This window comes from Rhipicephalus microplus, chromosome 3 (genome assembly GCF_043290135.1).
Source record: "Rhipicephalus microplus isolate Deutch F79 chromosome 3, USDA_Rmic, whole genome shotgun sequence".
In the NCBI taxonomy this organism is placed as follows: Eukaryota; Metazoa; Arthropoda; class Arachnida; order Ixodida; family Ixodidae; genus Rhipicephalus; species Rhipicephalus microplus.
The window spans coordinates 130,433,609-130,505,697 of NC_134702.1; the positions used below are offsets into that span (position 1 = coordinate 130,433,609).

Sequence of the window (72,089 nt, forward strand, 5' to 3'; positions counted from 1 at the left end):
AGTGACTTTGAAATTCGCCTTCTTTAAACATATCAGCGCTACGTTACGCTCATTAGAATATGCATTGCGTGCTAAGGTGCGTGATTTAATTATGGCGCCTGAACAACTGAAACACCATTTTCTGTGTTCACGAAATGAGTGCCCACAAAGAGACGCAGTATGCTGAGCACATTAATACGTGATTGGGTACATAACATGAATTCTGGTTGAGTAGATTATCGCAAAACATAATAGACGGATACGCTATGACTTTGATCATGGGAACAAAGGCAGTGCCAGAAGGCTGCCGCAGAATTTGTCAATCATTTTATTGTTATTAGCATCGTCCTTCAACATGTAGTGCCAGCTGTCATCATTATTTACGGTGTGGCAGCATTCAAGCAAAGTTTCTACACGAAGGGTTCATACTGAAGCAGGATTGTGTTAAGACTGTGTGGCACTCTATATCCAAAAAGAATGGATTACCATCAATTAATTGATTGATATGTGAAGTTTAACGACACAAAACAACTATACGATTGTGAGAGACACCACAGTGGAGGGCTCCAGAAATTTCGACAACCTGGGGTTCTCTAAAGCGCACCCAAATCTGAGCCCACGGGGCTACAGCATTTTTGCTTCTATCTAAAATGCAGCCGCCGCAGCCGGGATTTGATTCTGCGACCTACGAGTTAGCGGCCGAGTACCTCAGGCACTAGAACACCGCGGTGGGGCGAACAGGTTACCATCCTCAAACCAACGGGTTGACTTAACGAGTAAACAGCACGTTTGCGAAAATACGTTTATTGAATGTAGCCATTGACAACATCAACTGGGATGATATTCTTCATTTCAATACTTCTTTCCTTACCAATACGGGTAACCATTCCCAAAGCAGCGGGTTGACTTGACGAGTGAACAAGATGATTGCAAGCATGCGTTTGTTGAAGGCAGTCATTGAGAACATCCATTGGGACAATGTTCATTTAGATATTTTTTCTTACTCCAGGCAGGTTATCACTACTTTGGACTTTTTGGACACGAGCTGTTGATTTTTGTCGTCGCATTCATTGCACGAGATAGACACGTGACGAAAGGTAGAACTAGCGTGTAATTGCCTTTCAAAGCACAGCAACAGACAATTCAAAAGTGATATTCTTTGTATGTTCTCCAATCTAAACCCTGTATCCTCATATAGCAATACGTGACTTCGCGTGAGATATCGCGTGAGGGTGCTCGTGTGATGAACTATGTCGAAAAAAAGAGATCAAGAGAAAAAAACGCCGTTGTTCTTATTTTTGCAGGTTTTTTGGGCGACTGCCGATGCACTACACGTTGTATAAGTGGTAAACTTTGATTGTACGGATTTAATTTTTAAGTTTACCGGTCATTTTATTTCTTTGTACAATAGAAGCCGAGCAGCCTCGTTTATACTTCACTGTGCATGGCTTTCAAAAAATGTTAGACGTAATTACCCAGTAGATTACACGGAAGTATTTCTTCGTTTTATTGTCCATGCGGCAGGGTAACAAATACTTTCGGCACATCAGTTGTAACCTGTAGCATTTCATAAAGTTCTTGTTTTACATTTCTCTCGAAAATGCTGCTGTCACATTTGGACTTCGTTTCGTCTCACTAGAAGAGGCTTCCGATATTCTAGTAGGTTTTACGGAGTGTGCAGTGTGCTTAACAGCCAAAAAAGTGAATAAATGCATGTGGTATATAAATCTCTAAAACAGACACCCCTTGCAAGTATGCACCGTGGCCCCAAGATGACTTACGCCACTGATCACATCAAAGCAAATTTAGCTGTTTATATAAAGCGTATCGACGGAATGTAACACACTGTTGTGTGTCAAAAATACTAACCAAACTTTGTATCAACATTAAGCAGTTAATCACAGCACTTGATTACGACAGCTCGACACTACCGCAGTGACGTTATCTGCCTTGTCTGTATTTTCATTGTTTCTAGAGCAGTGGAGTACCTTCATTTCCTTGTGCACCAATAATACATATACGGCTGCAGACCACATTTACTACCGAGAAGCTGCACTTCGAGTTCTCGCGAAAGCCTACAAGAATATGGGCGAAGAGAAGCTCCGATATTTGATCGCCTGGAAATTCTTTTCGCATCTGGTCCGATTCACGGACCCTTACTTATTCCTTCAGGATAGGTCTCTCAGTTCTGCCAGCGATGTTTGCAACGATCACATCCGAAGAGTCATGGGTCTGGTGGTCATTAGCCCCTTCTTACAGTCGGGTAAGTATACTTCGTTGTGCATATTCCATAGCGCTCACATAAGCGCCATTCTTGCCAAAATGTTCAAATACTATCCTGCACAGCGATGGCACTGGAGCCATGATATGCTGCATCTGTCCGAGTCACAGCGACGTCGGTGCGACCTACCAATACGTGAGCAACTCGGCTTGTCCTCCTAAAGGCTGGAACTGATTTCATTAACATTAGTTTGCATATGTTTGGAACCCCTTCTCTCAGTCCAAACGTGGGAAGAGGAAAAGGCAGGTGCGAATGTGGTGTCCTTTGAGCGAAAAAGGCACCGTGACTACTTGCGTGAGTTAAAAGAAAAAAGGTAATCCTTGAACGAGATGAAATGAAAAAAAATAAGAAAACTGGCAGTGGGTAGGCATCGCCTTTCATCACAATTTTGATGCAAGCACCACTTAACAATGGTACACTAGAAATTCCTCAGAAGGTTATATTCTCAATGGTTTTCGTTGCATTATGTGTCATATTGAATGGTCTGAAAGAAAACACTTGAAACACTCGACTACCAAAAGGCGCGAATTTATGACATACCGAAAAAATCGGGGGACCCTCTAAAAGGAACACTAATTCAACTATATTAAGTCGCCATTGACTGTTCAAATGGTGGTCCAGAAACCTCGTAGTGTTACTTTTGTGTCAAGGAAGGGCCTATTTTAAAATGAATATCCTTTCAGTGCTCCGCGTCGGGTTAGAACACTTCAAATTACCAGCTTCAAGAAGCGGAACGACCGGACCATCTCACGTCACTGTTGCCGGGGACAACGTTGCTCAGCTATACTGCGCTAGTAGCAGCAGACTGAAAGAAGCGGAAGCCACAGCAGCAACGACCACTGATCAATTTCCCGCTATAGGCTTCGAGATTGCAGACCTTTTTGTTTCAACTGCGCCCCGCTAGATGGCACCACGTGTCCCGTGTAACCACGTAACCACGCGAAAATAGAATTTTGAACCACTAGTGCCATCCCCCATAGTAACGTCCAGCAGTTCTTTTTTTTTTTCGTGAATCGAACAGAAACGAACAAGCGGCGTCTTATTGCTCTCTTAATGCATAGAACGTTCTTTATCTAGTACATTCAGATTGATTACCAGTGAATAATTGCAGGCGGTCCGCCTGAAATCATAGGAATCATTTTTAAAACGTCCTACTAAGGCACTTGTGTTCTTGTGTTTTTACAGTAATTTCTCGATAAGTAGGACACTGTTAATAATACTGTCGTTTTAGACGTCATACATTAAGCCTTTACTCTGACGTAAATTGTTATTTGACTTTAGTGCCTCTTTAGGAGTTGAACGCTATAGCAGAATCCGACCCCTGGTGCGCCCTTCAACAGCTAAGTGCATACTTATTATATATTTGTTACACACACACATATGGACGCACACAAACACACGCGCCTGCAAGTGCGACGTATTTATAGTAATACAGCGACTGTGCAGTGCGGCCACATACTTCTGTTAGAATGGCACTCTGCTGTAGTCTAGACAAGTTTTTCACTGTCTTAGAGATAGAACGCAGCGACACTCACACACATGCGTGCGCGCGAATGGGATACAGGTTTTTGATCTAAAGCAAGAGTCGCATGGCCTCCAACATACACGCCACGCGCTCGCCATCTCGGAGACCATAAAAAGCCTCACAATGCCTCACAAATTGCAGCACATTATTGAGTGTTTGCTGTTTGCTTGATCAACAGCTCTGGAAAGGCATGATATGTTTTCGCTAGATGAACACATTTGGCCAATTTCAGGGCTGTTTGAAAGTTGCTGTGTGTTTTTAGCAGCGATGACTGCCCTATCACGGCCTTTTTTGACGTAGTTTGTTTACCTCCCAAATGCGCCTACAAATCGCCGATTAGGCTCTTCTCTGTCGTGGCACCTGTCGAACAAAATGCGTTAAAAGACTTTTTCCATTACATGGCATCTATGTAGTGTTTCTTTTTTTTTTGCCGAAGCCACTGCAAGCAAAATTCTGGCTCTGGTAGAACATTTGCTTGCCACGCGAACGGCCGGGCTTGATCCTCAACGGGACCTAAAATTTCATTCTTCATTTTATTAGCTTTTTTTCAATTTCTCGCTCACGGGCGATTTTTCGCTCACAGAACACGGTGCTGACGTCAACGGCGGAATATCTGCAACACGAGCCCTCTAACGCTATCGCGTTGAAAACTCCGAGCAAGCAAGTACCGGAATGCTTGCCACCTTCACTGTCAGCTGTCAATTATTGACGAGGAACATAGCTTTCAGCATCAGAAGTGTTGCACCATCTCGTGTGAGATATTCTATGCTAGAAACAATTGTAGCTGTCTTTGGAAAGTGTGATGCCGGTGCAACACCTCTCAGTCCTTGGTGCATTTTCACCTGTGTGACATAGTTTCAATCGTAAATAATTTTGTTTATTTGATGTGTGCGCACCCATGAAGTGGAACACAATATCTTAAGCAGTTCTTATGCACAATTTTTGTTATATGTCCCTCGCTTCTGTGGAATCTGGTGAGTTCGGGGCTTACTTCAAAGTATGCAAAAGAGATGCATTTTAAATTATTCATCTGCCAATTGAAGTAAATGTTCTTACTTAAAAATGAAAACTAGAAAAATGTTCTCGTATTGTTCCGTGGTTTCGCAATTCTGCAATTAAATTGTTTGAAACGGTAATACCTTCTGTCTAGAATCTATTAGACTTCTTAGTAAGGTATCAGTCTAAATCCACATACAGATTCATCAGTTTTTATCTACGAGATCATGTCTTGGTGAACAATCCCTCGTCCCTTTTGTCCAAGCACCGGCACCTTATGTAGCATATGGGCACTTTGCGAAGCCAGCCACTTTCCGAATAAATTAATATAATAAATCATTCCAAATAAGGAAGTGCTGTACATGGAGGGGCATGTCTGACTGTGGGAGTGTTTCGCGAGTGAAGCTGTTGCAATAAGTATTTAGGTGAGGCCACCCAGAAAGCTTAAAGCCAAAGCTTTACTGGCATGGTCGGCCGAGCTTCGAAGTGTATCGCCACACGACGTTGAAGTGAAAAATGCATACCCCCTGACAAGCTATGAAATTTAGTTGTGGCACTGCAGTTATGCACGAGCCTAAAGTCACCACCGTGAAAGAATTGATGCGGCCCAATCAACGCTCTTTTGTGTTGGCTTGAGCGCTAGTTCTTGCCTCCGCAACCACAGCTTTGAAGAATAATGAAGGGCAACTGCTCGCGCAGGCCGCCAGCATGCTGCGCTCATTCGTTTCAGTGGGCAGGTTAGCCAATTGACCTTCACCTGTCATTCTATAATGACTATTTATGTGCAAGATACGTCAGCTGGCATCTCAGTATGGTCGTGTGTGTGGTTATTGCTACTACGCTAGTTCTGGTGATAACAGACTAAGAAGCGTGTGGTAATCCATCATTGCCAAAAATGTCGTAATGCAGAACTTTACGAAACATTCGTTTTTTTTGCTTTCTTCGGCTTGGGACAAAAGTGATCCACTGCTGTTCGATCATGTTCCCACACTTCTGAAAGCTCTATGTTTTTGTTATCTGTGTGAGAGATTTTTTTGTTGCGGAGGGAGGAGAAGGGTTGTTTTTATAGGTGCGTGAATTACGGTCATCAAAATACACTAGTGTGACTTGAAATATCAGCCTCGTATGTTTTGACCTATTATAGTCCATAATGCTTTTTAGCTCGAAACGACACCACAAAATGAATACAAGACAAAGGGCTACTCTCGACTGACAAGATTTACAGCAACGCTCCGCTTTTTATACCAACCAGATACTGCTAGAATATACTTCTTGTCTTCAACTGTCACATACTACACCCTCGTTTGTTCCCAGATGAACTCTGCTCCCTCCTTGTCTCTTAAGGTTACACCTATCGCATTCCTCTCCAACACTTGCTGCGTCGTCCTCAATTTAAGCAGAACCCTCCTAGTAAGCATCCACGATTCAGCTCCGCAGGTAAGTACTGGCAAGATACAGCAGTTATATACCTTCCTCTTCAAGAATAGTGGCAATCTACTAGGCTTGATTTAAAAGTGCTTGCATAATGCACTACACCCCATTCTTATTCTACTAGTTACTTCAATTTCATGGTTCGGCTCCACGACTATTACCTTTCCTAAGTACACGTAGTCTTTTACAACTTCAAGTGCACTCTAACCTATCTCGAAGCACTATTCTCTTCAGAGATGGTTGTACAATACTACTGTTTCCTGCAGTATAATTTTAAGATGTACCTTTCCGCTCTCCCTGTCTATTCCGGTATTCATGGGTTGCAATTCGTTACTTTAGTTACTCAGCAATGCAATTTCATCAACGAAGCACTGGTTACTATGGTACTCCTCATTATTCTTACCCCTATCTCCTCCTATTTTAGGCATCTGAAAGCCTATTGTAAGCACGCGGTAAATAGCATTGGGGAGATTGCATCCCTTTGTCTTACACCATTCTTCATTGGTATTCTGTCCGTCTCTTTAGGGAGCAGTATAGTGACAGTTGATGTTCAAACATAATTTGTGGACGCCCTGTTTTATCAGTGTCAGCATGACTGCTGATATTTCCATAGAATCAATTACAGTGTTAATCTATGAAGGCTATGTGTAGTGGTTGGTTGTATTCTGAGCATTTTTCTATTACCTGATTGATAGTATGAGTGTGATCAACCTCTCCAATACCAGCAGCTTTGCCTCTTTTCATTCTTTGCAAGGCTTTTCTGACTTCTTCGGTCTATACTTTTGGGGTGTCATCTGGGGTACTGCTAGTTCTTACAATAAGGTCATGGTTGTCCCGGTTACTGCGCAGATCTCTGTAAAACTCCTCCGCTATTATAACTATCCTATCTGTATCGGTTGTTACTTTGCCTTCCTTGTCCCTTAGTGAAATACACCTGGTTTTTACCCATTCCAAGTTTACTCTTTATCGCTGTGATGCTTCCTCCATTCTTTGAATCGTGTTAAATTTTCTTCATGTTATAAATTCTTACAACGAATACGTTGTGCTTATTGATCAACTTCGAAAGCTACCAGTTCTATTCTTTTGGTTGTGTTTGAGGCTTTCATGCGATGACATTTATTCATAAGGCTCTTCGTGTCTTGAGTAAGCTTGTCAGTGTCCTGTTCAACTACCGTACCTCCAACTTCTACTGCGCACTCCGTAATGATACTCGTCAGGTTCATTGCGTCAACGTTAAGGCTGGTTTCCCCAATAAAAGCAGAGTATCTGTTTTGAAGCGATAGCCTGAATTCCTGTTATTTCCCTTTAAGTGCTAGCTCATTCATTGGCTTCTTGTATATTGGTATATATTGACCCTTCTTCAAGTCTAGGCTGAATCAAGACTTTACCATTCTATGGTCACTGCAGCATACCTTGCCAAGTCTTCTACACCCTGCACTATGCCAGAGTGCGCACTGACTATAGGGTGTATTTCACTCTTACTTTCACCATTACGGCTCCTCCATGTCCACTTACGGTTCCCTCGTTTTTGGTAGAAGGTATTCAAGATCCGTAAGATCTTGCGTACTTCGAATTCTACTAATAGTTTTCCTGTGGCATTTCTAGTACCGATGCCATAACATTCCACTGCCTGGTCGCTAGCTTGCTTCTTCCCTAGCTTGGTACTGAAGCCATCCATCAGTATAGTTTACTGTGTTTTTACTCTACTCATGACCGATTCTACGTCTACATAAAAGCTTTCAACTAAAGTGTTCACCATGGCTGGACGTAGGTGCGTCAGCCTGTACCACCTTCAAGTTTTATCTCTTAATGAGTTTAAATACAATACTTACCACCATTTCACTATTGCTATAGTATTCCTCTATGTTTCCAGCTATATTCATGTGGATATGGGGCCCCGTGCTAAGTTCTCTTTTGTCGGCCAAGCCACGATAGCAAACGACATGCGCATTCCTTAGCACTTGATAAGCCTCATCTATCCTTTTAACATCACTGAGTCCTATCACATCTCATTTAACACCCTCTAGCTCATCGAGCAGTGCAACTAGACTTGCATCACTGGATAAGGTTCTAGCATTACAGGTTGCCAATTTCAGGTTCCAATGGCGGCCTGCCCGGACCCAGAGATTCTTCGCACCCTCGGCCACGTTGCAGACATGACCCCTGACGTAATTAGCTGCTTCGCAGCTGATGGGGACTGAGGGCTGTGGATTAATTGACGTATGTATGTCAGAGGGGGTGGCCAGACATTGCACCAGTGTGGCCAATTCTTCCCTGGTGAGGCAGTGCGTTACCGGTGGTGGTCACTAGTGAGGCCGCACCCCAGGACTCCTAATGCAATTTCATCCCCAAGCGGATAATGTTTTTTTCAAAATCTGGTTGGAAATTGCGCCGCATCGGCATATTATTCACGGACCTCTTTCACGCGAAGCTGATACGCTAAACACAATGCCATCTCTGCATCTATGCGTCTTGTAGTACTGTCCCACAAAATATTCTGGACAGTTCGTCTTATGCGACTTGTTTTCATGGTGCTTTTCTGAACAGAGATTGAACCGTACAGGGTAAGAAGAGCGATGAACATGGTGACCGAAATCCGCAATGCCTACGTGAGGGCCCTGCAGCACTCAAGCTGGCTCAGCACCGACTTTAGACAAGCTGCAATAAAGAAAGTCAGAGACATGGTGTCCTACGTGGGAAGTCCCGGCAAGCACTTAGATCCTGAGTTCATCGAGGCGTTTTATAGTAAGTATTTTTAAGTATGCATGTCTCTAATGCACTACATAAATAAAGGCATATGCATGGAGATGCCCTGCGGTGTATCGAACGGGATAGGAAGCTTGCACTGTATCATTGCTCTGTCTTACCTTCATCGTCCATTTTCAACAAACAGGGTTAAAATCATGCAGGTTTTTATTGTAATGCCAGCTGTGAATTCCCTGTGCGGTTTGACAAGAACTATTCACTTACCACCTTAAATTTCTCAAAGTCTGCAATCTGCACAGGCAATGGTAGTCATGTGTAATTGTCAGTTCAAGTGCAATTGTCAGTCCAACTACCCTAACTTTCGATTCTGAGGCATGTATAACTTCAGTTCTGTTCCCGCAACTTTTGCACAGCAGGTTTGTTTGAACTTCAATCAATGGTGGAAGAAAAGGATGTACTTCACCTACAGTATTTACACTATGCAGTATAGTTCACAGCAATTTGTTCACTCTGTTTTAACTTTGAAAAAAAGGCTGCTTCACGGCTCCCTTATCGCGAAGATTGTTTAACACTTACCGAACTTGCGGTTTGGAGAAGCACAAAGATCTAAGAAAAATACGGGTTTAGTTCAGACTCATGTTCAGCGCACACTATACCACCTTAGTTCTTTTACTATCCAGAGTTATATAATACTTGCCAATACCTTCTACACAAAGAATCCTGTGACGCGAACCAAAAAGCAGGTACCCCCGCTTGTCCTGCACTCCGCGGAAAGTGTTTCGGCTGCGAGTGTTCATTGCGTTGACTTCTACACATCTATATGCCTCGAAGATCGAGGTAACATGTATAGCACTACCAGCGGCAGCATTAGTCGTAGACGCCGCGCCAATGTTGGGATGGCATCACGTGGACGCTACCGGAAGTTGTGTAGGCTGTGAGTGGTGCTCCGAAGACAACCCTGAACTTTGAGAGACCCCTTGACCAATTGGGAATGTGAGGCACATCGCAGGCATCTGGTAAAAAATGCATTGATCTGGCCGGTTACTAATCATGTCGCCATAGTAAAATGCACCGGCAATTCTTACAATGCCAACCATTCAATGTAGTGAAACACCTGTTCGCAGTGTGATTAAATGACTGCGCAAGTGATCACAGGGGCACTTCCCTTGTGTAACATCCCGTTTAAATCTGTTGTCGTTTACAATTAGTCGCCCTTGGCAGCACCTAGTTTATTTCGCAATTGTCGCATAGAACTTCATAATAGTTCTCTGGCACAGTTGGTGAGTCTTTTTACCCAAATGCAAATAAAATATAGCGAATGAAACAGCAGCTGATATAGAAATAAACGGGCCTACTTACGAATGTAGATTTACATAACAAGTGTTTTCGTAACTTCAAGGCCTCTTTCGATGACATCTCTGAGGTAACACCGAAAAACGGGGATATTTTGTTTCCTACATCTAATAGAGGTCCTAAAGAAAGGCGACTATTTACAACAAATAAGATAATATTTATTTGGGCGGGCTCTGCAGCATCTTTCGACCCGCAGCAGGCCGCTAGTCAAATAGCATGTACACACATTCCACGCGACACCACCGGGTTACACCTAACACAAGATCGCATCAAAAATATGCGGAAAAAAGGTAATGCTGCGTCAATAGCACTACTGTGAAGTGCGGGAGCAGTTGTTTTGAAAGCTTATGCACTCTTCTCATTTCGGGGGAATACAAACAGCTTCTGCTTGGTGAAATCATGAGATTGATATGACTTTAAAGCATTTGTATTCAACCCTCCTTGTGAGGTTGCAAATTTTAACCGTTCTCCGAAGTAGTCACTACTTTAGCAGTCATATCACTTGTGTATAAGTTATATCGCTACGAATGAACAACTATAACTGCTCTAGTTTTTAAAAAATGTTTACATTTGAGAACCAGCGTGGTTTTCTTGTACATTATAGGTATGACTTTTGTCGCATAGGTCAGCATATAAAAGTGCAACTCACTCAGACCAACTCTAGAGGCATAGTATACTTTGAACAAATTCAGACTCGGACTAATTATAATTTCGTGACCTGGACTCACTCAGACTCATACTGATTAAATTATTACTCACCTGGACTTACTGGGACTTAAACTTACCAACTTCTCACTCAACTCACAGGGTTTCCTAACTATACACTAGAAAGAACTGTGGCGCTAGTGTCTACGGAAGCTCCAACGCACGGTACCTCAGAGAGCATTGGAAGCATGGGTAGTACCCGGATTTGTTGAGTTATCGTACTCCTGGCTCCATGTGTGTTCTTGTGGCTAAGAGCTGTTCTTTCATGAAACTTGACCAGCAATTTTTCAGCCCTCGCGTTTCACCCCTAATTCTTCGGCCAACCTTTTGAAATCAGGTCGTTAAGTTCAAAAGGGTTTCTTCTTTCCTTCAAAACAAACCGAAATACAGCAATAAATAAAGCCACAAGTGCCATCCACCACCCGCAAATATGAATACTAGGCAAATCTGTGTACTTCCCCACATACCCATGGTCACTGAACGATCGCACCACTCGAGTCCCCTTTAGTTATTTTAGAAAATTCTATGACTCAGCTGGACTTACCCATATTCACAGCTTGATCAGACTCTGAGTGAGTGCAAGAGAGTAAACTCAAGAGTGTGTCACCGCTTATAAGTTCGTTGGTCCTCTCGCTCAGAAACCTACCCGGATGCGCCGCTTGAACTCGAAGCGCTGTTCCCGACGTGGATAAAGGCTCTGAGTCTCTCTACTCAGTATATGTGGACCGACACAACAACCCCGCTCTACGACGAGACTGCTTACGTCCCTTATTATACTGGTTCCAGCAACAATATCATTGTACCGACAGCATCCCTGCTTCCCCCATTCACGTATACGCATGGAGTTGACGCCCTTAACTACGGTGGCCTGGGAACGGTACGTATACATTATTTCATTGATGTGTTTTTCCACCAAATTAATGTACGAAAACCAGTTTTTCGGGGTTACCATATTTACTCAAACGTAACACGTGTTATTATCCTAGTTTTCGCTACCTCAAGTTGAATCTCACTTGTTATTATGTACCCTATATTATAGTTGTCTTAAAGTACAATGACGCACTGAATTATTTTATTTCTGAAAACCAGTTCTTCGGTGTTGCCATGTTTCCTCGAACCTAACACGCGTTATGTACCAGATTTTCGCCAGCTAAAGTTGACTCTTACTTGTTATTACGTACCCTATTTTCAAGTTGTCTAAAAGTGCAACGATGTACTCAATTGTTTCATTTCTCTTTCCTTTTTTCTTGCTGGAAGTCTTCCCTAACATATAACAGTCTTAGTCGCGTGACTATCGAGTGAATACGCCACACTAGTGTACAAAAATATTCATTTATGTTTCAGGGCGGTACTGCATATTTTTATATATTCATTATTTTTTTTCTTTCTGAACATTAACAAAAAATTGAGTGAAGGCGAAGGGCTTAGGAGCCTCACAAAGGGCTTTTGCTGCAAATGAACTGAGCCACCATGGCCATGATAAGCACTTATCGAATTACAATTAATAGCAATAAAAAGGAGATAAAGAAAGTAATGTAACGCATACAGTAACAATCATCATCATCATAATCATCATCATCATCATCAGCCTGACTGCGTCCACTGCAGGACAAAGGCCTCTCCAATGTTCTGCCAATTAACCTTGTCCTGTGCTTGCTGCTGCCACTTTATACCCGCAAACTTCTTAATCTCATCTGCCCATCTAAATTTTTGTCCCCCCCTAACCCGCTTGTCGTCTCTGGGAATCCATTTAGTTACCCTTAATGACCAGAATGGGGTGAAGCACATTCGGCAAGCACTCTCAAATTATGACAAGTAGATTGCCACTATCCCTCAAGAGGAAGGTATATAACAGCTGTATCTTGCCGGTACTTAGCTACGGAACAGAAACCTGGAGACTTACAAAAAGGGTTCAGCTTAAATTGAGGACGACGCAGCGAGCAATGGAAAGAAAAATGGTAGGTGTAACCTTAAGAGACAAGAAGAGAGCAGAGTGGATTAGGGAACAAACGGGGGTTAAGGATATCATAGCTGAAATCAAGAAGAAGAAATGGACATGGGCAGGGCATGTAGTGCGTAGACAGGATAACCGCTGGTCATTAAGGGTAATTGACTGAATTCCCAGAGAATGGAAGCGGGTTAGGGGGAGACAGAAGGTTAGGTGGGCAGATGAGATTAAGAAGTTTGCGGGTATAAATTGGCAGCAGCAAGCACAGGACCGGATTAACTGGCGGAACATGGGAGAGGCCTTTGTCCTGCAGTGGACGTAGTCAGGCTGATGATGATGATGATGATGATGATGATGAATGACCAGCGGTTATCTTGTATTTGCGCTGAATGCCCGGCTCATGTTCATTTCTTCTTCTTGGAGAGTACCTATGCAACCTGCGCTTCGCCGATGATATTGCATTGCTGAGTAACTCAGGGGACGAATTGCAACTCATGATTATGGAGTTAGACAAGGAGAGCAGAAATGTGGGTCTTGAAATGAATCTGCAGAAAACAAAAGTAATGTACAACAACCTCGGAAAAGAGCAGCGCTTTGAGATAGCTAATAGTCGACTTCAAGTTGTAAAAGACTATGCCTACTTAGGGCAGGCAATATTCGCGGAGATGAACCACGAGATTGAAGTAACTAGAAGAATAAGATTGGGGTGGAGCACATTTGGCAAGCACTCTAAAATTATGACAGGTAGATTTCCACTATCCCTCAAGTGGAAGGAATATAACAGCTGTATCTTGCCGGTACTTAGCTACGGAGAAGAAACCTGGAGACTTATAAAGGGGGTTCAGCTTAAATTGAGGACGACGCAGTGAGCAATGGAAAGAAAAATGGTAGGTGCAACCTTAAGAGACAAGAAGAGAGCAGAGTGGATTAGGGAACAAACGGGGTTTAAGGATATCACAGTAACAATAATTGATTGTTAATCATAAACAAACATATAAACAAGAATTGTAGTGTTCATTTTATTAGCGCAAAACAGAGACATGTGCTTGACAAAAGCACAATAGATACGGTAAAAAATAGCCACGTGGCCTAATACTTGCACCGATAAAAACGTAGAATACATCATAGGAAAGCAGAAATAAACTCAGGTGAACATTTGGCAGAAGTTTGTCTCGTTGGAATAAGAATGAGACAATGGGAATACTCCAACCAAAAATTGTATTCAGAAATCCGAAGTTTCGAAGCGAGACCCGCTTCTTCTTCAGGGGTGAGAAAGCCAGAGAGGTGCGGTGCTTATATACGGTTGCTTGACTAGCGTTAGAGGCTCGCCGCGAGCCGTCGGAAGCCCTGACAGTAGAAGGATCGCAATATCCCAGCGGATCGGCTTATGTTTCGCGCTTTCAGCTGAACGTGCCAGGATTCGAGGAGGAGTCCTTTCTTTTTGTAGAATCACTGCGTCGTCCATGTAGATGTGGGGGTCCGTTTGCTGTTGAGTTTACGGAGTTCCTTTTTGTGCTGTCGCGTCCTTTCATGGAAGTTCTTTGTTTCTACAATATAGAGGAAGTGGGGCAGTGGGTGCAGGAAATCCAGTATACGATGTCTTGAGATTTCTCCGTAGGCGCGTGATCTTTGGGGCGAGGAAGGAAGCTGCAAATAATGGTTGATGACCTGTATGCGATGTTGACCCCTGCCCTTTTCAGTATATGGGCTATTGTTTCACTCGCGCCTCTGACGTATTGCATTGACGCGCATTGTTGTTGCGGCGACAAATGTGCCACGTTTTTAGTCTTGCGTGGAGATCTGCGAACAAACGCTTTCGTGTAGCCATTGGCGCCGAGGTCACTGATTATTCTGTCCTTTTTACCCTTTCATCGTTGGGGTGACGAGCAACTTCCTTCGGTCCTTCGAAAAAGGCTTCACATAGCAGACAGCTTGTGGCATGTGGGGTGCTTTGGGCTGATTCGAACGTAGCATCCTGCGTGCGTGGGTTTCCTGAACACCGAAAAGGAATACTCTGTTCGTGCCTTCTCATTAGTTTACATAGAAAGGAGATAGCCGAATGGTTCTCTCTTTTCACTGTGTGTCATGCTCAACAGAGTTCAGGCATGAGAGCAAGTTGTCGACCTCACCAAGTTTCACCACACAAAAGCGATCATCCGCAGTGGGCACGAACACCTTGGGTTTGGGCTTAAACACTGAAAGCGCCCACTTCTCAATGTCCTCCATTACAAGCGCTGCCACTGTGGCTGGTCGATTAAGGTGGATTCACCATCGAGCGCCCGATGCATCCCAAAATGTGCGAGGTGAACGGGAACCCTGGTGATAATGAAATTCACACCGAAGAACACCATGTAGTCGTTTTCATCCAGGTTCACGTTGGACTTCATTTCCACAAAATGCCCCGAGTGCTGTGTGTAGGTTTCTGTCTTTCGGTACTCGGGACATTTCGTAGAAATCACATCCAACCTGAGTCTGCTTGAAAATGACTGCGTGGAGTCCTTCGATGTGATTTTCAAATTCACCAGGATGCCCATTTACCTCGCACTTTCTGTGACGCACCGGGCGCTCGATGGTGACTCTACCTTGATAGAACACCGCTTTTGGTTGATGAGATTGGCCGGCTGTTGGAATTCTGCCTCTCCAGCACCTATTTTTCTTTCAAAAACGCCTTTTTCAAGCGTTTCAGTGGAACCACCGCTGTGGTGGTGATATCAGCCATAGAGCAGCACTTGTAATGGAGGACATTGAGAAGCGGGTGCTTTCTATATTTGTCCCCAAACCCAAGATGTCTGTGTGGTTCTTGGGCGATTGCTTCAGAGTGGTGAAGTCTGGCGAGGTCAACAATTTGATCGCATGCCTGAATTCTGCTAAGGATGGCATACAGTTCACAGAGGAAAGAGAACAATTTAGCTATCCTTTTTCTAGAGGCACTATAGAGAAGGCATCACCAGAGCCTGTCCTTTTTGGTGTTCATAGAATCCACCCACAAAGCATGCTACCTTCAATTCAGCTTAAACAGCTCACATGCCACAAGCTTTCTGTGATGTGAAGCCTTTTTGGAGGGCCGAAGGAAATTGCTCGTCACCTAAATGACGTAAGGAGGAAAAGGACAGAATAATCAGTGACCTCGGTGCCAACGGCTACACAAAAGCTTTTATTCACACAGCCTTCCCCAAGAGTAAAAACGCGGTCAACATCACATTCAAGCCATTCAACAATCTTGGCAGCTTCATTCCTCGCTCTAAATATTACGTGCCTGCGGAGAAATCTCAAGGCGTCGTATATCAAATTCATTGCGCCCACTGCTTCGCTTGCTATATTGGGGAAACAAAGAAGTTCCATGAAATGACTCTAGTAGAAAAAATGGTCTCCATCAATTGAACAGCCAATGAAGCGCAGTATCATGACACTGTGAGCGGTTCGATCACCACATCCACCAGGACGACGCAGTAATACTGAAAAAAAAAATGATCCCGTATATGCATGTTTCACTGCAAATGTCGTCAAAGGACAACATTCTTGCGTCTACAGAGAGTTAACAAAACGTTAATTTGATGTTCTGCACAAGAAAATCGAATAATTGTGTTGTGAAGGCGCTGCGTTAGAGAGTCTCATTCCATGCCGCGAAGGCGAACGGTCGCATCGAGGCATACTAGACACAAGCCTCCGGGATGCAGTACAAAACAGTGTAGTATGAAAGAGATGACCTCTTGCGCTGTAGTGGTGTGGAGAGCAGCAGTCTTGGCATAGTGACCTAAATGGTCAACAGCCAGTATTATCCACCCTTGTGTGGCAGGTGCCAAGACGAGGGACCAATAAGTATCAATGCCGAAACGATTGGAGAAGTCGGGATGGGTATGGCAACAATTGTAGGTTTCCGGCTGAGATATGCGGAGGAGACTTGCGGCATTGGCATTCACGGAAAGAATGAGCGGAATTGTATACATATCACGCCAGCAGTATAGGCGCCAAACTCTTTCATACACCTTGAAGACCGCTGCGCCTCCACAATGTGGGTAAGTATAGAAGGATGAGCAGATATCTGACATCAAAGCTCCTGGTACAACAAGCAACCATTTGTACCCCTATGGAGCATAGTTGCGATGGTAGAGAAGCTTGTCACGAATTTCAAAATGGGTTACTTGGCGCTGGAGTGTTCGGAATGGTTGGACTTGAGAAGTATCCGAGAGAAAGTCGAGAAGAGATATCCGTCCAAAGGTTGTTGCATTGTTCCGCAGAAATACTGTCAAACTCAAGAGAATAAATTGTGCGCTCACACGCAGTGTCATTGCTCGGTTTCAGGGCCTGAGGTGAGCGGTAAGGCGCGTCAGCGTTGGAATGTTTGCGCCCTGATGGATGAACTATTTCGTACTCCTGGATTTTCAAGGCCAAACGGTCAAGGCAGCCAGATGGGAATTCCAACATCAAAATCAACACAGCGCGTGATGGTCGGTGACGACGTCAAGAGAAAGGTCATACAAATATGGGCGAATTTCGCGAAACGCCAAAACAACGCCCAAGCACTTTTTTTCTGTCAGCTGTAGTTACTCTCCGCCTTAGTGAGTGTGCGACTCGAGCATGCCACAACGTATTCAGAGTGGCCCGGTTGACGCTTTGCGAGCACTGCACTCAGGCCTAGGCCATTTGCGTTCGTGTGGACTTCAGTGGAAGCCTTGTGGTTGAAGTGGTGAAGATTGTGTGGCGTCGTAGAGAGACGTCGCATTGATGTGAAAGCTTTGTCACAGGCTGGTGAGCACGATAACATATCTTGAGTGCCTCGAAGACCTTGCGGCAAAGGTGATATAATTAACGGCAAGTTTCGAACGAAGCGCCTGAAATAGGAATTTATGCCGATAAAACCGTGAAGTTCTTTAATGTTGATGTGTTTAGGAATTTCTGCAACGGCACGTAGTTTATCAAGATACAGAAGAATGCTGTCTTTGAACCCAACGTGTCCTGGAACGGTGAGCTGACGTACAGAGAATCGTGATTTCTTCATATTTAATTGTAACCGGGCGTCAGTTAACCAAATAAGCACGTGCTAAAATCGGCCAAGTGTATTACAAAATCAGGGACAACTACCACAATGTCATCGAGGAAACAAAGGCATATGTTTCATTTAGGAACACGCAGTACATTGTCCATCATTCTTTCGAACGTAGCTGACGCGCTGCACAGCCCGGAAGCCGAAAGGCATGACGGTGAATTCACATAAGTCGTCTGGGGTGACAAACGCGGTTTCAGGGTGATTGGGCTCGGCCATTAGCACCGGCCAGTAGCCTGACCGCAACAACCATGAAGAAAATAATCCAACACCTTGTTAACAGTCGAGTAATAATAGCGTGTAGATGGCGCGCAGTCCCGAGCACAGCCCGCTCACTCTGGCCTCTGCTGCACAATGCACAAATGGTTCCACTATCCTTGCTATATATATAGCCCATGGCTGGTTATTTTTTCATCCACTTTTCTTTCCTCTTATTTACATTCCATTGGTTTTAATAACTTCCCCTGTACATTCCTGGTCATTACTGTCTGTTAGATCTCATTATTATTGTGTTAAAACACGGAGAAACGAGCCCTTAGGTATACACTTCTTTCCCATATAAATATATATATAAATATATATATAAATATATATATATATATATATATATATATATATATATATATATATATATATGCCTACAGATGGCCGCTGAATGACACTCCCACGTTTATATTCACATATATACTCAATAAAGTGGCTGGGGGGATAGCCGCCATCGTAGCTCAGCGGTAGAGCATCGAACGCGTTATTCGAAGGTCGAAGGTTTGGTTCCTTTCCATGGCAAGTTATCTTTTCACCCACATTTCGTTCTTCACATTTACCTTACAATATGGTATAATAGTCTCCCCTACACTTTCTTGGCATTATTGTCTGTTGAATTTCATTAATATGGTGTCAAAACACGGAAAAACGAGCCGTTAGGTGTTCAATTCGTTCCCTTACACACACACACACACACACACACACACACACACACACACACATATATATATATATATAAATATATATATATATATATATATATATATATATATATATATATGTTCAAAGTACAATGCAAGTTGTTTTCGTGTATCTTATAGTTGATATATACTTTTTCCAGATTTTTGGGCACTCAGTGATGCGTGCATTGGATGCACGGGGCATACATTCCCTCGACGGTTATGTGCCAGATGCGAATGATGATGTCATAAAAGAATACACGAAAAGGGCGCTGTGTTTGCGGAAATCTCACAAGTCTCTTGTGAGTACACATAACGAACGTTTTCTTTTTCTAAATTCGGTCTCTCAAAGTACACACACGCACGCACAAGACCAACCACCTACCCACCCAAACCATCATATATATATATATATATATATATATATATATATATATATATATATATATATATATATATATATATATATATATATATATATATATATATATATATATATATATATATATATAAATATATATATATATATATTTATATATATATATATATGTATATATATATATATATAAATGGCACGCAACATAGAAGCTGTCTTAATTTTATTTGGAACGGTTTCGAGCGGTGGCCGACTGGTCTACGTGTCGGTTTGCAAACAACACTGACGAAGACCGGCCTCGAAGTCAAAACCTTTGAAAACAAAATTAGGACATCCGCTAAGTTGTGTCTGATCTCTTCCCAAGTACGCTTGGCTCATTGGAACGTATCTATACACTCTAACAGAACCCGGTGCACGTGAAGGGAACACACTGTGCTTATAAAGGGAGTTTTACTGCCCTTAGGGCTGCGGGTGGCTTGGCTTTCCTCGGAGTGTGAAAGAATGTCTTGCTTACACCGGTTTTGAGGAGTACCACAGTCATAATTTCCATCTAACTGGTGATTAAAAATTTATTGCATGTTCACATAGTGTGTGATGATGAGTGGGCGAAGCAGTGAGTCGTTCGGTGTTATTGTAAATCATCTATGTAATTAACCAGTCACGCATTTAAATGAGTGACAAACGGTTTACAGTGATACACTTTGTTTATTGGTCCTGAAAGGTACGCTGTGCTGACTCGAGATTTTTTTTGTTTCGCCTTTATTAATACTGCTTTGCGGTATCTGATGATTGGTGACGACTAGGTCCGTGCAATGTTCACCTCATTGTTGTTGGTCGTTGCCAGTCATGCAAAATTTACCACAGAGAATATCGAGACGTCATATACTGAACAAGCTAGGGCTTGTACGGGATCATATTAGCCATCATTTTCATCGTCATCGGCGTAGTCACCATCGTCATGGCGTATATTGGGTACTTTGCATGCCTTCTGCCGCGATGGCTTAAAAAATTTGTGTGGTCTGGAACGCACTTGTTTTTTATCGTCATTGACATCAAGGTATAACGGTGGACGTGGCTAAAGCCTAAGAAGCTTCAACCTTAAAAAAAAAAACTAGGCATTTCCTCTGGATCAATGGTGACGAGTGGGCTGAGGTAAGTCGTAAGGTCGATAACGTCTGCGCTGAAGTCACCGACAGCATAGAATTTCCTAAAATTTACTAGAGGGAACTCTGCTGTAGCGATTGTTCAGTGACTTTGGGAATGATGGGCAGTACACGGATTTGCCTAGTCTGCGTACTTACGCGCGGCGAATCGCACTTGTGGCTTCGTTTATTGCTGTGTTTTGGTTTAGTTTTAAATGAAATAATTAACTCTTTCGAGCTTTGTGACACGGATTGAAGTGGTAAGCCTAAGAAAAAATTTGCATATCCCACGTACAGTGGGAATCTAGGATATGCAAAGCGCGAATGTGGAAGGTTGATATCTCACTTTAACATGAACGCAAAGTTACGAGGCGGAGGTAAATTAGAATGTACATGACTTCCTTGTCATGATTATCATGTTTGAACGTGTCATTTACCTTCGTCATCTATTGGCGTGACCTGATACTCAAGTTGTTATATGCGGAGCTTGCGAAACGGCCACAAGCGCATCAATATTGGCCTAATACACTCCGACTTGACGGTGCGCTTGCAACGCGAGCACTCTATAGTCTGACGCCAAGCGCGACAGGCGCGACCAGCATTCGTCGGCGCGGCCAGGCGGCAACCGGCGCGAAATGCGACCTAGTTCATTGCGCGCCGATGACGTTACCCAGACAGCACTGCGTCTGCCTGTCTTCGTGACGGAGGGACGCCCGCCGCTCTAACACGCGCATGCGTCTAAGCAACGCAGCGCGACGCACGCCTTTGTGTGTAAGGCAGGCAGATTGATGCCTGGTGTGGCATCGGCGTCATGACGCGACGAAACAAACGCCGGCGCGCACGCGCGCCTGATCCCGTCGAAGAATATTAGTGCCTTGAGTGAGGCATGTAGTAATGTTCTTACATGACACACATCTCATGATTATCATGTTCACACCAGTCACATACCTTCATCATTCATTCACTTCCCGTAATACCACACTTAGTATATGGGAAGCTAGTGAAAAAACCGCATGCGCATCATCAGTGTGACATGTAGTCATGTTGTTAGATGACGCGCCCTGATAATTATAATGTTTGCACCAGTTACATACCTTCGAAATTCATTCACATCCCATAATACCAAATTTGGTATATGTGAAGCCAGCGAAACGACCGAAAGCGCACCCCGAGCGAGCCGTGTAGTCATGACTCATGACCGACATCACATGCATGTCTTGATTTCTACGTTAGGGTCTGCCGCTTGCGTTCTCCATGCAGTCACGTCATACAATACCAGTTTTGCAACATGTAATGTGAACGGAACCACCGTGAGAGCTGCAAGGCCATGATGTGTAAACCATGACTTTCAAGACATACATATTATGATTTTAATGTTATGACTAGTCACTTACACTCGTCATACAGTGACGTTATGCCATACAATGTTTGGTATCAATACCATAATTGAAACGGCTTGGAGAGCTAAATGTCGTAAGCGGCTAGATCGATAGATACGCTCAAAGTCGTCAACGTTCGCTAAGAAATGCTTCGCATTTAAATTGTGGTGAAGCGGAACTGCTGAACAATCGCCGATTTTTGTTTCATTAGGAAACAGTTTCAAGCCACATGAACAAGCACGAAGGCAGAAGTACGAAGATTAGCAAATACGTGTACTAGCCATCATAAACATGCCCTCTGAAGCATTGTGTGCAGCAGCTCCCATAGGCATTAGCACCATAATTCCATCTAGTGTATATTTAGGACACTCTATGACCGACAATATAAAGAAGAGACGTATGGACGCATACACGAACGCACGGATGGACTGATGGATGGATGGACGTGCAGATGGACGGACAGATGAGCGGCGTGGGTGGGTTTTTCGCTGCTGTGTAGCAGGAAGTGCAATAAGACTGTGGAGACCGGGACATCAATGGGACATGGCTGGCCCCTATGAGGCTTTCGTCATGGTTGGATAGATGCAATGATTGTCCCGTTTATGACAGGGTGGGTGTGTGCCATTTGGCTCACAAGAAAAATAAAGAACAGAAAACTTTCTTTTTATCTTGGCCTAATGTCTGATGATACGAATCAAAATATATTTATGAAAAACGTATATTTATTTAATTATTTGCTCCTATTATAAAGAAGTGACTGTCCCCTTCCAAACGATAAGTTAGATCGAGCGCTGGCAATAACTCTTATGTCACTGCCGATGGGTTCGTATTCAAGCCCGGCTTTTTTTCATAATATGCATCCCGACATTGTCCTAATGGCTTTTGCGGGCGCTGCTACGATATTGGTAGCCCTGACCACTTGCTCTGGCGTTGCCATTCGTTGCGGGGCATGAAATATTCCAATCAAGACAAGTGGCTATCCGCTATGAAGAACCCCGATGTCGGATATTCACTATGAACTGTCCAGAGGGTCCACAATGTGGCGTTCGGGCATGGCCTGACTGTCCCGATGTATATTGAAGTGGGCCGCGGCGCGTTCATTCATGCACCTCAGTACAAAAAATGAAGTTTCGCATCAATCCATTCATTATAACAAAGAAAATTTATATTCGCGGTGCATTTATCCGCCTTCTCAGGCAGAATGACCACATTTTCACACAATTTCTTTTCTTTATCCCTACTTTTCTGCCATAAATATTTCGACCATCTTTTATTTGCATATATCGCGGACGTTTTCAGCTTTTCATAGTTTTCCCTAAAGCCCAGAGCCTCCTGTATGCTTGTACAGAAACGTATACTTGGGTAGTTAATGCTACTTTCAATCCCAACATGTTTCATAATTTGCTTTATTCCCCCACAGCATATACATTGTACTTCTCTTTTATGGAATCTCGCGTTATGACTACGCGTTCTAAAGCAACACGACCTCGCATCGAAGAGTAAAGCACTTCCCCTTTAATTATCATAAAACCTCTCCCCCTTAATTTGTTTTTTTATCCTTTCGGTAGTTACTGATAGCAAACTTCTTTTTCATTGCTGTCAACCAATCAATTCTCTCCGCCATTTAGCTTTTGGCTTATTGCTGCTTGTTGCCATATCGCCCTCACTGTCAGCCGTATATTTACTCGTGAGCCCTCTTGTTCCTTTTCTCTACTTTGTCCACGCTCTTCCTATACAAATATTTGACCACTTTCCTTGCCCATCTACTCTGCTTCAGTTTCTAAGCCTCTCCGCAAATATCATTTCACTCTTAGCTCGCCTACTTCAAAGCCGGTTTATCCGATAGTCTCCTTTGCAGAATCACTTGTCGTCTTCGCGTGAGCGCCCCACGCGACAAGTCCCACAGGCCTTTGATTTCAATTCATTTCTGATTACCCCCCTGACTTCATACACGCCACTTATTTCTGTATGTAAGCCACGGAACCATTGCGCATTTCCACTCACCTCGAAGCACTTCGTACGTATTCTATCCCCATAGCACTCTCTGGTTCATTATCACAATATTCCTCTTTCTCTTTTCTGACGATGTTTTGTTCTGCACCTCCATATGTCCATGTCGCTCATTTACCCATACTCTGAGGTACTTTTACTCACTTGCGGTCGGCATTCCTTGACCTTGTATAGAGACCGCCTGGTCATCGTGATTAACGAACATCATCAATACATATTGTGTTGCACTCAATTATCGTTCTAGAGCTTCACCTTCTTTTCTGCACATATCTGCCAGGCGCTGTATATCCTTTAAAGTGAATGGTTCGGCCACGGAAGGCTAGTGATTATGATACTGGCCCCAGAGGCGCACATTCTCGAGGCCCGTTTGCGTATATTTGGTGCACGCTAAAGAACCCCGGGTTGTCAACATTCGCGGAACAATCTACCATGGCGTTTCTCATATACATGCAGTGGTTTCAGACGTTAAGTCTCATCAGTTGGTATTATGAAAAAGTAAACTGTTGGAGTCAGAGGTGTACAGAGTGCAATTATAAAATATAATACTCCCGTAGGTCCACAACGCCATTATTCTTATGGCATTTCTATTGAAAATGGTATCTCGTTGGGTTGATGTAGTCAGCAGCTTTCGTAGCATGGTAAGCAATAGTGATCTGAAATGAAGAAAGCACTGATTGCAAAGTATCAATGTTTACGCCATGAGTAGTATCTTTGTGTCGGTCGAAACTTCATCGTAAATTCGCTAATGTATGGTATGTTTGATGTTGACGTCATTCAATATATTTTAATTTTGTGTCTTTCAAGCAGCGCTCAACTTCCACAAGACATCATCAGATCACGCGCGTTTTCGTTCGTTGAGAGCACACCTCTTAATTTGGAGTCGCGCATGCTTGCAGGCAGAAACGATGGCGGTGCAGTAGTATCGAAGTGTGCTGGAGTGTCTCGCTTACTTGGCAATCATACACCCCAAAACAGTGCCATCTCCAGATGCCTTAAGCCAACCATCAATTTGCTGTGGAGACGCGTGAACAGCAGACGTAAACTGAATGCGCTACTTGAAAACAAATGACTTTTACAAATGACTGTTTTCGGTGTTTGTAACAAAACTTTCCTCCTTGCGTCTTTTTAAAGACCAGTGGCGCAAGCACCCACAAAGGATTTACGACACGATTGCACCGAGTACATAACACATTTTCGCTCCAATTTATTACACGCTTATGCGCACAAGAAAACTCATACGAAGCACTGCCATGAAGACCCACGATTCGCTCGAACTGAGCCAGACAATGAAAGAGGAACTGTTGCCGGGCATCGCCCCTAGTCACTGCCATGCCAAAGTCGTCCATCGTGGCCGTTATTGTTAAGAGTTCGTGGTTACTCAGGGTGATGTGGAAGGTACCGATGATGATGATGATGATGATGGAGATGATTATATGTGAGGTTAAACGTTCCAAAACCACCATATGAATGTGAGAGACGCCGTAGCAGAGGGCTCCAGAATTTTTGACCACCTGGGACTCTTTAACGTGCGTCGAAATCAGAGCACACGAGTCTACACCATTTCCACCTCTTTCGAAAATGCAGCCGCCGCCGCCGGGATTCGAACCCGCAACCTGCGGGTCAGCAGCCGAGTACCTTAGCCACTAGACCACCGCGGCGGGGCATGTGGTAGGTTCTCAGGCATTGAGGAACCCGTCGTAGGAGCTTCGATGTTGTAATGTGCTAAATGCCCTAATCAGCATTCATACGCTTTCCGTCTCGAACATAACTCTACTTTACCGACACAGTCTGTATATTTCAAAAAAAAAAAAAAACTTGATCATACCACTCTTTCACTGGGAAGGTAGCGTTGGTATAACAATTTTTACTGACTGAAGCATACCGAAAGGACTCCAAAAATATGTGCAAATGTCACACAGATGCAAAAATGTTGAAAAGTCGCATGCCATTTTTAACGAGTTGGAGCCATGCCACATTGTTAGCAACGCACATAGGTATAGCCAACAGCAGCAGTGTTAAGCTGGCTCGCGGTGCTTGTATCGGTCCGTTGTGATTGAGGACGCAGGAACTTTTCACTATTACATGTGAACGTGTGGAAGGCTTCTTAGCAGTTCTCGAACAAGGCCCTAAATGTCATGATCAGCGAGAACTACCAGCTGGGCGGTACTTGCTGTTCGCGATCGTGGCGAAGAGGGTCATGAGGCACCAGCACTATAATCAACAAGGTATACAAAGTCACCCCTAATCTGCATAATGTAAATAAAATTAGAATACGCAGTGCCAAATATGTAACGCTCTGATACGGCGTTGTAGGCACCCAAGAATTTAGCAAAGTGGCACCCTGCGTCAACGCCTTTATCTGTGAGGCTTCATGAGTCTGCCAGCAAAAATACACGCAACAGAATGTAGCATGCGAGTATATTTAGTTTACGAAACGTAATTTGCATGTCACAAGAGCCGGATAGGCCAAAGGAGTTTTTGCTGACCACCACACACACAAAAAAAGAACACGCTCAAGAGAAAGAACGATCTGCGTTCAAGCGCGCATCCTTCTGCATGTGCATAGGTACCACTTCTCAGGGAATTTCGCTCCTAAATTGAAAGCGAAGTTGTAGGCAAGGCACTTGCACCATATTTAAAATAAAAAGATGCAATTTGAAAAAAAAGGTGCTAAAAATTAGAAGATCAACACTGCTATCTTGGATTGTACCTGTGGCACTATATAATCAAATCAATTTGGCTTGGTTTATTCAATGAGGTCAGTGACTTAACTGTGTCGTAAAGACGCCAGCACTGGCAGTGCAATTACAGTATAATCATTCAATTGTGCCTTTTAGGCGTTGGTCTTTCAATACATGTGGTTTTATTTGCCATCTTAAAATTTGTATTTTTGTGATATATTCCAAACATTATAACTATTAGCGTGGTAGCAAAGGAAATGAATCAAATTCAGTAATAGAGCGAGTGCTTGCTGAAATTGTTCTCTGCTGTACAAGTCAAGTCCTTGTTGTCAGGTACAGCGGGCGTTTGTGAAAGAAATAGGCGTATTCATTTCAGATGAACTAGTTGACGTTTTGGTACTGATAAATATGGCGGATCTGTTATGAATTAGTGTCAGTGCTATTATCGACTTTGGATCTATCGCGATAAGCAACAGGCAGAATGTGCATCAGTGACTGTTTAACCACCAGTCGTAGGGTCTAACCATCAATTGCCTATGAAGACAGACCATTGTACGTGATTGATAAATGGGGTATAACGTCCCCAAACAACCATATGATTATGAAAGATGCCGTAGTGGAGGAGTCTCGAAATTTTTACTATCTGGGGTTCTTTAACCTGCACCCTATTCTAAGCACACGATTCTAAGCATTTTCGCCTCCATCGAATATGCAGCTGCCGCAGCCGGGATTTGACCCCGCGACCAGTGAGTGTGTGTCGTGTCTGTACGCACATAATGTTTCTGTACATGTGAAGCGCATAACACAAATGCAGTGAAAAAAATATAGGTGATAAACACACCTATTTTATTCCCGCAGGTGTTTTAGGATGCGAATTTTAGTAAACCACGCGTTCAAATGAATGACCCCTCTTTTCAGCTCTCCCTACGCGGCCAGGAAGAAACGTTGAGGGACGAGCTGGACAGCGCCAACCTGGCGGACCTCGTAGGAATCAAAATGGCGTACGACGCCTTTCAGTACTTAGTGAGTGAACAGAGAGACCAAAACCTCGCCGGGCTCGACATGTCTGTGCAGCAGTTGTTCTTCGTCAACTACTGCTTGAAATGGTGTTCTGAGGACAACTCAGCAAAACCACCCTCTGCGCCACCATGGTCGCGTTGCATGATTCCACTGATGAACATGCGGGAGTTTTCCAGTGCTTTTGGTTGCTCTGCGAGAAAACCCATGAACCCACAGGAAAAGTGCACCTTTTGGTAATAAAGAATTAGCGGCTATTGATATTTCTAACCACCCATTGCTCATTTTTGTCCACAGTGCTTTTGAGTCCAAAAAGCTATCTGAAGTAATAAATCAAAACACTTTGTTAAAAAGTTGTTCGATTGGGTTGGTTGATGCTGCGTGTTAGATGACCCATGAAGCAGCGCTATAGGCGTTACGACAGGAATACACATACTGGGCGCTAAACTGGCAACTAAAGCTCGTTTGAAGACAGCTGCAATGTATGAAAAGCAGATATTCATGTGGTAACTACTAAATATAGGTGAAAGTGCACATATGTGTATTAAATTCATACAGCAATCATAAAAGCTTGTCACATCAGTGAATCCCGGACAGCTCATTTCACAGCCATGAGGCGAAATTTAGGGCACCGTCTAACACAAGAAAACACCATGCTGTTTAGTGTCGGCGGCTTCACTATTAGCGTTCCGGTTGTTTGCACTAACAACCCCTAACCATAAACTTAGCGAAAATTGGCTCACAAGCGAAATTTTTACAATTGTCAGCCATGTGGCTGGGAACAGAGCCTTTTAGAAACTAAGTGGCCTTCCAAGGCTGATAACTTATGCATCGGCTTGGTTGGCCGACGTAACAGCGCCCACAAAAAATGATATCTTGTGCACAATTACTGTACACACACTTACCATAGTTCTTGGCGTGTTTCATAGCGCATGCACATTTTTTTTTATGTCATTCACAGTCAAGTCTGCGGCACAGCCCAGCAATCTTGCTTGTGCGCTGAACACAACTCTCGCACAGACTTGACAAGGTTGCAAGCGAAATGGGTGCCTCCCGCGCATCAGCATTTGTATCTTAGCCGTGTCTCATTAAAGGGGTTACGGGGGTTGATGCCGGATGATTCGATATGTCTTAGCTAACGAGCAATGAATTCATCCATGATTATTATTGTAATTCACTCCAAGCATTCTTAAAGGAAAAACTGAAGGCCTTTTAGCAGATACCACGAGATCTAGATATGAATAACAAATTACGGGTGATTAAGCCATACCTCGTTCACTGAACACCCACAACAGGCATGCCACATTGAAGTAACATTCTGAAGACTTCAAATAACACAAGCACACCAACTTCGTATCCTGTGGTGAGCCACCCAGCAGTCATAAGTGCGGCCTGTCACTTTCAGTCCTTCATGACTTGCTTGAATACCGGGAGTTTAAAGCCCTAAAAGAAACAATTCTCCCGTGTCATATCGAGAACGAATGCTACATCATCGCCTAGTATGGCTAGGTAATTATCCCTTTATAAGATATGAATATATCTTAGGATTTTTAAAAGAAGCTCGCAGTTTTCAAGTAGCTTACGCACATATTCTGTAGCATGAGGCCTCTAAAGAGAGATCGATGTTGTGGTAGTTCTGTCAAGGGATAGCCCTACCTCAGGGTCCTTGGTATTAAGAAAATTCGTCACATTTTTGTGCTACCTCCACACTCTATTCTAGCGTCGCAAATACAACAGTTTTATCCTCATGGCGCGCAATTTGATTGATTTGTGGGGTTTAACGTCCCAAAACCACCATATGATTATGAGAGACGCCGTAGTGGAGGGCTTCGGAAATTTAGACCACCTGGGGTTCTTTAACGTGCACCCAAATCTGAGTACACGGGCCTACAACATTTCCGCCTCCATCGGAAATGCAGCCGCCACAGCCGGGATTTGATCCCGCGACCTGCGGGTCAGCAGCCGAGTACCTTAACCACTAGACCACCGTGGCGGGGCTGGCGCGCAATTTCCGTCACCGCCATTATGTGCGCGCTTATATATTGAATGCAAAGCTTTTCTAAGCAAACTTCTACCTACCTAGGCACTTACGTTTGGGTTACCTCGTTTTCACCCGCTTGGCTTGGCGTAAAGCAAAGTTAGCACAGAAAGGTAAGATAATTTGACGAATATGACGGTCTAGTCAAGACATGAATAATGTCGCATTTCCGTGGCGTACGTCGTCAAACACTTCCCGCCAGACTATTGCACATACCTATGGGCGGGTATGTGCTGCTGGTATGCGGGTATGTGCCACAGGTGATTGACATTTCAGATCTACTAGGAACGGCGAGAACACACAAGGGTAATTTCAACGTGTGATCGTTGAAAAAAAGCTGACAATGCAGCGTTGACCTAACCAATGTAAAGAAAACAATGTCAGCGTCCTAGCAGGAATCGAATCACAGCAATATTCGTGGCAATAAAGGATTGTATCACAGAGCTAAACCAGGTCTTCGAACTACTTTTCAAATTGAAGCTAATCTTCGTGAAACGTCAACGGTAGTTATCAGCTGCCTACCTAATTTTGTAAACATTACAGATGCACTCTCTTTATACAACCGCCACGTCGGAGTAACGTCGATTGTGGTTAGTTGTCATGCGCTGAAGTTGATTTATGTAGCAGAGTTCAGGGCCAGCATCTTCGCGAGCATCAGTGCTTCACATCAGTTTGTGATGTTGCTAATACGCATGTTCCAGTTGGATTCGTTGCACAAGTGCAAAAAGCTGCTTATATAAACATCTGCATCTCTGCAGCTTTTGTCTGTGCGTGCGACATTTGTACATATATTTGGCGTCATTTCGTGACGTGTCGTTCAATAAGAAAATTGCAACACGGTCACTTTCTCTTCACATGCTTCGCATAACGTCGATTCCGAGGTACGTGGAATCTGCCATTTTTTTGCTCACCTTCAGTGCGAAAAATTTTAGTGCTTTATCAGCCACCTATACATCTTCAATGATCGAACTCATAAGCATGACCAGTCACTAATTGGCCACTACTGACCATTGTGACATAAAAGCATATACCCTCAATTTGAACAGATAAGCGCTTGCCTTGACGCAGACACGAGTACTTGTGGATTTAGCTGCTGCGACCTTAGTGTGCATGTATATTATATACCGTGAACTTATGTAGGTGTACATTCCAAATATATTGGCTTGTATCTCAGCCTGGGTGATTGGGCAAAAATCACAAACATTATTCTCTGAACTCCCAGTTTGTTTATAAAATGGAAATGTGTGATATGTTGCAGTCTGGAGTGTATGACCTTATTATGCGATGAGCCATGCTCTAAGAACAACGTGGCGTAGAGTTTTAAAATACGTTTCAAACCATATTTTGCTAACCTAACCGGTGAGAAGTAGGAAAGACTGCCGCACAAAAACAGAATGGTTTAGAATGGCTTTCGTCAGTGGGTACAAGCCAGTGCGATGCTTTCATCTTCATCATCATCCACGGTGAAATCGCGAACATGTTGTTGTTCTACCATTCATATGCCTCTAGGCTGCTAATTCAGGACGAACCAAGCAGCTTACCTTCCAGCGGAAGCGATCATCGTTTCTTTGCGTGGAAGCCCTATGTACTTTTCATTGGAATATGGTAAAGCGACATCTCTTCGTGCTTTTTTGCTTGAAATTATTATATAAAATCTATACAATCACTAGGAGGTTCACTGTAACGGCAGTCGTGAGGATAAAACTGATAATTTTTACACATCATTCGTATTCTTGAATTCATGCCCACTGATGGCAATCACTTTCATACAAGAGATACCAGTGTAAATCTTTCGAACAACAAGTGCGCTCCTAATATTAAGTGACATTATTTTGCGACAGTTATTCTGCTCAGTTTCATCACTTAAGCAGCATCTCCCTTATCCAAGCTCTTTTTCAACAGTTGAGACCTTTGAAGTTATTTCGTGTTTGATGTATATTCTTAGTGAGCCCATACAAAAAGTTGGAAGTGCAGGAACGTTTCTTTATATATCAAACCACTGCTGTAAAGTAATGAATGCCCTTCATTACACCATCTTGTTACAGTGCTGTGTGATTTAAAAAAAATATCTTCGCTAGCCTTTTTTGTGGAAGAGTTTTCAGAGACTTTGTCCTCTGTATTTTTTTCATCCTAACTTTGATTGATAGATATGGAGGGTTTAACGTCCCAAAACCACCATATGATTATGAGAGACGCCGTAGTGCAGGGCTCCGGAAATTTCTACCACCGGGGGTTCTTTAACGTGCACCCAAATCTGAGCACACGGGCCTACATTTCAGCCTCCATCGGAAATGCAGCCGCTGATTCCGGGATTCGAACCCGCGACCTGCGGGTTAGCAGCCGCGTACCTTAGTCACTAGACCTTTTCCCACTTTGCTGGTTGTCTAGGCATTGGTAAAATATGTGAACTAGTCAAGCTATTTTAAAATACAGATTTTTACAGTTTTTATTTGTACTACAAACGAAAAATACACTTTAATTTGATATGACTATTATACAAGCTTGTGTATTCGCACAGTTGGGACATGTAGTTGCGTATAAGTATAAAAATTTATCTTTCCTTTGAGGCAGCAATAGTGTGAAGACTGCAGGCTATTCTTAGGGGCGCAGCCACCTATTTACTTTAAAACGCAATGAGCCTAACGAAACATCGTAAGGCAAAAGGGCCTTTACACAGCAGACCCTTTGAGCCATACTTCCACTTCTGAACAATCTCACATCGTGCGCTTACGTTTTCCAGCTATTTTTTACGACTTGCTTTAAATGGCATAGCGTTGCCCTTAACAGTGGTTCTCCGAATACATTGGCGTGTTGCACATATGCGATTCAGCTGATGCTATTTGACTGACGTCTCTGCTGCACGTATCTCGCGACTACTGAACGAAACTACCTTGCAAGATATAATTTAGCCGGCGTAGACAAACGAGAGTGTTCGGGGGCAGGAGATGAAACATTAAACTTAGAAGAAAAGAAAGAAAGCACAGTTGGTGGTTTGGCTTTGCACATGTATGTGTGCTTGTTTGCGCACTTTAAGTGAAACTGATTCCCTGCTCAAGCCCTTAAGACCGAAGTACTATTGCTTGAACTGTTTAAAGCGGCTGTAATTGTCAGTGACCTTGAATATGCAGGATTCGCAGAAGCTTTCACTATGCAAAGGCCAACTTCTCAAAGATGAGACAGGAAAAAGTCACGAAAAAGCTCGGATGGACGTGTCCCTTTTCTCCTGGCTGGCTGTTGGACTAGGGCTGCTATTCAGCATAGTTGTGTTGGTAGTTGCACTCCTTACAACTCCACAACAGATACAAGATCACGCCTGCATGGTAAGTGCACCTGTAGCACCAAACAAGAGTCAGCCCTTTGTGAAATGATGTTCCCGCAAGAAATACACCCAGTGCATTGAAACGCGGAAGTCGCGCAACGAGTCGACATAAATTGCGAATAGAGGCAAATGTCACGACTACATATTGCGATAAGGGCGGCGACAATGAGCTAAAGTGTGGTGGGCACACGCCATTCAAAATACGGACCTTGTTGTGCAGTTTTCTACCAGTACAGTTCTGAAGGCCGTGAGAATAATGTTAAGAAGGAGGAACACACTTTCTCGATCATTTGCTTGATGTTTTTAAGCGCTGACTCACACTGGCGTCTAGCCCCAGTCACGTGGCGTACTTGGCCAGTCTCAAGCACTCGTACATGACCGCTGTGTTAGAGTAGCGACAGCGTTGGCTCAGACGCTCGACGTTAACTTTTTCTTCAGCGATCAATGCCGATTAAAAATAAGGTGATGTCTTAATATGGAAGACCAAAACTGCACTAAAATATATATTTGCTTTACTCAACGACAGAAAATGTGTATAAGCAAGTCTACGTAAAAAACATCTAGCTAAGTTGGTGCTCACGATGAAAGTCATCTATTTAAGTTACTCTAAATCATGTCAATGTCTTGTCTCATTACCAGATAAAGATTTGTACACGCGAAGCAGGGATACAGTGAGATGCCCATTGTGCAGTGGCATGCGCGTTCTGATTAACATTTGTTCTAACTGGTGAGCATGTTCTTGTGGATAACGTAAGCTTCTGTATATCACTGTAGATAACGGGATGACTTTTAACCACTTAGGATTCTGCGCTGTCTATCCATTCAGGCTGACACGCTGCCTGCATTTTATAAGCCGCAAGTTTCGGCGCCCAGTGTAACGACGCCATTCGAAGATCATCCACCAATTACCACATATACTTCAACAAGGCTACCAAGACCAGGGCATGCTATCCCGCCGCTTCTCAAAAGCAAACCTGAATGCACAGGGGTTGTTTGCCGTGTATTGGCGACCCGGCTGCGATCCAAGCTTGACTACAGCGTTGATCCGTGCAATGATTTCTACAAGTACGTCTGCAATACCTTCAGAGGAGACGACGTCTACACGCACGTACGTAGAACAAGCTACCTACCAGTTTCTTCATTAGGTTCTACAAGTTCTCTCTGCTCCATATATTGTGTTCATGAAAGGATGAAATCGTAAAATTGGTAATGAAATATTATTATTGTAGATATGCCATAATTGGTGAGGCAAGAACGAAGTAGCGGCTTGTTTCGAAAGCAATATTATATTGAATGTTTATAGTCAAATTAACTGAAATAAGGAAAAGAACGTGACGACACTGGCATGAACGCAAACAAAAATATTAATTTCTTGCTGTCATGTTAGCTGCGATCGTACAGCCATGTAGCCATGAACTTAGCGAAGGAACATTGCACACTACGAGCTGCACTACGCAAGACTTTTTGAGTGCGTACGACTTCCGAGGGCACGGCTGTTCGTCTACTAGAAGATCTTGTGTGGTGCTAGTATTCTCGAAATAATTGCTCGATACACTCCTAAACCAAGACGACAGACATGCGCAAAAGAAGGTTAAAGCAAACAATGTCTAGGATAATATACCCGAGAAAACAACGCCTATATAATGGCAATACTTAGCCTGAAACCTCTGAAAAGGCTTTAGTAACGTGCGCCGGACACCAGTGCCGCCCACGATATGGCGCCATTGTCTCGCCAAGTGCGGGACTATAGACTTCCCGCCGGGTCATCTGCGGCATTTTCGTCGCTGCATGTTCCAGTTGGAGCGTCTGCAAAAGATGGGGTATGGCGAGAAGCGTCATAAATGACGCGACCCAACAAAGTCATTTTAATCCCTCACATGCGAAGTTATAAGTGGTTTTGGAATGACAAAAAAGGATCCTGAAGGTCGAGTGTTGCAATAAAACAGTATGCCTTTGTAACTCATTGTAGCAGTGCAGTTTTTTTTTTCGCGTTCTGCTAGAAGGTGAGCGGTGGTGCTGGGACCTTTAAGGCAAGTCGGCAGAGAAAACAAATGGACCCTTTTGGACTTGGCTTCAAGTAGATGACGTGCCAGGGCTTAGCCACCCACTGGAAATAGGCACCTGTCTTCTTCCTGTTTTTCCTGTTTTCTTCTTACTTCTTTTTTACTTCCAACTGTTTTATGCCGCAAATATGAACCTGATGACGATGGCGAACTCTGGGTACACTTTAGATGTTATAGCAACTACTACTGGCCCTTACATGTCTTTTGCGTACCGTAGTGTTTTCTTCTAGGGCTCGGATTTGGTGGCTGGCATAGCTGCAGAAAAAAAATACAAAAACAGTGAGCTTGGAACTCCTTATCACATGATGTGATAACCCCTAAGAAGGTGGAAACATATAGAGAACGATTATCGCCAAATACAACGTCGTTCGTCCCGAACGCATAGAGAAGAAGCCTAGAAATATCTCACAGTTTTTTCTACAAAATAGGCCAGTACAAAATACCACGTCTTCTGTCAGTGCTTCTTGTATCTATGTGACTTACTGAAGCTATGGATCAGGACTAGAAAGCCCCAAAGAATGCAAGCTGGGACCTCCTGCTTGAACTGAAAGACTTGACAGTGTCATACACTAGGTAGCTTTGCAGCTTCAGTGATGAGCCCATTGGCATCATTAAATAACGAACTGCGTGAAGAATGTTGCGTGAGGTGCCGAGCTGATGAAAATATCTGGCGAGAAACTCTTGAGAGGCTGAATTGATGGGAAGATCATTCACGTTCAAGAAATGAAAATAAGCAGCGTATGTCAAATCAGTCCTGCGGAATACCTCAGCGTGGCAGAAAGGATGAGAAAGCGAAACAGTGACAACCACCAGCTTGTAGCTTCAATCACCAAGGAAACCCATAGGGATTTCTCAGAAATATATAGTTGGAGTGAAATATGGCCTAGTCCGTGGTCTCCTGGTTAGCACATGTGGCATAATTATTAACCCGAAACAGGGTGCAACTCGTTGCCCATGATTGATCGTTACGTCGCAGACCTTTCACCCGAACAAGTAGTCTCTGTAAGGCAGACATCTCTGACACGCCACCAGTTTCTTGAGTGTAGGAATAAACCCCCATGACTTTGTTAGAATGCATTAGCAATAATTCCTCGCCTAACGCGATTCACAGCACTCTGTTCGAGGAAGCTAGATAGATTAGATGATTTGCAAACATTTGTTTTTCTGATTTAGCCTATGCAGTTATTGTGTATTAAAAATTTACCGTAGTAGAATAACTATACTGCAGAGCTTAAGTATATATACACATCGGCGTCGCTATGGTTCTTGAAATCAATATACGTCAAAACGCTTCTGATGCGACGCATCTACGAAATATGACAGCATTACTTCACGTCACAACGCGCAACACACGGTTAAATGGACGAAATCGATAATAGAGCTTATGAATCTTCACGTCCGTTAGGGTGCACCTTTCTCCGAGAAACCAATCTTTTGAAGATATAGAGCGGTCTAACTTGTAAACCCCCCTAAAAAAGCATGCCCAACTACGCGCATCATTATGTTCCGAGGTACGTGCTTACGTTGTTGCTCTTAACATTTACATACCAGCGTCTACTGGTGAAGCAGCAGCACTTTCATTGTTTTCTAATTTAGCATAATCTGAATAATTTACCCGGAATGGTTGTTTGTGAGTAACATATCTCCGATCAATATTAGGCGTATATCGCACTTAGGGCGGTCAATTTTGTCTATGCTGTGGGTGGAGTTCAAACAAACTGCCCACGGGTATATCCTTGCTTCGATACCTATATACCAATACGCGCATGTTTCCTCACCACAAAAAAGTAATTTTTGCGATAATTTCTACACTCTTAAAAACCGCCGGGTGGAGGGGAAAGGCAATTCACTCGACCTGCCTTTTTTCGGAAAGTGTCAGGAGAGAAATGATTGTGCTCAACAAGGTCTCGCTTACGGGCGCGTGGACAAGCTGAGCCACAGTCGTGTCCAACACATCGCATACTTTCATGCGATTTCTGTTGTTTGTTAACGTTTGCTCACTATCTTTCATAAATACAACAGACACTCCTTCAAAAGACAACATTCTTTTATTTACGTCTTAGACAGGACACCAATAATGTGTTTTTATCGATTGAAACATACGTGGCAAGTGCGCTTTTTATATCACCTATCTATACAACTAGCAATATACAGACGCGTAAGAATTTATTATTTCTACATTTTAGCCAATGCGACACAAATGCACTGCTCATGCGCGAAGGAAACTGCTATTATAAACTATTCTATATGCCCACTAACGAGTACCACCGTATGACTACGAGGCACGCCGTTGTGTGAGCCCACGGACACTAAAGAGCAAAATAATTCTTCGCGCTTAACTAAAGTACATCTACACAATCCTGTGGATACCCCGTCACGGTGGTCTAGTGCATAAGGTACTCGGCTGCTGACCCGCAGGTCGCGAGATTGAATTCCAGCTACGGCGGCTGCATTTCCGATGGAGGCGTAAATGCTGTAGGCCCGTTTGCTCAGCTTTGAAGGCACGTTAAAAACCCAGGCAGTCGAAATTTCAGGAGCCCTCCACTACGGCGTCTCTCATAATCATTTGGTGGTTTTGGGACGTTAAACTCCACATATTAATCAATCACATTCGGGAGAACACCACACTTCCCGCTACATGATGCGTGGTAAGCGAGATAATGTGTGAAAAGAAGACGTAGATGGAGATGCCACCTTTAATAGTCCCGCACCATACACCGCGACATCACAGATTTTGATAGCGTGTACTGTGTCCTAGGTAGCTTGTAATTGATAAAGATGAAGTACGTTGTCATTTGTGGATGTCGGAGAGCAAGCATACGTATTTTCGGAAAATTTCAGAGAGGTAATGTCGCTAAAATATCAAAAATTTATTTTGAAATTAGTTTAGGTTTACGCAAGGAGACTTCACCCGAAATTTTTAAATGAAACTTCAAGCTTGCTTTTACGTGCTAATAAAAAACTTATGATGGTGGAACACGTCGCATTAGAGTTCTCAGAGTGCATTTTGGCAATCTGAACCAAGACATTATTTCTCTTCAGCATTCTTTTAACATCCGCTGAAATATAAATACATGAGTTTTCATTGCATTTCGCCTGTATCTATGCGTGGTGCTTTGGCCGGGAATCGAACTCGCGCCCTCGATCTCAATAACCCGACTTCCAACGCCAAGCTACAAGAGCGGAGGGAGTTAAACGTTGGACGGAAAGGGGCACGAACATTTCACCAAGGGCTTCTTTTCCAAAGTAAAACGCAGTTGTCAGGAACGCTCAAGTGGATCATAATTCCTTACTTCTGAAAGATAATTCAATGACTTCAGTAAATTAGGCCAGAATTCTCACTCGCGTGCGTTTTGAATCACGCATGCCGTCACTTATATTTAGAACGTAATTAGGCAAGCGGGAGGGTCAGAAGTGCGTAGCACGCACTTCTGGCCCTCAAGATTCTGCTTTAGCAAGTGAAAATTAAAATAAAATGAAATCCTAGTGAACCTTATGAACAGTTAGTAATTACCATACAGTTTCATACTATCATAACTGGAGAAAAGTTTCAACATATCGTCTATACGCCCACAGCCATCGCGCTCAGGATCATGCCCCGAATTAGTAGTGAAAATTTTTGGACTCAATGGCACTGAACTGAAACAGTTTCATGAAAGCGGGAAGATTGCGTCAAGTTAGTTAACGACAGCCTTCTCAGTTATTGCGAAAACAATTATATGGACAATCTCGGCTAGATTTCACCGCCTGCGTCGGCGTCGTGGCCAGTGTCGACGTGGACGTCATGCACCCTATATACGTAACAAGATACCTGAAAACGCAAGAAAGAGAACGAATCCCAGTTAAAAGACTCCGGCGCGCGGAATCAAACGTGGGACCTCCGTGTCGTGAATTTGAGGCGTTAGCCGCTGAGCCACTGTGAGGTATCTTCTTCAAAGTTCAAACGGCAAGCTATTCTTATCGACCACTTACCGCTGTTGGCGGGCATCTCGGAGAGGGCGGGGACTCATATCTCATGCGTACTTTGGCCCGCATAGAGAGTAGGGAGTGTACGCTCAATGGCATGCCCTTATCTTGCGGTGGGGAGAACGTACGTCTTAGCTAGCTAGCCTTTGAGTTTCGTCGGAACAATTCTGCTGTTGTTGCCGGGTACAATTGTCACTGCGATCATTGCACAGCCACCGTTTGCGAAAAGGGCGCACTTTTCAGACACAGCCAAGCAACAACTTAGACGCTTATTTTCGTTAATCTGTACCTGTGAGTACGTTTCGTGTCTCCTTTGTGCGTTAGAAACGCTGAGAACATTTAGATCTGCTTGCCATTCTTCGCGTGACCTTCCAATTTGCTGCTATCGCGTTCATTGCTTCGCCTTTACGTCAAAGCTGGGACTTTTTTCGTAGCAAACACCGACCATTTCACGGCTTATTCGCAAAAATAAACGTTGCGCAAACAGACTTTTAATTTAAATGTACACATAATTCAAACTGTAGTCGTGGGGATGTCAACAAAAAAATTTGCTGACATAATAAAATAATAAGCGCACTTACCAGAGGGTTATTGGATACAACCAGAGTACATTGGGTAATTCAGATTCCCATCTAAATTTGATAAATCTGCTGACGACGCCGTATGAAACAGGAGCAGTGGTGCTGCCTAATCGGTAATCGGGTGTGCGCCCCTGTGAAAGATGATGACAGAATGGCATGCATCACTGTACAGTTTCAGATGCTTGATAAACTGCCTCCGCTGTTCGTTATTCATTTCACGCCGTTATTACAGCTTGGTAAAGAATGCACGCAGTCGACCAATGCGTGCAGGAGATAGAGAAAGAAGGCTCTTTCCCACCATTAATCTGGCCATTTGGTTCGTTGTTGCTATTCTTTTCCGCAGTATCACAAAATTATATATCTTAAACGGTCTTGAAAGTAAAGTGATGCTCTCGTGTCGTGATTTTTACTACCCCGGTAAACACTAGGCATGTTGATTCTTAGGTATTTTTGACCCAATACGCGGGCTCTGTTTCACAACGCCCATCGTAAGCCTTAAATTCTCTACAATCCTAAAAGGACAACGAGTCACCACCAGTCGGCACCCTAAGGCGTTTAAAGACGCCAACGTGTCGTTAACATTCACTCCATCGAACATGACAAAGTTATACGAAACCGAGGAAGTTATAACATGTGACAGCAAATTCGTAGCTCACAGTAGTGCTCGAATCCCAAAAAGGCCGCGGCATTGAAGCTCCTGTGGAGGAATATGAGGGGGGACTGCACGGCAGTCGCACCAGCTTCAACTGTATATATTTTACCGTGTTGCTCTCGTGATCCAAAGATTCACTGTCACTGGCCTTGTTAGGTACTCGTGTGCGCCAATAGAGAGAAGGGCACAAAAAGACCGGAGACGGACATGCGCAAAGGTAGTTACCTTGAAGTATGAACTCGCCAAGCTTCAAGTTTTACTGCGCTACCTAAATCCACAGAATACATTCCTTTCTTTGCACTTCCTCGAACCTTCAGTGATGATCATGTCGAGTAGGTACTAATTTTACACTATGAAGAGTATAAAAAATTTACTTGAAAGAACGACTATGTGTGCGTACAACATGTAGAAAAAGACATTTCAACGAAACATGTTCTTTAGTCGAAATACTGCGAACCATCTAGTAGGTAATAATGCAGTGCTCAGGCTTCAGTCTAAAGAACACAAGCACGTGCATTAAGCTCCTAACAATTTTTCAGGAAAGAAAAGTTGTTCAACGGATGTTTTTCTCTTGTAGCTGGAAAACGACATTCACGTCGCCAACATGAAGACACTAAGTGATGAGATTACTCTATCTTCCAATCAACTTGCATGGAAGAAAGCAGCCGCCATGTACCAGGCATGCGTGGCTTTCGCCTCGTCAAACCGAATTGAGGTAAGCGCGAATTCTATGTTCTCACCAAGAACAACTTTAGTTACCCAGAACAGGCTCGCACGTTGCAAGCGCCAACACCGTCTTCACTCGGCGGCGATTGAAGTCAACCTCGCCACCACGAATAAGTGACTGCAGTCTTGCACGCCCCGTGCTGCTACAAATAAGCTTATTGTAACGGACATGTGAAATGCAGACAAGAGAAAGGGAGGAAGACGAAAAGGCTGGCAAGATCACAGTGCGCGTACCGCGAACGACGATTTCATCTTTCTCTTCTCAGGCTTTCACAAGTCTGTTATAATATAATTATTGCCGGCAAGATCGATTTCCTTTCCAACGAGAAGTACCATGCGCTGATATGAAAACAGGGTTTTCTTCCCCTCGCCAATTCACCAACCTTGCAAAATCAGGTAGATTGCTCAAGTAGTAGTCATCTCAAGCGAAGTCATCTAATGTTCTTTAGCCCATGTACAATCTAGTGTTTAGAGGCACAGTACATTGGTGTCAGTTTGAAGAAGGTATTTTAAATACAGGGTCAGTGTATAAACGCTGCTGAAAGTGGCAATCGCGGTAGCCAATTACGTCTTGTTCAACATCTGTCGGCACTATTGCTGTCGTCATGAATGCGGTGTTCACCCCTTGACAATTCCTTCACAAATTTCAGTGTATAACAACTTCGCAGTGTCCAATTGATCGCGAATAGTGAGCGCGCTGTGCACTTACAACGCGAACTTCTTTGTCAAAAAATGTCTGCTTCCTGCGTTTCATCTGCAATCGATTTGTGTAAATGACTAAGAGCAATTTTTCACTATCTGCTGCGGTATACTGATTGCAAGATATCATCAGTCAACGAAATTAGTCAATTTGTAAGTGCATACTAATACTACCTTGATATTGTAAGCCCATACAAATAACATTACGAGTGATATATTTCAGAAGTTGTCGTGTGCTAAGTAGAGAGAAAGTGGTGACACTACGTTTACTTTTGTTGATTAATCCGACATACACCGAAAGCTCTCTCTCTCTCTGTCTCCCAATGGCTTACATGAAATACTTCATCACAGTGGCTCTCACAGTTTCGCAAAGCACGAAGTTGGCAGATGCACTAAACTGGCGATAATAATGCGAAACTACTGTTTTATTTTCTGTTTTTTTTTCAGGAAAAATGGCACATTGCTCTGCCCCTGATCTGATTTTTAGATTCCTTTGCCGCACAAGTATAGTGCACTGTGGCAGAGCCTACTTATTTATTACTTTTCTGTGAGATGATTGAAAAGCTTTTTTGGCAGTTTCTTACGACATATGCACACAAGCGTATTTTTTATAGGCTTGCTTATGAAAGAGCAAGCAAATATAGAAACATGACCAATGAGACTGCAAAGTACACAGCTAATTTACAAGCTGTTGATATCGAATTGAATCGGCACTGCAGATTGATTATTGTTGCCAGATGGAAATGAAAGTCCCCAATAAGCTCTGCATGGTGTATTATTTCATGACAACCACCATACCCCCCTTTTCTCACACTGGAAGCGGTCGCTGATCCTTTACATTGGTGCACGAGACTCAAACATCAATTGCGGCAATCTATTCTTCTGGTATATTAACACAAATTTTTGTGCGTCGCTTTCGTACAGCTCTAAAAGTGCTTTGGACCGAATAAAGAAGATTCAAGTTCTATCAACGTCCTTCTGATTTTACTCTCTTTGTCGCTGTGCATCATTTGCGTTGCCCTTATAAGTGTTTCCCATTACAATGACGCAAGAATAATTCTACATTGTACAGGGGTCATAACAATATTTAACGAGCTCTAAATGCAAGCTATGAACGTTTCAGACTGTGCTGGTGCAGGCAAAATTTTTCTTGTTGGATCTATCTTTCTATTTCTGTTCGGTATTTTAGGTAGGTAGTAAACTAACATAGAACGTCGTTAGGCGTGCATGCTGTAATTTGTACTTTTTCAATTTTTACAAGTAATAGTACATATCAGCACTAAGACGCTCTATCATCACATCTCAACTCCTAATCAAGCTCCGCTTTATTTTATGACGCCTGTTACTCCTTCTCGTTGCCATGCTTTCACGCCAGTTGAGATGTGTTTTTCGCCGTACGTTATTGTAATTAACATTTTCAGCAATTTTCACAAATAAATCCTTTGTGTACACTTTTGTGGACAACTTTTCTGAGTGATTTGCGCTCTCATTATCGACTACAAATGTAAAATTCCAACACAGTGCTGTTTTCAATATTTTGCATCGTAGTTTTTGTACGAGTAAGAGTCCTGTTAAGAAAACACAGTCGGCATTAGGACGGGGTTCATAATGACATAGCAGAAACAGACCAAAAAAAAAAAAACTTACACAAGAAGCTGTCTTACATAGCAATGTTTTGGCCTGTTTGTATTACAGACGAAATACCTCGTCGACTGGATGTTATCGCTTAACCTCGATTTCTTCAACGAGACAAGATTGGCGACTGTGAACCCGGTTGAGATGATGGTGCGCGGCTCTCTGGATCTTGGAGTGCAGGCCGTGGTAGCTATTACTTTCGGTGAGCTGGAATTTGTCAATTCCAAAAGAAAAATTCAGGTGAGAAAACAACTCTCTGTTTAACTCATTGCCTGATGATAAGGTGCTACCAGTAAGTGTGATATTCTAAATAACTATATGGTTGTGGCACATTTTTTGTTCACAGTTCTTTAGACCTAATTTTCTAACAAGAAAATGTCGTAGAAGGTGGTCCTTATAGGAACGACGCATATTTAGTGGATATAAAATCACTTATTTGTTGCAAAATATACACACGCAACGACTACTTGATGATATATTACTCACATTTAACTTAATTTTTTTGACAAGTAGAGTTTACGTAATAAATTAAGCAGCAGATTAATCAAGCTTGAGCTATCTGGAATAAGCCGGTGCCGCAATACTACCCTCTGCATTGGCTGTCGCGCGACGTGATGCCCTAATTTATTCATGTCTTGAATTTTCGTTCGTTGCGTAGTTCACTTATTTAACTGTTTATTTTTTATTGCCTTGAGCTTTCTTGACTTAAGCTGTTGAATCAACAGCAGTACAGTGGAATTCATTTATAACGCCATTCAAGTGGCACTAAAATTTCATTGTTTTCACCAAGTAGTATCAGAAACGTGTGAAAGAAAACGAAGCTATTAAAGGACAAGGCAGGCTGCTATGAGAAAACAGTAATAGTTAATAGGATATGCTAACGGACAGGAGTTACAAGGATGACAGAGCTGCGAATTTTTCGAAGATGTTTCAAACAGTTCCAATTTGCTTGCACGCTTTACGAATGCCTGTGGTTCAAGTGTGATTACAAGGAGGCTCACGTGCGTGTAATACAAGATCTCTGGAAAGTCTATCTTGGTCGCGAATAGTTCATTGTCGTGAGGGAGAAGACGTGCCACCTTGTGTCAACATGGGTGCATCAGCATCTAAGGGTGCTGCAGAAGCGTTTCACTTCCATGCCTTATACCTGTTCCTATATCACAGGGATTGACGACATTTAAGTGCGAAACGTTTCTTAGCGAACTGCAGCTACTTTCAGCGTAAATGTCTATCTAGCCTCCTGCAGCTTTTAGCTCTCCTGGCCGTTTTAATAATGGTATTGATACCAAAATTGGTATGCTATAGCATGACTGTATGACGAGTATAATTGACTTGTCATAACCTTAAAAAATGATATGTTTGTCCCGAATGTCATGATTTACCTTCATTGGCCTTACTTATATTGCGGTGGTTTTTGTTCACAAGACATATTGCAAAACTGGTATGGTATGACATGACTGCATGGCGAAAATATATGACAGACTCTAACGGTGAGATCATTACATGCATGTCATGTAAGTCATGACTACACGTCACGCTCATGGTGCGTTCGTAATCGTTTTGCTAGATTCACAAATACCCATTTTTTATTACGGGACATGAATGAATGACGAAGGTATATAGAAATCTTGATATGCGTGTCATGAAGAACATGACTACATGCCACCATCATTGCGTGCTCGGAGTGTTTTGGCCGTTCTCACTGCCAATTTTTTATTGTTGGTTTGGTGCGGCCAGTTGTGGTTGTCGGCCAGGTTTGGAAACACACGATTCACAGGCCAGTCACCGTGATCTTCGTTTCAATAAAGTTTCAACTAAAAGAATGTTCTCCTTGAGGTTTGCTTGTTACCCGCCGTTAGATACTGTTGTCGCATTGCTTCTCCAAGCCGAATATTCAGGAGAGTTACCAATGTACACGTTTGCGTTTTTCTTAACAGATTGAGTACAGTAGCGAACAAAAAACGTGGTTTGCCAAGAGCCGAAGAGTACAGGACTACGAATCAATTTTATCCAACTATGGTGTGACGCCGCGTTTTGTCAACCAGCTTGCTTTGAAGATAAGCGTATACGACATGCACCGTGAGTTGGATTCAATTTTATTGTTGTTTCTCCAAGCGCAACCCTTAAATGGTTATATTTCAAAGTTCATTGGGGTCTAGAAATGAACAAAAACGTAAACGTTTTTGTTCATTTCTAGACCCTAATCCACTTTGAAATATAAGCATTGCGATTTTGCCTAATGCATTACGATTCTGCCAGTTACGATTCTGCCTAATGGGTAATCATGGAGCAGCTGCTTTGGTGTTTGTGTTCTACAATTACTTGAGGCTAACAGTTGGAAATAACGCGTACAGAAGTACGCTTCCATACCACGCCGGGAGTAGCACGACTGACATGACTTCGCGCAGCACATCTATAAAAGCCGCGGAACCTGTCTTCTTGCCAGTACGTTCCCTCCTCGTGCTACTCACTATTGCCGTATTTGTTTCTCCGGAATACTGGATGTTCGCTTACTTTTAACGCGATAGCGTTGGAAAGCTCGTCTCGCAGAAATTCCACCGTTGGCGTCGGCCCCGTTGGTTGTGAGCAAAAATTCGTCCGTGTGCGAAAAAGCTCGTCGCAGAGATTGCCGCGGCAGACCGCTACTTGTCCACGCGTGCTCACGCGATCACACAGAAAAGGCCGCGCATTAGAAGAAAAAAAAATAAAGAAGGGCTCAAGGTCATGAGGCGCGGGTAACGTAGTTTCTTTGCCGCTGCCACCCCTCCTTACATAGCTTCCAGCGCTTTCGTTGGGACGAGAGAAAAGAGAATGCAATTGCATCATGCGACAAACCTTTGCAACTTCACTGTCACTGGACGATTTTCTTTTCATCTTTGCGTCCTTCGTTTGTGAGGCAAAAAGCTCTTCCAGTGAGTTCATTCCATGGTTACCTAAAAAAGTGTTCTAGGGCCCCTTTAACGCATTTTGTTCGATAAGTCTCACGACGAAAACAAGCTCATTTGGTGATAATAGCGCACGCTGGTCCAATTTACCGTGTGCGTGTTTTTGTGCGTGCGTGTGTATTAAACACACGCACGCACACAAATGCGCCTGTTTCTCCCAAATACGCCTATTTCTTTGTCTCTCTCGGTACTCCTATAGTTCTCTTTTTCTCCCTTCTGTCTATCTCTCTCCTATACTGGTTTCCTATTGCATTCAATCTAATTTTTTCTGAGATTTTTGTTTCGGTCTGCTGAATTTTTCCAGTACTTCTTTGCTTCACTTTCATTTTTTGAAGGTGTGTGTGTTCTTTAATTTTCTCTCTTTCTGTCTTTCTTTCCTTTCAACATCTCTGCCTGTCTATTTCTCTGTCAATTTTTTTCCCTATATGCTTATTCTTACCTTTCTTCCTCTCCGTCTAGTTTACTCTCAGATCCCATTTTGACCACTTTGCCATACCATGATATACAAAGATATGTTATGCTCTGATAGGATACTTGGAAAATTGCGTGGTAGCACCACTCCCATCTAGATCTTGGGTGCGTCGGTGTGAGTCCCACCTGGCCAGAAATTTCCGTTCGTCGAAGATTTTTATTTTGCTGTTTATTTTTAGTTGTATTTGTTCTCTCACTTATCGGATTTTTTCTACGCTGGAGATATTAGTACATGTGCTTTAGAAGCAAAGAAGACGGTGAAGAAAGAGCACGCCGAGATAGTTTCTGTTCGCGCTACGCGGCCACTACAAAAGCCTAAATAGCTCTGCCGTTAGCAATCTCGTCCTCTGACACAACAACGTGGCCTCTGTGCGGTATTCTTGAGCTCTTTTTAAACCCTTTCATACAGGCGTCCTCACCCAACTTTCGTAAAAAGTATAGTTGCGGTATGTCTCTGGTGGAAAAGTACTAGTATTGAATTTTTCACTTCTTTATAGTTGCCTTACTTACTCCTTCCTTCTCCCTGTAGTGAAGGACATCACAATAGCCGCACTTGGCAAAGGAAGTGTTGGGACGGACATTTCCATTCACAAGCTTGGTCTTTATACGAAACCATTCGTTACTGAGGGTAAGTGAAAAGTTTTACTACAGTTTCACTATAGTTAGCAAGTACTTCTAATATTGTTTGTAATGTGTGTCTTTCAGGGTCCAGCCAACTTTCGGGAGAAAAATTTAGGATAGCAGGAAAATGACGATCACGTACCTTACAAGAAATGTAATTCTACTTAACTGCTGAGCGTGACTAGCATTTACGATGCCAACAAGCAAACGTTCATATTTTCTACGTATTTGAGACAATACCTGCCTGTCGCCCAATTTCATTGGTTATTCCCTACTAGCTGTTTGAAAAAAAAAAAAACGAACATAGCGACCACGCTAATAGGAGAGCATTTGAAAATATCAGAGCCTCCACCAGTCTCAGGCACTACCGCAAATTGATGCAGTCGTTCCTGTTCTTCATCGCACCTGTCAGAGACCCTCAGAATTTTCTTGGCTTTACGTAAATCTATGGGGCGTTTTTTTTTTCTTTTTGGCACCTAAAATAAATAGAGCCGAGTATAGTCGGTATTCAGGAGATAAGTTCTGATATTCTTCGTGCAGGCCACCATATTTTATTGCTTTCGCCATTGCCGTACTTTTTTGCAGGAGCGCGAAAGTAGTTTTGCTGACTAAGGAAGCAACTTCAACAGTTGACAGCACGTTTTTCGACTCAGCCGAGCTGCGACACGCCTTGATTGCCGCTAGACCGAACTGGTACTTCAGCGCCGGCGTCACCGTAGCGATGGATCCCGCTCAGGCATGCGCTCGCGCACCACACGTGTCTCTAAAATGGAGTTTCAGAATAGCGCACCGCGAGCCCTTGCGGCGCGGTTGCTGCCACTGCGCATGCGCCGTAACGCGAGTCGGCGTTTGCGTTAACGGAACGCGCGCAGAAAATCCAAAATTGCGTGCGGTGATGGCAGCCCGCATGTGGCCCGGAAGCGCTGGTTTCTAGGCTACGGGCGGTGATGGCTGCCCGCATGTGGCCAGCAACACTGGTTTCGAGGCTACGGTGTCGCTGCGATCGTTCGTTGCGGTTCGCAGCAGGGCAAACGCTATCCTAAAGCAACGCCCGCAGCTCTTGGAAACGGTATTCTGAAACTCACTATATTCTCAGTCATGGCTGGCACTCGCAACGCATACGCGGTGCGAAAGTGCCAGTCAGAGAAAAAATTTTATGGGGATTCAGCGACGTCGGCACATATTTGCCTATAGCGACAGTGAAGATATGTTGCAGTCCGAATAGGTCGAAAGCCACACTTCCTGCTGTTTACATTTCTTGGCTTGATGACATAACGCCTTTACACATCTACTTAGAGTGCGCATCATGCTTGCACGTGTGGGCCTCAATATCTTCTATATTGCCATGCTACCTATGAAACAGTACGGCAAGGATTTGGCACTGCATACAATAGGTATACTGCGCGGAAATTGCTGCTGTAAAGTGAAATAGCTTTCGCCACTGCCTCAATACACGCTGTAAATGAACTCAGTCATGCATTTTACTAGGTTCATAACTTTTCATGTTGATTGCAGTTATAACTGGCGGAAGAAGTTGTCCTCTTTCTATGCCGGTGCAAATCTGTGCAATCTGAAACACCGCAGCGGCACGATTCTCGCGTCGTGTTGTAATCTTTGCAGACAGTGCTGAGTAATGTATTCCTCTTGCGATGATTCTTTTCGCGTTCCTGGACAACGTAGTGGTGCGCAGACGACTCCTTGTGTGCTGAAATGGCGTGAACAGGCACTTTCTCGTGTTTTCGTGTCCCAGAGATTCCACTTGCAATGCAAATTTGGCACAAGAGATAGAGGTTTCGGCAGTTCAGGGCAAATGAAGTCTTGTTTCGAGACTACGCCTTTGGCAGCATAGGCGCCAGAGGGCTATAGATAGTTAGGCTCTGGCCTATAGAGGTATGAACGGAAATTAATTTGGAGGCATGTGATAGCAGCCATAGAAGCCAAAGAGTAAATAATTAGATGAAGATAACATGAAACAAATTAATATTGTGTGATTGTAATGGTACTGTAATGCTTGTTCTGTGTTTGCAGCTGAGTGGGGGACTTTTATCACCAGATATACTAATGGTATATATAAAAGTACGGACATAATTTCGCATATACCGCAAAGTACTACTATCTTGTTAAATCTATTCAAGAGCGAATCTGTCGGCAAAGATGGGTTGCGATACCTAGTCGCTTGGAGCTTCTACAGAAAGCTGATCAAGTACACAGTGCCACGATTGCTTCGCAATTACGTTTCGGCCAACACGGCTTGCTACGCTGAAATAAAGGAATTTATGAACCTGGCGGTCATGAGCTCCTACTTCACGTCCGGTAAGTCAACTTTTTTTTATTGTAAGATTGTCTTAAGATAACGCTCTGAAAACAAAAATTTGCGAAATTGACATTTCTGAAAATATTTGCTAGCTGGTTTACAAACCAGTAACAACTAAAAGTTTCCATATTTACAGCTTTCGATTTTTCCTAGGTAAATATAGGTTTTTTTAGATCTTTTCGAAAGCCTAGCGTATCTCATATTAGGGTCATCAGTGTCGCCTATATCGGCAAGAAGCTTTATTGACACAAACGGAGCAGACGGTTCGCAAGGCCCTTGTGATGCGGAAAGGCGAGGTGTGTGGCCGGTCAAGGAAGCACGAAATGGTCTAATAAATAACACCCTGTATTTTCGTTTGTAACCTCTTTTTTAGTGATACGGTCATATCTAAGAATGATTATCTTTGTAAAATTCGTTTATTGTAAGGCTAAGCTAACGTAATTGCTGACTATCTTAAGACTATTGTATTGTCGGCCATAAATTGGCAAGGATTTTCGCATTCCTACAGCATCAAATCAATACAATATACAAAGCATAGATGTGTATAAAGATTTTGGTGAACGCAGCCGCATCAGTACTGAAAATTTTCTAGATCATTATTATGGTATGCCGTGAAACACCATCTTTTTAAATTATGTATAGTATACGTTCTAACTGTCTCAGATAAATACAGCGCAAGTTCGACGAAGAGAGGAGACACAAAACGCAAGCGAGTGCTCACACTTGTAAGCTGCATTTCTCCGAGTATGTACCGACTCGCCCAAAAGGTCATAATCAACATCGCATAATCACCAAAGCCTTTCCCATGTTTCGGCACCCAACTCGGTCCTGTGCTCGCTTCTGCCAGATTATACACTGCATATTCTTATCATCTGCATAGGTCAACATCTTACTAGTATTGAATGTGTCTTGCTTTGTGTACATGACAATACGATTGCAGCAAGTTGTTCCTTTGGTATACCTATTTATCGAACAGTGGTTCCACCACGCATGATATACCAGACAAAACGCATGGCGTATCGAATCCGCAGCGCCTTCGAGAAATCCCTGAATTCCTCAAACTGGATTGGCCGCGATATTCGTGATGAACTTATCAACAAGTTGATCGACATGACCTTCTACGTGGGAAGTCAAGGACAGCGATCAGATCCAGCATTCGTCGAAGAGATTTACCGTGAGTTTTCATCAATATAATGAAAGGCAAAGCAATCAGTTCAACAAGATAGTTTTTTTTTTCAATGAATGAACCAAACGTCTTGACACGTGGTTCCACCAGAGAGAACTAATTTGGCGCGTTCAAAAGCCAGCGTCACATTTTTTTTTGCGGGGAAATTTTTTTAGGCTGTAGGTCGCTCCTACCTCCGTTTTTATGTGGCATGTTATATGTAGTATTTATGTAGCGACCTCTAGTTCATGAATTCTTCAGCAGATGGCGTTCTATGTATATGTCCTCAAAACATTAGGTTCGAAGTCTAAGCAGGCTTTGAGAGAGGCAGTGAGTACAATAATAATCGATGGTGAAGTTCCCGATGGATGGAAACTTAGCAGGATGAGCATGATCTATAAAGGAAAGGGGGACAAAGCTGACATAAACAACTACCGTCCTATAACAGTGACATCAGTGGTCTACAGGCTGGCGATGCAGATTATAAAGGAAAGACTGCAGGCGTGGATAGAGGATGAGGGGGTGCTGGGGGAACTGCAGAATGGGTTTCGGAAACACAGGAGGTTGGAAGACAATCTGTTCTCACTGACGCAGTGCATCGAAATAGCAGAAAAAGAACACAGGCCCCTGTGGCTAGCATTTTTGGATATCAAGGGAGCGTACGATAGCGTGGTTCAAGAGGAATTGTGGGGAATACTGGACACAATAGGCGTGGAACATGTAGTCACTAATCTTTTGAAGGGTGTATATAAAGGTAACAAGGTAGTTATAAAGTGGGAAAAACAGGTATCCAAGCCTGCAGAGGTAAAACGGGGGCTTAGGCAGGGGTGCTCCCTGTCACCCTTATTATTCATGATGTACCTACAAGGATTAGAGGCAAAATTAGAGGGAAGTGGACTGGGCTTCAACCTCTCTTTAGTCAAACAAGGAAAACTTATTGATCAGGCACTACCAGCATTAATGTACGCAGATGATATAGTGCTAATGGCCAACAACAAGGAAGATTTGCAGAGATTGATGGACATCTGCGGTAATAAGGGAGATAGGTTAGATTTTAGATTCAGTAGGGAAAAATCAGCAGTCATGATTTTCTATGACAACGAAGGTAGTGAGCTTAGAATACAGGAGGTCACGCTAGAGATAACAGATAGATACAAATATCTGGGCGTATGGATAAGCAATGGGGCCGAGTATCTGAGGGAACACGAAATATACGTGACGACAAAAGGTAACAGGAATGCAGCAGTCATGAAAAATAGGGCACTGTGGAATTACAATAGGTATGATGTTGTGAGAGGAATATGGAAAGGGGTCATGGTTCCTGGGCTGACGTTCAGCAATGCGGTCTTGTGCATGAGATCAGAAGTTCAAGCAAGATTAGAAATTAAGCAACGTGGAATAGGTAGGCTTGCTTTAGGAGCTCACGGGAATACACCAAATCAGGGTGTACAAGGTGATATGGGATGGACATCATTTGAGGGCAGGGAAGCTAGCAGCAAGATAAAATTTGAGAAGCGATTGAGAGAAATGGGGGAAGAGCGTTGGGCTAGGAAGGTTTTCAGCTACTTGTACATGAAGAATGTCGATACAAAATGGAGGAAGCGAACCAGGAAGTTGACTGGTAAATACCTAGAAAACAGCAGGTGGCCAAACCAAAAAGAACTATCGGTTAAGAAAAAAGTGAAGGAAACGGAGACTGACATGTGGAGAATGGGCATGATTAAGAAGTCCGCACTAGAGATCTATCGAACCTTTAAGCAGGAAATTGCCAAGGAAAGGATCTATGATAATACTCGGGGTAGTTCTCTACTGTTTGAGGCCAGGACGGGAGTACTGCGAACCAAGACATATCGGGCCAAATACGAAGGGGTCGACACAGTATGCAGTGCGTGTGGAGAGGAAGAAGAAACTGCCGAACACTTGATAATGTTCTGTAAAGGGCTTCACCCTATAGTTCAGGATGATGGCGCAGAGTTTTTCAAAGCGCTGGGATTTAGGGACAGCGAGGGCAAAATAGACTTTAAGCGGGTAGACTTAACTAGAAGGAGGTTATCTGATTGGTGGCTAAAGTCAAGGCACGAGTGAAAATTAAACCCTTCCCTGCGAAGTACGAATCCTCAATTTCATTATTTAAAGGGAAAAAAAAGATAAATGTAATGGTTAGTTCACTAAATATTACGGCTAGGTGGCGTTAGCCGCCGCCCGATCTAAAGGGTACAGCCACATCCATCTATCCATCCATCCATCCTTGGAATGATTATCACTCGATGGCGTTAGTGGTTTTATGGACGAAGCTTCTTAGAGACAGACAGACAGACAAACCCATCTTGGGATGCCCTCTTGAAGGCATTCCAAGATGGATCTACCATCATGACCCCAAGATGAAACTCTCTTTGAAACCACTTTTCATACCTAATGCATTTAGATCAGTTGCACAATTGGAGGAGGCTGGTTGGCGCGGGTATAGTGTCTAGAATATACTTAGTGTGAGGGTCAGGGGTTCTCACCATGTGTGCGTCTTGTAATGCGCTGTCCGCTGGAACAATCCCTTCTCCATGTGCTCGTGTGAATCTAGCTTTACTGAGGAATTTTTCTGGAGCTTCGCCCCAGTCATCATCAGTCACTTCGTTGATATGATGTGACATTTTTCACGCGATGGTTGAGATATGGACGACACACCTCGTGTGTTGAGCGTGATATTGCCGAATGCAAATGTGAGGCATAACAGCACGGCTGCTTTTTCTTGGCAGTAACGACTACACACATACACCACACTTTATCCCTTTATTGTGTGTATTACTTTTATATTTTAATACTGTATAACTTCCAGTAATTTTTAAAGATTATATTACACTCATCGCCTAAGAATTGTAAAACATATTTGCTCTAATCCTCCAGACATCGTTGAGAAGGACTTCGGCAACGTTTGATTAGTACTCCAGTTTTGATGATTGTAGTTGTTTCCCCCCAGAAATACAGTTGCAACAATCGTTCCCCACGCCTAAAATGTAAAATTTCGTGCATTATCCTAAAAACTCCAGTCCACATCTTAAAGCCACATGTGACGTTCTGTCTTTTCAAGCAAAGAAACTTTAACCTTCAAGTAGGAAAATTTCAACTACACGCTGGATCTCTTTGCTCTAGTTCAATTGGCGTCAAAGAAAAGAAACTATCAGACTAACATGATATCTGAGTAATAACCGTGCCACACGGTCATAGAAAATGACATTCGGTAGCGAAGGCATTCCGTTCCCGAATGACATTTTTTTCGGCAGCGCTGCTACACGTCCAAAGCGAATGACATTTAACTTGATGATGTCGATCGCAGCACCTTCCTCGTGAGCATCCAGTGAGTAGCAATAAAAAATTAAAGAAGCGTTTACAAGCTTCATACACATCTGATAATAAGTAAAAGTATAAATAAGCATATTACGCTGCCGTTCAATTTCGTTCGTTACTTTGTTTCAAGACATTGCAACCGACCGTGTTAGTCAGATCCGCAGAGTAGAAAGAAAATGGCACCTGGCTTATCTATTTTACAGCGCCTACCAGCCGAAGAGAAATTTTTAGGCAGTTGTTTAAGCGATTAGTGTAAATAAAATACGCAAAAAGTTTCCTACCAGTCGAATCAATGTCGTTTTATACAATTACTTCATCAGCTGTGCCGTCGAGAATACTCATTTCTCAGTTGAATGAGTTCTGGTGATGGCATTAGGTGACGAATGGCTTTTGGGCGAATGCCATTTCGTTCATCCGTGTGGCACCACGCGAATGACCTTCAATCTGAAGGCATTAGGAGGTAAATGCCATTTTCTCTGCCCATGTGGCACGGGTATAACAAGTATAGGTTCCTTGAATTATGCCTAATTTGACGGCTGCCCTAACTAGCTGGTGAATAGCAGTGCATTTTTGATAAATTGCCCTTAAAAGATTGTCACGTCTCGAGTGGCGAACATTCATTGATGAAAACCCAGTCAAAGGTTTTTGTATGCTTAGTGTGTTCATTGTGAGTGACCAAGATTATCGTAAGAACGTATTGTTGATCGGCTATCGCAGGGCCTTATCCAGACGCACCACAGGAACCTTTTTTCCCCACGTGGATGAAGGTGCTGTCTTTATCTTCTCACTATACTTGGACTGACCAAAATGCTTTGCTGTACAACGAGGCTGCACCCAACGGTTTCTACATAATACCCTACAACGATATTGTCGTATCCCCAGGCATAATGCAGAGTCCATTCTTGTATTTGGACGGGCCAATCGCCCTCAATTACGGTGGGCTTGGAATGGTGAGTACCAATTTTTAAAGCGAAAATTTCACTGTCCCGCTCGATTCAGTTTCACTGTGTACCTCATCCTGGCAATGACACTAAGAATGGGCCCTCCGTCGCGAGCAACGTGATGATGATGATGATCAAAATTTTATTACGCGAAATTCAGTTCTGGCGTGGCAGTTGTGGTGAAGTCGAGTGTTAGGTAGTAGTAGCGTTTATTTATTGCAGTGCGGGAGATGTACCACCGAATAGGGTCCTGTGAAAAAGGACGAGAGAAAACCCACGTGTTGATTGCAAATATTATAAAAGCTATCCACGTTGTGACTCCTATTATTCTTATTAGGTACGCGGTCATTTCTGAGACTGCATGAATCATCAGTAAGGCGCTTAAAAATAGTTTTAGTAGCCCGTCCTGACTTGTTTGTGAACATTACTGGCCGAGTTTCGGAGCCTTAAATTCAGGGTAAACAGCGTTTTTTGATAAAGCAGGCGTTGAAAGTAATTCTCTACTTTTAATCACTACCACTAACAATGCTGTTAAAATATAAATTAATGATATCTTCATCTATATATTTATTTATACTACTCCGTTTCCAAAAGCTATATTAAGAGATTACGTGGAACGTATGTCAATACAAGCAGCCATAGCGACAGATGTGTCACAAAGCGAAGGAAAATGTGGAATTGTCATTTTTCTCCTATGCTAGGCTTGTCTTCTTCCCTTAACCTTTGAGATTTTGTTCCACTTTTGGAGCACAAGTTTTTGCGAAAATTCTAGCTCTCTGTAAAATAACGGCCGCAGTACGTTCGGCAGTAATTTTGACATATTCGCTATCAGTATGTGCCTCTCTCACTGCAAACAAGAGCTTGAAAGCTCAGAGTGCTTTCAGAGTAATATTTTTACCGTAGTCCCCCCGAATCTCCAAAAGATCAAATTGGTCTTGATTCGAGGACACAAGGACCTATTTACGAATGAAGTGCCAGATGTGGTGGTAAACTTAACTTTAAAGGGCCTGTTATTGAGGTATAACTGGCATCCGAATTCTTAACAGGCACTACATTAAGAAAGAAAGTACTGTTACAGAAATTTACCTCACCTTCACTAACGGCCACATCAAAATTTAAGCACTTCGTGTATCATTGCCATAGTAAAATATGTCCAACTAAAGGATTGGAAGTCGTAATCACTAGTTTGTGTTGTCGAGTTTCGCAGCTAAATTTATATTTACACAGAGCAGGTCTTGCAGCCTCCCCTCAGTGTCCTTTCTGCGGAATAAATGAGTCAACCAAACATTACCTCAATTCGTGTAACAAATACTGTGCAATAGATTTGTGCAAAAACACTTTAGGTGCCGTTTGCCGATAGCGAAGATACTGTCGAGCAAGTTGAGTGCGCTTAATCGTAGGCGTTCATTTTTCGGTCCCCTCCACAAACTCCAAGATGGTGGAGAGCGAACGTCTTCATCGGTTTCTCCGCGTACATCTCTGAATGTCAGTTCTCAGCGTTTCGGAGGAAAATGCAAGTTCTGCATGAACGCGAGCCTGTATTGGTCGTTAAGGAGTGTGGCGTTTCTCGCGTTGACTACGATCACGGCATCGGAGAGTATAGGAAAACAACGGCTGTTTTTTTTAGAAGCAATGCTGGTCTTTATTTGAAAGCCGTTCAAACGCTGATTATAATAGCACCATTCTACAAATTATTTTTCTCGTTTCCTCTTCTACGTTTTCCTAATCACAGATAATAGCACACGAAATCATGCACGCATTCGACGTCGACGGAATACAAGTGAATAAACACAACAAAACAATTCTCACGAGCGAGTTCGTGAAGGAGTACACTAAAAGGGCGCTCTGCTTGAGGCACTCGCATAAATCTGTTGTGAGTATGATTTATTTTAACGTCTCTTTAGAATGCGTCTATTTGGCCATGAAACGTTGGTATGAAAATTTATGATTTTTGTGTCTGAAGAAGATGTTTCTGCAACATTTTAGGGTACAAAATGCTCGATATTTGTAGTTGTGAGTAAGGTACGCTTCATGCGGTCAAACTATCTCTGCGAAATTTCACGGCGCACTTACAATTTTGCTAATATTTGCTTGTATTTTGTAGCACTGCAGCGTCACAGAGAGAATAAAACCAATGAACCACAACAACGTTGACAACTTTTAAATAGCTGTCAAAATGCTTTCTAAGTTGGTGTGGTGGACAGCGCCTGCACTGCGTTAAATAAGAATCAGTAAAATAAACACTCTCGTACATCGCATTAGATCTGCATATCTGGTACATGCAGCTATTTCCAGTCTGCTGTTTTCAGTTCAACGTGGTTAACGTTGTAGCGATTTCGCCTGCTGTCATGGCATGATTACTTCAAAAGACAAACTCCTATTACGTTGTTTTGCCTGCTGGAGATATGTAAAAAAGTAGGAAATGAATATTCTGAATGTGCGTTAAAAAAGTTTGATATTCGCGTGCTCGGAACTACGATAAACTGACTAGAAACTTTGTGGCGATATTACCACACCTGCTTGAAAGTGACCATTCACAACAGCGTCTTACGTGCTGTATTTCAGGGCTGTTGTGCTGGATGTCTATATGTCAATAAACGTGTTTGTGCTCTCAAATGTGCTTGTCAATAAATAGTAATATATTCGATGTTAATTGTCGAAATGCTAAATCAACAACGACCTATCGGCTGATGTTTCGCACTTAGCAATATAACAACGACCTGGAAGTTCGGAATCCGCTAATTTGCCAGCTAAATTATAAAAATCGCATATTTATAAGTAAGGAAACCGAAGCACCATGTCGACAGACAAGGTAGTTTCATTGTAGAAGGTACATTTATGATATCACATTTTGTGAGCAAATCTGGTTGTCGGTTTCGAAACCGCTTCAAAACAACGCGAGATCAGCGAATGTTGTTTATCTGAAGCTAACTTTTGTTACTTATCTTTTGCGGGAAGAAATATATATCGGCACAAAACCTACCCCAGCCTGTAGGTCACTCTTGACTTCGACTAAAAAACAAAGAAACTTATTTAACCCCTTCATAGAGCCAGCAGCTCCACTTATAAGGATAATAATGGTATTTTGTTTGTGCCCGTAATGTGCGACACAACATGCTGTCTACCAAAACAGTATGCACTTTAGGTAAGTGTTAGGAGGCTTGGGACATCAAAAGTTCTTTCAACTATCAGAGGTGTTCATCAGATGACCGTACAACAGCGCATGTGGAACGATCCACGTCAAACAAAGGGTAGAGTACTGAAGGGAAATAAAAGTGATGTTCTATATATCTGACGAGATAAGTGAACGACACTGCTATTTTACTTTGATCAGCATGAGTTGGAGTCTAAATGCTTACCGTTTACTTCCAGCTGTCCTTGAGCGGCCAGCACGAAACCTTGAACGACACGGTGGACTCGGAGAATCTGGCTGACCTTGTGGGGACCATGGTTGCGTATGCTGCCTACTCGTCGTCGCCCCAAAAGTACAAGGACGTAAAATTAGTCAACCTCGACATATCAACAGAACGCTTGTTCTTCATCAACCATTGTGTGAAATGGTGCGCTGAGCGTACAACGTTAGAAGAACGGTACGCGCCACTCCGCTCGAGGTGCATAGTGCCTTTGATGAACATGCCGGAGTTTTCCCGTGCCTTTGGCTGCGCGCCAGGATCTCCGATGAATCCACGCGAGAAGTGCGCCTTTTGGTAACAAATGATGGACTTCTTTTTCGCTCTATAATTTTGTTTCAAACGCACTTTCTTTACATTTTGACGGGAATAAAGATAACAGTTTTTTGAAGATGGAACTAAATAGGTCTACAAAAGTGACAATAAATAGTTTAGATTTCAGGGCCTCTACAAATAGGTGCTCTTGATAATGAGTCCTTAAAAACGTTGCTACCAATACTAACAAATCACCGATCGTCACTGAACTGTCTTACATTGTCATAATCGTGCCTGAATAGATGGCCTGGCCATCAGCGGGGTCAGAAAATTCGGTACTGTGAACACCTTCGTTAGCGTGCATGTTCCCATCCGTAGAATGTTAAAGATGAATTGAAGTTAAGTTTTGGTTCTGTCTGAGCACTTCCTTACTGCTAACGTCGATGAAAGGATAAAAGAAACATCACTTTTTCATTTCGTCTTCTCACTTTTTTTTTGGCTGCTGTGGGTTTTAACCTTCGCGCCTCCTGGGTACCCAATTGGGTACCGTTGTTTTAAAGGCTGCAGTATATAACAATTCAGTATCGGTGTGTCCAAATTTGTCTTGGCGATATAATGAGGAGCTGCTTTCAGAAAGCCCTGAGAAATGGTGCGGTGCGTTTAGTCATATTCGCAAAACGAGTGAACGAAAATGACTGAGTACTGCACGAGCGCTCGTATCCGTACTGCACGAACGCTCGGCTGCGTCCTCGTGATAAGTGACAGCTCTTTTAAATGCAAAGCATTTCTTAGTTAACTTCGGTGACTTTGAGCGTATCCATCCAACCATCCATCCATCCATCCATCCGTCCGTCCGTCCGTCCGTCCGTCTGTCCATCGATCCATCCATCCATCCATCCATCCATCCATCCATCCATCCATCCATCCGTCCATTCATCTATCTATCTATCTATCTATCTATCTATCTATCTATCTATCTATCTATCTATCTATCTATCTATCTATCTATCTATCTATCTATCTATCTATCTATCTATCTATCTATCTATCTATCTATCTATCTATCTATCTATCTATCTATCTATCTATCTATCTATCTATCTATCTATCTATCTATCTATCTATCTATCTATCTATCTATCTATCTATCTATCTATCTATCTATCTATCTATCTATCTATCTATCTATCTATCTATATATCTATCTATCTATCTATCTATCTATCTATCTATCTATCTATCTATCTATCTATCTATCTATCTATCTATCTATCTATCTATCTATCTATCTATCTATCTATCTATCTATCTATCTATCTATCTAGCTGCCTACTATTTTAAGCTCTCCTAGCCGTTTCGATAATGGTATCGATACCACACTTTGTATGGCATAACATAACTGTATGAAGAACATACTGGACTAGTTTTAACAAGAAAATCATGACATGTCATGACTGTCATGATTTACATTTCATGGTCCAGCAGCTCTTGCGCTGGTTTCGTTCACATGGCATGTTGCAAAACTGGTATAGCATGATTGCATGGCGAACACAAGCGACAGACCCTAACTGAAAATCATGACATGTGTTATATAACTACATGACTACATGCCGCACTCATGATGCGCTCGCGGCCGTTTCGCTAGTGCCACATATACCAAATTTGGTATTACAGTACGTAAAAGGATGAAGAAGTTATGTTACTGGTGCAAACATGATAATCATGAAATGCGTGTCACGTAACAACATGGCTACATGCCACCCTGATGATGCGCAGGCGGCCGTTTCGCTAGCTTCACTTATACCAATTTTGGTTTTACGGGACGTGAATGGATGACGAAGGTATGATACTGGTGCAAGCATGATAAACATGAGATGCGTGTCATGTAACAACATGACTACGTGCTACGCTGTTGATGCGCTCACGGCCGTTTGGCTAGCTTCACATGTACCAAACTTGGTAATACATGACGCCAATGAATGACGAAGGTATGTGCCTGGTGCAAATATGATAATCATGAAATGCCTGTCATGTGAGAACTCGACTACATGCAACATTGAAGACACCATTACTTTTCGACGTGACGCGGTGCGTGTGCTCGCTGGCGTTCATTTCGTTGCGTCACGCTGGTGTTGCCACGCCAGGCAGCGGTCCTGCCATATACTCGCAGGCGCGTGCCGCACTGCGTTGCTTTGACGCATGCGCGTTTTAGCACGCCCGGCATCCCTCCGTCACGAAAAGAGGGAGACGCAGTGTTGTCTGGGTAACGCAACGGCACGAAATGCAGCATGTCGCATTTTGCGCCGGTTGCCGTCGAGCCGCGCCGACGGATGCTGGTTGCGCCTTGTGCCAGATTATAGAGTGCTCGCGTTCTGCTAACGTAGCGTCGCTGTGCTCAGCATGCGCGCGCATCAACGCTACATTGGAGTATTTTGGGCCCTTCATAATGCGCTTGCGGCCATTTTGCTAGTTACACATATACGAAATTTGGTGTTACGTGACGTCAAATGATGACGAAATATATGACTAGTGAAAGCTTGATAATCCTGACACGCGTGTCGTGTCCAAGCATGACAGCACACCACGCTTATAGCATACTCGCGTACGTTTCGCTAGCTCCACATATACTAAATTTGGTATCACGTGACGTGAATAGATGACGAAGGTAAACGCCGCAGCCAAACATGATAATCATGGCACTGAAGTCAAGTATGGTATCATTTACATCCATCTTGTAACGTTGTGTTGATTTTAAAATAATATCAACAGTTCTCATTCGTGCTTCCTATATCAAGGATTCCCACTGTACGTGGAATCTGCAATTTTTTTTTCGTAGTTGTACCATGAACAACAACGCTTAGTACATCTATATAACTGTGAATGCCCTTTAAATCACAATGAAGGTAGTTTTGGTCTGATATGTTTCTTTAACTCAATCTTAGAGACTTCAAAAAAATCAGGAGTGCGCAAATAGGTAGCATCACATTTTGAGACAATCATTAAATTTTTGGAAATAATGACTTTTTTGCGTGTCTTTTCAAGAACAAGGAATGAAGTAATATTGCTTTGCAATTTTTTTAATGGTGCATACTTGAGACTGAGAAGGTTCAATCTTTGGTTCAAGATTTAGTATTGAGAATGGCGTGGCTGTCATGTAGTTTTAGAGTTATTTAGTTAACTTGGGTTTAATGGCACAAGTGGAACTTAATCTAAGCCGCATCAAACACAAGGTGCTTCGTGATAGGCATTGCTTTGCATGCAATTCCAAATAATATGCAAAAACCCACTGTCTTTCAAGAAATTGATAACATTTGACAAAGAAACAAGTGGATCATCTTCTTGAAATAGACTCGGGTGCAAACGTTTGGGATGTTTATATAGTGCTCTGAAGTACTTCTTTCTTTCTGTTTCGATGTACAGACACATAATGGGAATATGTATGACTGTTGATGGCTGTAGATATGTCTGACATTGCGGCATGTCTTTGTTTCTAAGCAAAACGTTGTGTGTGAAGTGCGTGTTACCAATTCTAAGTGTACATAGAATGACTTCAAGGTAACGTTGTTGATGACGGCACGTTTTTCATTTGGCTACTTTGGGCTTCACCAGGTGCAGATTATTGTTTGTGCAGGAGTCCCACAGTCTTTGCCATTTCGATGAAAACGCTAGACAAATAATAGGATGGATGTCTTTGAAGAGAATACTGATTTCTTTAAAGACCTTTTGCGCTGCTAGTGAGACGCATTCGTCTGCCTTCTCGCTACCTGGTATCCCTCCATCACTTAGCACCCAGCAGAAACGAACAATCACGCTGTCACTGTTTGATGCAATCATATTTAGAATACTGAAGAAGTGGTTAGAAGTAGTGGTTCACAGTCATATTTTATATACGGCGCTTTCAGTTAACTTAATGAATCAGTGTATATGACTACTTTTTTGTGTTTGCCAGTGATGATTTCTCACACTGCTTCCCATAAGGCATAAACTTCGGCCCTGAAAACGAATTTGAGTTGAGGCACTCTAATACTGACAGCGCTTTCCTCCATCACAATATCGACGCCCACGTGGGTTTCAGCTTTTGAGCCATGCATATAAACTTGCATATAGCCTTTGTATTTATCTTGAGGTATGTGGAACTCTTGAATTATGTGATCTGGCGGGGTGTGTTTTTCTTCAAGTGGGTTAGCGAGAAATCACAAATATGAATCAGGTCAGACCGCGGAGGCAGTCTTGGTGGTTTTGTGGCGATATTATAACGTCATTATAAATATCGTATGCACGGCAGTGTTCTTCAAAACGTAAAATCAGCGGTTTACTAGATTGTGGCTTGTTAGAGTAGCAAAAGTGTGAATAAAGTTTTGTTGCGAGGTCATGACAAATATGTTGAGTCAGTGTTCTGATTCTTAAAACATACGAGAGCGTTAAAAGTACCGGACGCTGGTACAGTGGAGGTTCATCACAGTCTACGTATAAACTCTGAAGTGGAGAAGTTCTATAGGTGCCATTGGATAAACGCAGACCGAGATTGTGTACCGGGTCAAGACGCCGGATGTAAGACTCTTGCCGAGCCGTAAACAACACACCCGTAGTCACAAACACTGCGTAAAACAGAGCGATAGTCTTGAGTAGGCATAGTCGGTCAGAACCCTAGTGCTTACGGGACAATATCTTTAGTATATTAAGGGCTTTAGTTGCCTTGATTTTTAGTGTACTATATAAGTCAGAAAGCTACGTTTACTGTAGAATGTGACGCTTAGAAATTTGTGTTCGGGTTTTATAGTAACTGTTACATTGTTTAGTGTCAGAACTGGGTCAGGAAGTAGTCCTCTTTTCATTGCAAATAAGACAGAGACAGTCTTTTGCGTTGAGTATCGTAAACCATTTATGTCAGCCCAATTTGCTGATTTGTTTATGGTAAGTTGGAGTTGCCTCTCGCAGGTTGTTAAGTTCGATCCACGGGAAGCAATCTGTAGATCATCAACCTATAGCGAGAGCATAACTGTGTGGTATGGCCTGATAATTCCAAATCATTTTTACTATGAACAACGTTGTGCTGAGAACGCAGCCCTGTGGTACGCCTTTTTCCTGGAGGAATGTACGCGAAAGCACAGTGCCCAAACGCAACTGAAATGTTCTCTCGGTCATAAAGTTTGATAGGTAGCTTAGTATTTTACCATGAATTCCTAGATTGGTGAGGTCTCGCAGAATTCCGTTTCTTCACGTGGTGTCATACGCCTTCTCTAAGTCGAAGAAAACAGTGAAACAGTACTGCTTGTATCAAAATGCTTCTCGTATTTCATGCTCCAGTCGAACGAGGTGGTCAGTGGTTGAACAGCTTTTCTTATATCCGCATTGATAATTATCTACCAAGTCTCTCGATCAAAGGATGAAAGACAGCCAGCTGTTCATAATGTTTTCTTACGGTTTTGCTAGAGAACTGGTGAGAGCGATTTGTCCGTAGCTGCTCGCAGAGGTTGAGGTCTTAACCACTTTCAGAAATGAAAGTACTGTAGTATTTTCCACTGTTTTGGCATTGTATCGAATCGCCATAACATGTTGAATATTGTAAGTATAACTTTCTTGGAGGCTTCGGAGAGTGTGCTAGCATAGAATAGTGGCGGCGATCAGGACCCACTGCCATGCTTTTACCAATGGTTAGCACGATGTTTAGTTACTGTAATGTAAAAGGGTTATTAGAGGCTTCGTGCGATGCACCTGTAAGAGGCAGTTTCTGCTTTTCTGCAGGCTTTCTGTGTTTTAGGACTGTATCAGAATAGTTAGCTGAGCTGGAAATGTTGAAAAAGTGTTCCCCTAGTACATTCGCTTGTTCTTGTGTTATTATCTGTACGTGTGAGCTTGTAAAAATGAGGATGTGTAGTAGCGAGTGAACTTGTTCAGCTACTCCCACAATCTTTTGGATGCGACTGCGCTATTAATAGCTGATATGAAGTCCTGCAAAGGTTATTTTTCTGCTTGCTTCCGTTTATACCGAGCTTTGGCTTTAGCCTGTTTAAAGTTCATAAGGTAGCTGTACGTAAGGTAACTCTTAGGGATGCCCTAAGCTTTATTTCGTAGCTTCGTTTGATTCGGTACATTCACTTCTCTACCACACATTTCAATTTTTTTAACATGATTTGACGATTGCGGTATTGTTTTTACTGCGTCTGCTATTATGAACTCAGTGATTTTGTCGTTTACTTCATCGATGCTCGTTTTCTGCGACAGGATGTGTTCTAGTTTCGCACTCTCCCGGAACAGGGGTCAGTCCGCAAGATGAATTAGCCAGTGGCGTGGTTTCGAGGTAATCGTCGGTAATGTGGGTGGTATACTTTGATGATTGCGGGTAAATAATTCCTGACCTACGAAGCTTCCAGCACTTTCCACTTAATATCATTAAAAACGGATGGCGAGCAAAACGCTAAATTGAGGCAGCTGAACTTGCATGGGCCTGATGAAAAGTAGTTTGGTGCACCAGAGTTCAAAAAAAAAAAAAACAGATGTTGTTCGACAAACTAAAAACCTGAATTATTTGTACTCTTCAGTCTTTTTGTCACTGTCCCATAGCGAATCATCGGCGTTAAAATTACCTGCTAAAACAAATGGTTTTGCGAGTTGTGTCATTAAGACCTCAAGTTACATGCTAATGAGCGTCAACGTAAACATAGCAGATGGAGATGATTTTGTGCGCTATGAAACTAACTGCAACTGCCACAAGAGAGGTGTCTAATGCGATGTCTCGAGTGTAAATGACGCCTTTCACAACGATGGCGTCTCCTCCCGACAGTCGGTTGGCATCTTCACAATCCTTTCGAAAAATGTTTAACCCTCTAAGAAAGTCTGTGTTTTTTGGACCTAGATTAGTTTCCTAAAGACAGAAAGCAACAGGCCAGAACGTATTCATAATGTCTTTGACATCATATAAATTGTGAATCAGGCCTCTACAACTCCACTGTATAATTAATAAAGCCATGGTGATATAAAAAAAAAGAGGTTCGTTTAGGTAAGTGATTGTAAAAAAATGATGGTGACATGTGTGTGTTGGGGACAGATGCATATCGTTAGCGAGAGTGGTAACCACTCAGGTTACACGTCCATTTTTTTCGTTCAGGAGGATTTTTCGTGTTTTAGCGTGCTCCAGCGAGCGCTGCTCTTTTCGCGTCGCCATGGTATTTCGATCGACCTTCATAGCCTTGTCGAAGGCGGAGGATGATCGAGAGCTGGGCACTGAGGCGCTTCTCTTAAGCCTTGGTGTTCGATTGAGTCGTGGTCCCTGAACAGATGGGGTCTACAGGCCCGCTTGGCTTGATGGTGATGAAGCAGCAGTCGCCGCTACCACCTAGGGGGCAGGTGGAGGTACTACAGGACCACTGATCGTAGAACCTGTAGGCTCCTGAGGCTGTCGTTGCGCTAACCTCTGCTGCACACCACGCTGGCAAAGCTTCTCCGAGGTAAGATTCCAAGGCTCTTCCTCGCTTCGAAACTTGAAATTTTTTCCTTTAAGGTGAGCGCAATCACCTCGTTCTTCTTACTCCACCAGTTGACACCACATGGGGATGCTTTACAGTTCTCAGCCGCGTGGCCACTCGCACTGCACTTGGCACATGTGGCTTTACCTTTGCATGACTGTGATGCATGATTGAACCTTTGGCACTCAAATCAGCACCTCAGGTTCGGTATGTATGGTCTGACATTGATCTTCAGGTATCCTGCGTCTAGCGAGCTGGGGAGATTCCTGGTTCCGAAAGTGAGAATGATGTGCTAGATAGGAGCTGTTCATGGTTTCTTCTGGTGGTACCTTGATTACATTTTGGTACGTAGTCAACTGTTACATTGTACTACGGAGTAGCGAGCGTCACGCAATTTGGCGGTGGCCACGCAATCATTTGAAGAAAACAAGTGTTTCTTTACACCCGCACCCCCTCCATTGACACCAGTGTAGCTTTCGGTGCACTCACTAGGTCTAGCGAAGGGGAGAAGGTCTTCGAGCATGCGACAGACCTGTATAACTCCCCTCGTATTTGACAGATTGTAACATCGGGTAGTGGATTTGTGAAGTGATACCTGTGACGGAGAGGTCATTGCATGAATGCTTCCAACAGCTTTGAAAGGCCCTTTCAAGGGGGACGGGGGGGCGTACCTCTCGTTGAAAGTTTCTCTAATTTTTGTGCGAGCATCTCATTCGTAATTGCAGGAAGGAACTCTGGATTTTTGCAGTCGAAGTTTATGTTTTATGAAGGCGAAACGGGGAGCGCTTGTTCTTTGATAGTTTATACAGGTGAGCTTGTTTCTCTGAAGACATATAGCAAGTAGCTGTAGTTAACAGCACCCGTGCAAACGAAGTACACGATGCAAATAAACGGAATCCCGAAATGGCAAAGCGGGATGTTTTTAAGGTGGAGAACTCGACTTATACTACAACGGCTAACATAACGTAAGGTACGAGTGAGTATTTTTGGGTTCCCATAGCATCACTGCAAGTAGACAATTTAATGTCAAACAGTGCGACTGGCAGTTCGCATGCAATTGTAACCGCATGCATTTAAGAATCTTACCACCATAGTTATTTTTAAACTGCGCCAGTATGAAATTTTTTACAACTACTCTCTGTCAAGTGTTGTTTACTTTTGTCAATCAAATTGAATGCATCTGCAAAAGCTCAAAAGGTTTTTTTTTGTAAATTTGTTTTCGTAAAATATTCTTGAATATGAGCACCCATGCTATGTGCTGAATAGCTGCACATGTAGATAAGCATCTGGCTCATAGTGTTTTCATGAAACTTTTGCAGTTGGCGACGAGAGCCCGTCAGGCTGGCTCAACGGCATCATCGACTCGGAGAACTTGGCCGATTTTGTTGGCACCGCAGTTTCTTACGCGGCCTTCACTTCCTTACCGCTTGTTCAATGGGATGTGACGCTTCCGGGCATCAACCTTACTGCCGAGCATCTCTTCTTTATTGGCTATTGCATCAAAGTGTGCGTGAGCCAGTATGTGGTTAACGAAAAGTACACCCCAGACCCCTCCCGCTGCATTGTGCCAATAATGAACATGGCCGAATTCTCAGATGCTTTCGAATGTGCACCAGGCTCTCGCATGGACCCGTCTAAGAAGTGCGCCTTCTGGCCATGATAACGTTTTTTGTGTGTTTTACGCTGGTTTCGCTTTCCTTTTTCAGAATAAGTATTTTGATAATTCCATGTAACGTACGCGAAAGCTTAGATTACTACGACCCAGACGTGTCATGTGAAGTGAAATTTGTAAACAGTGGATGGTAGCTGCAGCGGACGTTCGTACAAGTGGGCTTTTCTTTACTTATTTAATCTTTTACAGTGCTGTGACACCATTCGCATCGGCCTATTCACCCAACAATGCCGCAAAAAAGAGAAGAGGTATGCAGCACGAAAACCCGAAAGCGCACTTACTGCACACATTGCTTTTGCAGTTGTGTCTGTAGCTAGAAGCGAGATAGATGGGCAAATGTACTTATTCGTCTTATTTTAGTCATGCGTTGAGTACGCTCATTAGCAAAAGTAGTAGGACGAACAATTGTGGCGTTTTGGGCATGTAACAACTCATTTTGCAATAGGCATTCAATGATAGCTTGATACAGGCATTATTAGCAGCACAGTCAGTTGTTTCCTTTAGGCAATGCTCGAAAGAATTGCTCTTGTCGAATTCGTAAGGAAAATGAGCACACCAGGTAGCTCGCCCCAAAAGGGCGAGCTACCTGGTGTTTTCATACCCCTGATAAATTCCACAAAAGCAATGCTTTCAAGCGCAGATGGCTCACAACAAAATGGCGGCGCAGACGGTGATTTTAGCATACGCTCTCGTGATGAGTATGGTTTGATGGTTTTCGTAAACAGTGTATGACCTCACAAGTGCGCTGGACTTTATGCAATATAAATATAAAATGTTTTGGCTCAAGGGCATTCTCGCAGGACATTTTGTCGGAAACCTATGCTTGGAAAAATAGTATGCCAATTTAAAAATGTGTTTACGCAATGATGTGTAGAGTTACAATACTTTCCAAATAATGTTTTTCCAACAAGGTGGAAAACCTATTAAAAACTGTAGAAGTCAAGTGGGCTGAGCCAAAAGCTTGCTATCTTCAATTTAAAGTCGTTTTCACCGCCTCCTAGAATACGCAGTCCGCAATGGGGTTTCTTCTCTTGGACCTTGTCTCACTTTTTCAACCTGACATGAAACTTAGTCGAGTGTTTCCTTGCTAGGAGATGGCAGCTACACAAACTACTGAAACATGCATCTATTTTCAAGCCGATGCCCAAGCCGCAGTGTTGCTACCACGCCTCTTCAGACGCAAGTCCACCGCAGCTCTGATACAGAACTGCAATGCCGTCACTTACTTCACCCATTCAACATCACAGGTATCACGATAGCGTGTGCTAACGAAAGTACTCCTCAGCTGTTTTTGCAGTTCTATTCTCCATGTTGACGACGTAAAAATGCTTCGCTTTACGCTTAAGCCTCCTCTCTGCCCCTTCAATGAAGTGCACTACCTGCTGTTAACTTTTTCTGACCACTGGTGGTAATACTAATTTTATGAATTAGGTGAAAATGTTGAAGGCCCATGCACAAAAATTTGGGTGCACATCAAAGAACCCTAAGTGGTCGAAATTTCTCGAGCCTTCTCCTACGGCGTCTCTCATAATGATATGGTAGTTTTCACACGTTAAACTTCACATATAAAAGAAATCGATTCTGTGAGTTCAAAAGACCCCCGTATATGCTTTCAAGTGGTTAAGCTAATGAAAATCTAAGCCTTGTTTTTGAATAAGTACTAGGGGAAATTACTTTATCTAAGTTTCAGATTGCATAGTAACACTTTGGAAATCACAGGCGGATATAATGATAAACAATAATTCTAATTCTCAATTTATTCACCCTTACTAGCCTAATACCTTGGCTTTAGACAGGTGTATATGTATACTATGTCTACTTAGGGCAGGTGATAACCGCAGAGCCTAACCACGAGATTGAAATAACTAGAAGAATAAGAATGGGGTGGAGTACGTTTGGCAAGCACTCTCAAATTATGACAGGTAGATTGCCACTATCCCTCAAGAGGAAGGTATATAACAGCTGTATCTTGCCGGTACATAGCTACGGAGCAGAAACCTGGAGACTTACAAAGAGGATTCAGCTTAAATTGAGGATGACGCAGCGAGCAATGGAAAGAAAAATGGTGGGTGTAACCTTAAGAGACAAGAAGACGGCAGAGTGGATTAGGGGACAAACGGGGGTTAAGGATATCATAGTTGAAATAAAGAAGAGGAAATGGACATGGGCCGGGCATGTAGCGCGTAGACAGGATAACCGCTGGTCATTAAGGGTAACTAACTGGATTCCCAGAGAAGGGAAGCGGGTTAGGGGGAGACAAAAGGTTAGGTGGGCAGACGAGATTAAAAAGTTTGCGGGTATAAATTGGCAGCAGCAAGCACAGGACCGGGTTAACTGGCGGAACATGGGAGAGGCCTTTGTCCTGCAGTGGACGTAGTCAGGCTGATGATGATGATGATGATGATGATGATATGTAGAAATGTCTTGAACGACAAAAAGTTACCTATACGAAGAAAATATCAAAATGAATCAACTGTGGTACATAATACACTAGCTATCTTTGAAATGGTAAACATTGGACATATCACCTCTTGTGGCGAAGCTTCGAAAATTCGCTGCTGAACGATTGTTCATGTCATAAAAGAAAAAACCATGCCACTTCATTCAACATAAAAAGTAGCATATTTATTAAAAAATGAAGCAAAGTTGAGCTTCAGCCTCGCAGTATACCACGTTAGCGCGACATGGTCTTGCAGGAATCGTCTTTTCTATTGCTAGTCAGCTTGGACTCTCGGTGCATGGTTCAACTGTGCCCTAAAGAAACAACTGATTGTGCCGGTGTTATTGCCTGTTTCAAGGTATCAATGAATGCCTATTGCAAAATGAGTTGTTGAATGCCCATAATGCTACAACTGCTCACCTTGTGAATTGGCGAGAGGTCCACCACCCTTTCATAGGTCAACATGTGAACCTCCCCAGCAGTTCATGGTGACAGTTCTGCTGCTACTGCAACACACACACACACACACACATACGCGCGCACGCACGCACGCACGCACGCTTACACACACACACACACACACACACACACACACACACACACACACACACACACACACACACACACACACACACACACACACACACACACACACACACACACCACATGCACTTGCAAACCACAATTCGATGACCCCTCAGTGTCGATGGAAGCTACATAGTCGTCGTCTCAATCCCAAAACTTAGCGCAGGTGTTTCATTCAGTCGCAATTCCAATTTTTGTGGTTCCAAGCAGCTTACGCACGTTTAAGTGTGACATTTTGCTGCTATACGCAAGCACGTAATTTTGTCTCTCTTTGAGGTTTCGTTAAATAAAAAAACAATGGAGCTTTATGAAACACATGGTCAAAGATTTCTACATCACCGTCTTAGGGAGCATTGTATTTTAAGGTTGAACGACAAGCTTTCAAATTGTAATGTTCATAGGATTTAAATTACCGAGTTGAATGTACAGCCGCGGTTGCCGAGCTGAATGTAGGGTGCATGAGCACCGTTTCTTGCTTTACGGAGCGACGCCTTGAGGCAGTTTCGGGCTATGAATTATTCAGGCTAATTACAGGCTGCTGACACACTACGTCAGCGCCCGAGACTGCCTCAAGGTGTTGTCCCGCAGAGAAAAAAAAAACGCCAGGCCAGCGGGGAAAGCCCTGCACATGCAGTCACAGCGAAAACACGAAAAGTGCTCTTTCAGAGGCTTTCCTAAACACTTTTTGGGTAAATGCTAAAAGCACAGTTTCTGGGCACCCATAAGTAGTCATAACTTCTGCACAGTAGGCTAGCATTTACTATGCTATTGTTCGTCATTCTTGTAACAAATTTTGTGTTGCATTCAGTGGCTGACAGCGATGAACAATTACGCATGAAGTGGTTATGTGCCACAGCTAATAAGTGACGAATAACAAGCTATTCTAATCTGTTGGCGCATTAGACTACCCATTCGATTCGCAATTCGCATTGTGTGACGGCTGGTTGTATTTTTGCGGTAATAACGTGCTTTATTAGGGCATGCTTGCAAACGGCATGTTTGAGCCGTGTTGTCGAATGAGTCCTAAGCAACCGCGTGCTCAGCGGTAGAATACTGTGGTGGCTCGCAGTGGACGTGAGCTGATTTTCACTATGTCAGCACATGTATTTTAAGAAACGAGTGGGGTCACTTTAAATATTCGTATCGTCGGAAATTTCAATCACCAGGACACACGGAAAATCAGGGTGCGACAGGAGAAAGCTGGCGTATTTTCATTGAGTGTTCTCGGAGCCGTAGTGATGTCATGAACAGCACTGAATGGCTACTGAT

The 72,089-nt window shown here is 43.0% G+C and overlaps 3 protein-coding genes across 3 annotated transcripts; all 3 read left to right on the forward strand.

Annotated features, from left to right (window-relative positions):
• The first annotated feature begins 8,695 nt into the window (after nt 1–8,695).
• LOC142802955 (endothelin-converting enzyme homolog) lies at nt 8,696–27,757 on the forward strand. The gene is made up of 3 exons (XM_075888039.1): nt 8,696–8,957; nt 11,615–11,853; nt 27,419–27,757. The coding sequence occupies exons 1-3, from the start codon at nt 8,789–8,791 to the stop codon at nt 27,755–27,757; spliced, it is 747 nt and encodes a 248-aa protein (XP_075744154.1). The 5' UTR covers nt 8,696–8,788.
• A 21,481-nt stretch (nt 27,758–49,238) lies between these two features.
• On the forward strand, nt 49,239–56,386 carry LOC119159402 (endothelin-converting enzyme 1). The gene is made up of 4 exons (XM_075888040.1): nt 49,239–49,546; nt 50,524–50,721; nt 54,769–55,001; nt 56,336–56,386. Exons 1-4 carry the CDS (start codon nt 49,510–49,512, stop codon nt 56,384–56,386), a joined length of 519 nt encoding a protein of 172 aa, XP_075744155.1. The 5' UTR covers nt 49,239–49,509.
• A 344-nt stretch (nt 56,387–56,730) lies between these two features.
• On the forward strand, nt 56,731–58,855 carry LOC142803355 (neprilysin-1-like). The gene is made up of 2 exons (XM_075888469.1): nt 56,731–56,865; nt 58,365–58,855. Exons 1-2 carry the CDS (start codon nt 56,743–56,745, stop codon nt 58,701–58,703), a joined length of 462 nt encoding a protein of 153 aa, XP_075744584.1. The 5' UTR covers nt 56,731–56,742; the 3' UTR covers nt 58,704–58,855.
• Nucleotides 58,856–72,089: the final 13,234 nt, after the last annotated feature.

What these genes read in the sequence shown, in the direction of transcription:
- LOC142803355 (XM_075888469.1), top strand. Translation starts at nt 56,743, where the DNA reads ATGCACGCATTCGACGTCGACGGAATACAAGTGAATAAACACAACAAA. An exon ending in GGCACTCGCATAAATCTGTT is followed by an intron (nt 56,866 to 58,364) that starts GTGAGTATGATT and finishes GTTTACTTCCAG; the next exon opens with CTGTCCTTGAGCGGCCAGCA.
- LOC142802955 (XM_075888039.1), top strand. Translation starts at nt 8,789, where the DNA reads ATGAACATGGTGACCGAAATCCGCAATGCCTACGTGAGGGCCCTGCAG. An exon ending in GTTCATCGAGGCGTTTTATA is followed by an intron (nt 8,958 to 11,614) that starts GTAAGTATTTTT and finishes CCTCTCGCTCAG; the next exon opens with AAACCTACCCGGATGCGCCG. An exon ending in ACTACGGTGGCCTGGGAACG is followed by an intron (nt 11,854 to 27,418) that starts GTACGTATACAT and finishes CCCTCTTTTCAG; the next exon opens with CTCTCCCTACGCGGCCAGGA.
- LOC119159402 (XM_075888040.1), top strand. Translation starts at nt 49,510, where the DNA reads ATGAACCTGGCGGTCATGAGCTCCTACTTCACGTCCG. An exon ending in GAGCTCCTACTTCACGTCCG is followed by an intron (nt 49,547 to 50,523) that starts GTAAGTCAACTT and finishes TTTATCGAACAG; the next exon opens with TGGTTCCACCACGCATGATA. An exon ending in ATTCGTCGAAGAGATTTACC is followed by an intron (nt 50,722 to 54,768) that starts GTGAGTTTTCAT and finishes CGGCTATCGCAG; the next exon opens with GGCCTTATCCAGACGCACCA.